We start from the raw sequence: 72,089 nt of genomic DNA, 5'->3' as shown, positions 1-72,089 counted from the left end.
AAGCAATTAGATTCTTTCATAATTAATCTTCTATGACGTTGCATCTCATAAGAATAATATATTTTCTCTCCACAGAACTTTTTTATTTTATTTTATATAAATTTGATAGTTACAATACAAAAGTGATGAATAAGAGTAACCTTTTTTCTTCAAAAATTGTTTTCCCTAGTTTCATCATTGAAGGCGAAGTGGAGTTGAAAATTAAAGCAACATCTCCAACAGATATTCCTTCAACCCCTGTAGCAAGAGGGTTGACCTTTGAGAGTGACAACATATAAAAGGTAGCTCCTTCTCTCTCCCTTTGAATGGAAGAGAACATGTCGACAGAGTTTGATATGATTGCCTAAAGAAAGAAAAGACTCCCAACTTTTCTAGTGGCATTGGTCTAAATCTTGGAATCTCTCAATGGATACTTGGGAATCTGCTCTTGGCTTCAAAGTTAAAGGTGAGGGCTAAGTGCAAGAAAGATGAAGATCCTCCCTCAAACATTTTGGTTTCCGTATTACTTGGATCCAGTCCAAATTAACTTTTAGTTTGATTTGTAAGGAATGGCGGGATCCACAACAATTCCACATTCACATTCTCTTACTGTACATATATATGTTTCTTGCACACAACTTATCTATATTGTTAATATCGCATACAGTACGTTCTCAAATCTATCAATTTATAACATTTCCCATTACTCGGTTACTCCTATAGTTTTTTAACATTCTAAACTTACTTCGTTAAGCCCCGCCATGAGCCATTACTATATATTTACAACGTACGGGCCGTGGGTTCCTCTTCCTTTTAGTAACAATGGGAGTAAGATGGCAGATGCACTTTAAGGGTCACTTAGAAATTGGCGAAGTTTAGGAATTTGTTATTGCAACAACAAAAAATTGCCGCGAGTGTCGATCGAATCCTTTTTTTTTTTTTTTTTAACAGGGAAGCATCCAAATGACTTCAGTGTAGCATTAACTTTCCTTGTCTTGTTTGCATTTGGTGTCACTTTTGACTTCCATGAAGAATACTTAATGGACATAGTTTCCTTTATCTTAACACGTGAAGATCAAATCACCATTTATATGGATTTTGAATTAATAATTAATTTTAAAAAGTTATATTACTATTAAATAAGTCACATAAATGGGTTTTAATTAGTTCAACTGGTAAAATCTTTGATAATTGAATAAGAGATTTGGGGTTCAATATTCATTTATAACAAAAACCGATTAGTATCTTAGTTTGATGATAAAGAGCTGTCATCGAAAGCAGACAACCATAAGTTGTAAAACTCTCTAAAAAAAAAGTCATATAATTAAAAATATAAATAAATAATCATCTATTCATCACGTAATGAGCTGAATGAACCCTACTTAAAACCAATTAGAAAACATTCATTTGTTAACAATTGGAATTGTGTGATGCACATAATAAAAATGGTACAAAATGGCCTTTGTGAAATTTATAAACACTCGCAAGCTCATGAACCGTACCGAATTATAATTTGATAAATGTGAGTTCAAATCCTAAGGACTTGTATAAATGTAGGAAAATTAGCAAAACGTTAGCTAAATAAATCCTAATCTGATTCAATAAAAATTGATTATTTTGAAATTAAATAAAACTAGGCAAATAATTAATCTAAGCAAAGAGTTAATAAAATAAAAAAGAAAAAAACCAGTAAAGAGATGTAAGCAGTCAAGAAAAAATAATTAAGGTTTTATAATTCACCTTGTTGATTCATATCAGCATATATATTCATTGTCATTAATTTTTTCTCAAACTACTACTTGATAATCTAAAATTCAATCTTTTATGATGGAAGATATTCTCATTAAAATATTTATTTTAAAATCTAAATCATGCTCTTATTCGCTTCCTAAATATAAAATTAAATCATCATGAGAAAAACATGATTGAACAAATCATATTTAGAATACCATCTTTGTCAATTGATATGAAGCAAGGAAAATTAAATCATTAAAGAACAATCACTATGGGAAAAATCAAATCTCATAAATAATACAGATAATCATTAACAAGGTTTCATCCTTAACCTTAATTAAAAATTTCGGTACACATGGTCAGTGAAAGAAAACACACAAAAATAATAATAAATATTAAACTAAACAAATAAATAAAATAGACCAAATGTGAGAAGTCATTGTGCTGTCATGGCTTTGTGGCAGCTCATGCGGATGCCTACTGCTCCTATGCCTCTCCCTTCTCTTACTTTTCTTCTTTTCAAGCTCCTTTAATGTACCAACCTAGCCTCTTTTATATCACTAACCGTTGTAGAGAAACCCTAAACCAAATAAGAAAATTCAGACTGGGAAATTCATTAGATTTTCAGGCCCATGTTCCTGGGTGAATTTGGCATAGTATAAGTGAGAATCTAGCTTGCTGAAAACTACGAAGTTCTATCTCTTTCAGTATTTCCTGCCCAAATTGAATCACCACAATCCAATATTTGAACTAAGAGTTATGCCTAAAATACTAAGATGTATGAGAAAAAACCATGATTCCGAATTTTAACGTTTATTGACTTTTTTCTCCAATTGGCTTCTTTCCTTAATTGATTAGGCTTCTCCACATCTTGTAGGTCTTCGACTCTAAATTCGTTTCAGCTCACTTGAGTTAGAGTTCATCCTTATGCCTTAAATAATGCCCACTAGCATATAAATTCTCAATTACCTATAATTACCTATAAAAAAAATAATTCAAATTAGTTACAAATTAAAATAAAAGTAAAGGTAGATAATATGGGAGTACTTTATTTTTTATATCTCATGCTTATTAGCATCTGTTAGTGTTACATAAGATAATCTCATAGCATTTATTTTACACAAATAATATATGATTAGAAGACATCTTATAGGTTCCTCAAAAAAAGAAAAAGAAAAAAAGACATCTTATAGGTAACCTTCTCTTAATCCATAGTTCCAATCAATTCCTTCTTCAAGAGAGTAAACACCATAAATGATACTTAAAATTTTCACAAATTTTCAATTTCTTTCCTAAAGTTTTAAAAGTTGCAATTTGATCCTTAAGATAAAAAAGAAAAAAGAAAAAAAGAAACAATTTAGTTCATATGATGAGTTGAACACTAATGTGTAGGGATGTGCACAGGTCGGATTGGGCGAGTGGAGGGCAATATTTTTAACCAACCTGCCATTGGTGGGTTGGGAAAATTTCAATCCACCACCAACCCACCAATTTATGAAAACAACAGGTCAGTTAAAATATTAACGGTTTCAACTTGGTAAATTGAGCAGGTTGGGCGGGTTGACAAATCCAATTGGCTAAATGAAATTATTTCAAAATTAGATAATTTTTTGCTCTCTCAAATAAGAAAAGAAAATAAAAAATGAATTTTTTATTAAATATAATTACAAATACTACATTATTTTTTATTAGAATGACTAAAGAAATCACTCTGAAAAAGAAAATATTTTAGAATATGAAATTAGACGTGTACATAGAGTAAGAATAATAACAAAATCTTAGAGAGTGGCTGGAATTTATTAAGAAAGAGAAATGTGAAAATAAAAAAGTAAAAAGAATACGAAAGAGATGAAAAAAATAAAGTAAGTGAATAATTGAGGGAGAGTTTTGCAACATGACAAAGTGTGTGTGTGTGTGTGTACATATATAGGCAAGCAAGTTGAGTTGTGGCAGGTTAGAAATATCTTAACCTGCTATTCAATCCAACCAGCTAAATTATCTATCTAACCCACCCAAACTAATCCGCCTCACTTAATAGAACCACATGGATTAGCTCGAGTTAGTTCGGGTTGAGTGGGTTGGTGGGTTAGGCAGTTTTTGCACAACCCTACTAATGTGTCATCTGAATGGACATAGTTATCGTCAAATTTCTATTGTCAATGTCAGATAACAAGAGTGAGTCATCATGGTGGTTACCTAACACTATTATATTACTTGTCAACATTGGATTTTTTTTAGGCCGACCCCCATGATTTTGGAGTCTTGGCGACACATGTAGATGTGTATGACTTATGTATGACACTTGAGTGATATGTGTGCATAAGTGTGCCTTTTTATCTATTATTCATTTTAAAGGAATCACCAATCATTGGTATTTTTAAGATGCGGTTTCTCACTTGGGTTTAATTGAATTTATTACCTAATTTAGATAAGAAAGATCCTATATAAGGACTCCTAAGCTAAGAAAACAATAGGATGTACAAAACCAAAAGACACGAACTAGTAAAATTGATTACATGTGGGAAAGGTATTAGGCACACCACTATGCCCATCTTTTAATGATACCTTGTCTCACTACAACAAAATGTGTTTTCAGCGATGAAAATTTTCGTCACTAATTGGACCATTAGCAACGAAATTTGTTTCGTCGCTAATACCCTGTCGCTATAAGTAGTAGTGACGAAAAATTTCGTCGCTAAAGGTCCGATTAGTTAAAAAATAAAAACACTTTTAGCGATGAAAATATTTAGTTGCTAAATGTTTTCCTCGCTAAAAATCATTTTCAGGAACGAAAAATTTCGTCGCTAAAACTATTTTTTAGAAAATTTGGGTACATATAGTGACGAAACATTCTGTCGCTAAAACTATTTTTAGAAAATTCAGCTACTTTTAGCGATGAAATATTTCATTGTTGAAACCTTTTTTTTCCCCTATATTTAGTGACAGAAAAACTCATTACCAAAACTACCTTTCTGTTTTCATTTTTTTTCCTGTATTTGTATTTGATATTAACTTGTAACATGCCATTACATTATTAAAATTTTACATATGAATAACACATTTATTTCAAGAACACATTTATAAGAAACCGATCCATACATTCCAAAAGTAAAAAATAAAACAAGTATTCGATTCAATCTATCCATACAAATTGTTTGCAATACATACAATAACACAAGATGTTTTATAACAATACAAAAACTTTAGCATAATATTGTTAGGGCCAAAAGGATATGTCCTCAAATGTCTTCAAGTAGTGCCAAAAGAGAATTCCCTAAAAGCCACCAATAAGAAATATGCACAAATATAAAAACAGTATTGCATTAAAATCATAAAGTAAAAAAATTAACTATGTTATAAGAAACATTTCTAACAACGCATTAAGAGTAGTCACACCAATGAATTAAAATTACAACTCCTAATATATAAGTTGTAGAAAGCAAATATACATTTTCTAGTGTAATGTAATCCAATTAGTTTCGAATAATGCATTAAAAGTAGTCACACCATGTAATGCATTAAATGTTGTCACACCATGCAAGGTGAATGTTATTTCAGCAAAATAAGGACAACTCATGCATAATGTATTCTAACATCTAAGTCTATAAGCTATTTAGATAAAGTCTTATCCCATTTATAAATGCACAAGTCTATATTAATACTTAAATAAATATAAATTGCATAATCAAACACTCCGAATATCAATTTATACCACATTATAACACCATACAAGCCACCTGCTTGCTCCAATTCAATAACCCACCCCAAAACTAATCATCAACATCACAATATAAAACACATACAAGTATTCAAAAAACTATAATATATTTAATTAAACAAAAGTAACTCAACAATATCCATTTACGATTCCAAAAAATAAGAACACTCCCAATATGAATTTAAACCACCTTATAACACCATGCAAGCCACCCGCTTGCTCCAACACAACAACCCACCACAAAACCAATCATCAACATCACAAAATATAATGCTTACAAGTATTGAAAACAATTAAAATAATATCTATCACATATAAATCAACAATATCCATTCACAATTCCAAAAAATAAAAAAACACCCCCAATATGAATTTAAACCGCCTTATAACATCATGCAAGCCACCCGCTTGTTCCAACACAACAACCCACCACAAAACCAATTATCAACATCCCAAAATATAATGCTTACAAGAATTTAATAAGAAATTACTTACTATGCTCAAGCCAGCACACACCTCTACTAAAGAAATCCAAAGTGACCACAAACAAATAATGAGTTACCTACCAAAAATAAAAAATTACTATGCTTGTAAGTTACTAGTACTAATAATGATTTGTAGATTATATCTTGAAGGTGAATCAGTTGATGAGACTCCACTAAAGGCACATAAAAACTATTACAATATATTCAAAAGCATTTTGCTAAGAGCCTAACTAAGTGGGGATGTGGTATTTGGGTGGCTAGTGTGAGGTAGCCAAGCCTCCTAGGAAAAGAAGAGAGATTAGAGAAAAAAGAGAGGCTTAAAAGACTAACTTTGCTTAATAGATTCTGAATGAATGATTATAAGTAGCAATCAGCGTTATATAGGAAGGCTTAGTTGTGTATTACACCAGAAAAGGCCAATATTAGCTAACAAACTTGGTTAATAACTGTAACTAACTACCTAGAACTAATCTGTGAGCTAGGCAGCAACTACTACCAACTTGTAACTAACTAGTAATACAAATGTACTTAATCTAATTCTTTAGTCACATGCTCCCATTATTAAGGCTGCCAAGGCAAGGCCAATACCTTACACACAAGTGCTAATACAAGTTACAACCCTAACATAACATCCACAAGTACATGTTTTAGGCAATGCTAGGTTCTTAACACATTTTGACTCTTGATTGTGTTGACACACCTTTTATGGAAATTGTAGAAGTGACTTAGCTAAACTTATCGGTATGGGCCTGCAAATGGACTACTTGTATGCATATAACCAATAAAATCACTTAAAAGCTTATAAGGAGGTGTCCTCAATCCATAGTAACCACAAATTTTTGAAGCTCTTTGGGACCTATCAAACCTTTTTTTTTTTTTTTGCTTACAGTGAGTAGATAGAAAATTAGGAAACATAGGTAGCATGTCTCATGAGTTTTCTTTTGGGTACCAAGTGATTAAACCAAACCATTATTTAAATTAACTAAGTAAAACACATGTCGAAGAAAATGCAAGAATTTAAAATCCAACCCACTCAACAAAGGTTTCATTCAAGTAAACTCATACTTTCAGATAAGCTCTTATATGTGTTGTATGTACCATAAAAACTTCATCTTAAAATAATTTTTCTATGGTTTATTAAAAATCACGCAGTGCATCTGACTCAAAAGAAAAATACTAAAATTTTAACACTATGCCAAAACACACAACCTCATATAACAATTATCATGAAAACAAATCAAGCAATCCAACCCCAAAACTCATAGAGACAATATACCAAACACTTGGCATGTACAAGCAAATTCTCAAACCAATACGGCAAGTAATAGTTAACATTTCATAAACTTCTTACATATGACAAAAATCATTCCAACAACTCAATTCAAAACAGAAAAATCATCGTCAAACACACAAAAGTCAACTCCTCCTTCCTCCAATAAACCAAATGCCCAAAACCTCCATGGTTGAATACCCTAATACCAACTATCACGTACCCACACCTAAAAACCACTCCCAAAAATCGTATTTAACACTACCAAAGTGTTATCCACAAACATTGGATCAACCCCACACGAGCATTGAGCCATAAACAAAATAATCAAGGAAGTGGGTCAATGGAAAACTCACCTTAAAATCATATTTTGGATAGCCAAAAACTCGTGGAAGATCATACTTGTTGGATTCAAGTTATTGAGGAGGTTATTTGAAGTAGTGGTGAACAGAGAAAGGGATGGTCGAGAGAGTGAAGGGGAGAGACGGCATTGGTGAAGCCAAGAGAGTGAGGGGGAGAAAAAAAAAGGAGGGAGCTCGACGGCGGTGGCAAAGGGAGTCGACAGCGCAATGAACTGCGAAGAGAGAGAGAGAGAGAGAGAGAGAGAGAGAGAGCTAAGGTTTTAAAAAACTGATCTGGGTATATAAATAGCTAAGGTTTTGTTATAATTTTTTTTCACTATTAGCGACGAAATCTATATTTCGTTGCTAAATCTATATTTTTAGTGACGAAAAAAATTTCCTTACTAATTTTTGTTGCTAAAAATACAATTTGTTGTAGTTCTTGAATACATAACTTTGACTCACTATTCAACTCACAACTCATACATTTGGCATTTGAGGTTTTGTAAAAGTTTATTTTGAAACTATTTTTGAACGTATACATGGTTCAATCATATAATTTTAGAAAAATATATTGCATTTTGGATTAAATAAAGCTAACTTCACTTCATAATATAACACAACAAGGTCAATTTTGCAATTTATTCTCCTAAAGCATTTTGCTCGTGCAAAAAGACAACAAAGAATATCATAATCAAATTCTTGTGGAATACCAACTTGAATTTTGACAATTTTTACTAATCTTGTGTTCATTTGAGTTATTTTGGTGACATGTAGGGTTGAAATAGTGATTTCTATGATGTCAGGGTTAAAACACAAATTTTGGAAATTTTAGAGGTAGAGTAATTTTAGAAAAGTTTTAGAATCAAAACATCATTTTAGAAAGAAAAAAATTTTGGGGTCAAAATATGATTTTACAAAGGTTTTAGGGATTTGGAAATTTTTTAGGATAAATGTAATTTTAAAAAAGATTTAGGCATAATATGTCGTTTAGTGAAGTTTTGGGGTCAAAATGTAATTTAGAAAAGTTTTGGGGGCAAATGTAATGTTGAAAAAAATTTGGGGTCAAAATATACTTCAGAGAAAGTTTGTGGCTTTTGTGTTAGTCTAGTATAGCATTTTTGTAATTTTGTTAGTCTGATGGTTTTCATAATTTTGTGTAAGTGTTGGCTGGTGGGTTTTGTGCCCCTTATATTTTTGTATGGGTATATTTTGTTTAAGTGTGGCTTCGTTGGGCTTTTTCTATATGAATTTTACATTTAAATTAAGGAATTGGAGTGATGGATTTTGTTTATTTCGAGAGTTTGGGCTTTGTCCTGTATTTTCTGATTAGGTCTAAATTTATATATGGGCTGCCTAGATTTGAGTTGAAAGTTTAGACACAAGCAAAGAGTATCATTATTGCTTCTATCAAAAAAAAAAAAAAAAATTTATATCATTATCTTTGAACTATTAGTTGAATCTTTTAGTTTGTATGGTTATGAAAAGCACCAACATATTTGGATTTTTCAAAAATTAAAAGGAATAAGAGGAGAGTGGCCGGATGTTCATGTTCCTTCCCTTGTTTTGTTATATGGCTGGAAGAAGTGCACTTTTGAAGTTGATTAAAGGCCAGAGTTGGTTCTCATTCATCGCAATTACTTATATTATAAGTACGGAATTACTTAAGTGTGGAGCACTAGACTTGAGCCAAGTCTGAAACATATGATGAAACAACTTTCAGGAGAAAATTCAAGAATCAAGATATAAGATATAAGGTGTTTCAGCAGGGTACAAAGAAAATTGCCATGGTATTCCGTCATTTCCAACTCCATGGAGTTGTATTCTAGATGGGCTACCTATTTTACAAGAAAGGTGAAAAGAAATTAAAACCCCGAATTAGTTGAATGTAAATGCATCAATCATAGAAAGGAAATTAAATTAATAATGTAAAATTATTTAGAAACTCCCAATTAATTATAAACAACGGGAACAAATCTACGAAACAAAGCGAAAAGATCAAGAAGACAGACTGCAAAAATAAAATAAAAAATGGGTTCACAAGCAAAAGAAAGAATGGCATTAAGGCCTCTCTGCCTTTTCCTTCACTAACTATCCAAATTTCTCCAAAAGAGAGAAGTCTATGACCTTAGTGATCGTGGCCTCAGCCTGGAATTGATGGTGCTTGCTGGCGTTAATGCTGGGGCAGCATTGAAGAATTCAGCATAAATGTCCATGAAAAACCTGTCAACAATGTCAAGGTAGGCCGGGCAAGTGAGGCGAGAATAGTAATGAAGAACCTCCTCTATGTCCAAGAGATGGTCCACATTGCTCATATCCAGCATCTCCAACTCCCTTAGCTTTTGTGCCACCAAACAAATCCTTCCTTCTCTCGTACCTTTAAAACAAGAATCTTCTTGTCTTTTCCTTTCGTGGGGTACTATGCTTTTCATCTTCACATCATCATCATCATGATTATGATAATTCTGATCTTCTTTCCTTTCTATCTGATTCTTCTTCACCGAGCTCGCCTGTGAAAACTTCATGAAGCTGCCATTGTAAACCTCATTTTCTTGTTTAGTTGGGAATGGCATAGTTTTCTTCTTGCTTCCCTTCTTTGCCTTGTCTTTATCCAACTCCCATTGGTCGGTGAAGTCGGAGTAGAATTTGTCTAGCTCTTTGTAACTAGGTTGGACATTATTCTTGTCTGAGCTGGCTGTGTAATTAGCTAAGGGATGAGAAGGGGTTTTGGGAATCTTTTGGTAGCCACCAGCGGAAAACAAAGACTTGACGCTTTGTAAGGTTTTTTGGAAGAACTTCTTGGTGTTGGAAATGGAGCTTCTAAGCAGCATTGTTGCTAATAATATTGTATGTTAAGTAATGAGATTCGTTGCTCTTTCTTTATTCTCTGCTAAGGAAAGATACAGAGATGTCTCTCTCTCCCTCTCTTTTTTTGGCTTGTTGTTGGTGGTGATCTCAGTGAAGGTTTCTTTATACAGATAAGAAATGAGGAGGAGCCATTGAAGGTTGTTTAACTTTCTAAAGAAAATGGAAACCCTTTATTTATTTCTCTCTCTCTCTCTCTCTTTTGGGTCTCACTTTATTTTGCTCTTTGTCTTCATACGCTCCTTTCTTGTCTGTGTTTTCTTCTTTGCTTCCCAACGGGTCCCCACTAACTCTAATGGAAATGAAGGAATCAAAGCGTGTGAGTTTTTCATTATAATTAATAAGAGAGTTTCGTTGCTTTTACTTTTGATGGTGGAGTTGGTGTGTAGCACCTTTTAGGAGAATGAAAGGAGCGGGTAGCGTAGTTGTTGAATTGAGCCTTTCTTTCACTCTCTACCGGCTTCTTCATCTCATTCGTTGGCTTTGCTTGTCAACCATATTAATTATATACTATATTTATACGTCTCCATATGAATATCATTATTAATTAGGGTATGTCAATTTTTACTAGCTCATTATTTCTACACAATTCAGGACCTCCATGCAGTGAAACTGTGAAAGTTTGATTATGAAATCAACTTTTTTGTTTGTTCATTTATTTTCTCAAGCTGGCATTGTCATTAGAAGTTAGAAGGTTCTTCTGATTGATTTAGAACAGCTTAATAATCTTCTTCTTTTACTTTTCTTTTCTTCGCGCTCTAGACCATTGATTTGATTTCCTGTTGAATATCACATGTCTTGGGTTCAGCACCACGTAGCATAACTATCCCGTTGATCATGGAATGCCTGGACTTGCCCTATTGGTCTATTACAAAAATTAAATTAAAACCTCCACAAATTGAACAAAAGTATTGCTCTAGAAACAATACTTTAACGTAAATCCACTAAAGCCTCCGGGTTTTAATACTTTTTTTTTTTGAAACACGTACAAATGCACTTCAATGTTTTTCTTTGATGACATATAGATATGAGATTTGTTTTATTACAATTGTTATTTATTATTAAGTTAAGATACTAATTTTTGCTCAAAAAAAAGTTAAGATACTAATTAATTTTTAATGTAAACGAGATTCATACCCATGTCATTTATTCAAATTTAATAAGAAATTTTACTAATTAAACTAAAAGAAACCCACTGCTTGTTTAAATTTATACATAAGTAGATTGAAAGACTAAACTCATTGAGTTTGAATTTAGTAAGTATGAAATGTAAAACTCATGTTATATACCATCCAATAAGAAATTGTTATATCAACTTTTTACTTAAATTAAAATTCAATATATCATATCACACCTAATAACATCTCAATAAACTCCTAATTTGATTGAATTTTCAAATAGGTTTAGAATTGATTGTGTGTGACTGTACTTATCCTTTAATATGTGATAAAATGATATATCCTGTTGGAATTGGAGAGTATAAAACATGGGTTTCATATCAAATCCTTATAGAATTTAATCTCAAACTAACTATGTAATTATCAAAGCAAAAAAATAAATAAAAATAAAAGAAATTTGAGATATGGGTCATAGCCCATTTGGGTATTTCTACAGTCACTAAAAGCATTCAAATAATCTTTGTAAAATAGAAAAAACTTCACATTTTGCCTAACTAACTCCCAACAGCTCCAACATCGGTTTATCGGTTTATGTATAATTGTGCAAAATCCATCCACGGCTACAGTTATGCGTTCCACTGAATCCATAATCATCATGATCCACACAAATTAAATGGATTTCGTCTGCTTAGTATCATCACAAAATAACAAGGAAATATTAGGATTCTCTTTTTCATTGCCTCTTGTTCTACAAGACATCATTATGTCTAATTCCTTTTTAAAAGTTGTATGATATCGATAGAGAAAAAAAATAGCAAAATGTTGTGGTTCACACCCAGTCCACCAGCAGCATATTGGTGCCTTTTTCAATTAAAAAGTAAGCCGTGTTCAAGATTAAAAATAATAATAATAAATAAATAAAATCATTTAGGCCTTTCAAATATGTAATTCTTGGCAGCACGGCAAAGAATTCATATCACTCAACCAATATTCATTTTTTAAACTTTCTGAGGTGAAAAAAACTAATCATTGGCTAAATATGATTTGGTCATTTATGCCATTTTTCTGGATAATAATTTATTTATTTAGGTCGTATTACAGTTGGAGTAAATGTTTGTTATTTGTGAACTTAATGGCTCGTTGCAAAGAATAAGTTTCTCTAGCATTAATACAAGTATGCAACCAATTGCAAATGTTCTACAAGAAATCTATATTGAAAACATATATTTGGTTGCTGGATAAGCAGTTTTATAGGGTTTAGTAGTTCTCATCTTTGAAGTCCAACTTAAGGACAATTAGCCGCTCTGAACTACTAGGTGCAACCGTGTCCATGGCACGTACATTTAATTTCCAGACAATTAGGAGTTGCACAATTAGATGCCTTGGGGGCCTTGAATTCTTGTACCTTTGTTAGCCTCAAAGTGAGGAGGGTTCATTTCTTTTTCTTGATAGATATGATAAAATTAAAAATGAGGAAAGTTCATTTCATATTTTAGATTCTTAAATTGAGAAATATACATGGTTTCACATTATTTAAAATTATATTTCACTATACAATTACAATGAATGACAACTAATTATAAATTGCGTAAAGCTTCATTTAGCTTTATATTTGTTAACTATCAAATATTTACTATGAGATGAATTCTCTCATTTTTTGAGATATCATTTTCTATACTCAACCCCACTTTTTTTATATACTGAAAACTATGTATAGAGTACAAAGCAAAACCAATTTTTTAATAATGGATCGTGTTAAAAACTGAAAGTGAGAACAAAATACACCATTTTTGACTTGAACCAAACTGCCTCTTATTTTCTCTAACTCATGGGCACCGACCCATTGTACAGCTGGAGATTGAAATCATATAATCGTCTTCATATATAGTTGGCCCAGCTGGCACTCAAATTTCAAATGTCTTGACCTTGGACTTCTTTTTTTTCTTTTTTTTTTTACTATAGAGTATATCCAATCCAATATGCATTGATTTTTTACTGATCCTAGTTTGTCCATACTAGAATCACTACAGAAGTATCCAAATTTAGATGCTTTTGCTAATCAGATAATACCAAAAGATTCAACGCAGCTGGCTCGTCCCCAACTTTCCAACACAAAAAACACTTCTTGACCCACTCGGATTGCATCTACACAGGCTGCTATATCAAACTATGAATAGACTAGTTTAATTTTCAATATGAATCGCTCAAAAGATAAGTTTCACCAATAATTACTTGTGTTTATATCATTAAAATAATCTAACCTTTAGCTATAGAGTCCGTTCTTTTTCATCTTTTTTTTTTTCTTTTTTCTTAACTAAACTAGTCATAAGCTAGCTTTTAGGTACTGCCGCCATTACAGCTCTGAGTACAAAAGTAAACCTAATAGACTAATGTGCAGTTGTTGTCGCCTGTCGGCTCGAGTGTATTAAACAAAGTGACTCAGTTGATGAGGACTAAAGACCAGCTAGTTCTAACCGATTGAGACAGTTCCATTGTGCTGACAATTATTTGTCATTGGCAATAGGCCACGCATCCCAGGGTTGGAATCAGTCCACTTCAGAGGGATATATAAGACTTAAGACTTAAGGGTGAGTGTGACCTAGCCGGAGCTCTCACGGCTCTGACTCGACACATCAAGCTTAAGACTACACCTTAACCTCCATGACTTCTGATGTTTTGCTTGCAAGTGAGGCCCAATACAAATGTAGGTCAGTTTTTAGGTTCTGAATAGTGTTGGATTGTGTTGGGCTAGCTTTTTAGAGGCCCAATCTCTTAGGACATGACCCAACTGGATTGATTTTGACGGTGGCTTTCTTCGGCTAAACTAACCGAGTGCTCAACTTCCCATAGCCCCCACATTCACTATTTTTTTAGGAATAGATGGTAAATTTTATCCTCATAGAAACAAAACTTGTCATGATTATGATTATACAGTGCGATTTGCATTACATGTGAAATGTGATAAGTTTATGCTTTATATTGGACTAAATTGTAATTTTGCCTCTTACAGTTTGAGGTAATTTTGATTATGTCCTCTAATGTTTCGAATTTTAGTATCCATACCCCTAATATTAGTTATCTGAGTTATCATTTGAGTTTGGGTCTTTTCGTAAATACACAAAAAGGAGTCAGTCAAATACCAACTAAACTCAAAACAATATCGATTTTTCATTCAGAACTACATCGTTTTAAATCTGTCAAAGCCAAGTCAAATACTATTTTCACTAAATTATAATTTACACTCTTAAAGTTTGGGTAATTTTGATTTCATCCCCAAAACAATTTCAAAATTTTTTTTATTCATATAACTATGTTGTTTTTTGAGTTATAGTGGCACTTAATGGACATCTCATCGTGGCGTATGGATGAAAAGGCTTAAATCCAAATATTCGATATGTAATGTACATTTGAGTCCGAATCCAACTTTAAGAAATAAAATCAAAATTATTGTAAATTATAATTGAGAAAAATTAACAGATACTTTAAAGATATTAGTTTATAAAATATTTTTAGAAACTTTTTATAAGGAAAAAAATTAATTAATTTTTTTATAGCTTTTTATATTTCCGGTGAAAATTGTAATAAAACTTTTCTAAAATACTACCTCTGTCCCAGTTTGTTTGTCATCTATTTTATTTTGGAATGTCTCAAAATATTATTTTATTTCTAAAAATAAAAATGATTAGTTTTCTAATGTTCCTGTTACACCCTACTTTATTTTCAAAACTATTTGAAAAGAAAACTAACTAATATTTAAAAAAATCAATTTAATTGAAGCACATTTTTAGTTGTCTCATTAAGAATAACTCTTTTTTTAAAGATAAATGATATATTCACAACATTATTACAACAAATCCTAAGTGGCAGGTTATTACTGGTTGTTATTGTTGGGGCAAAAAAGTAATCTTAATGTTAGTTCAAATTTGAACCAATAACAACTAACCACATGTGATTTGTTGTAAAAATATTGTAGACGTAGCATCTCTCTTTTTTAAAAATTGATAAATTTATTTAAGGGTAATTTTGTAAACTTATACATTTTTATAAGACAAACAAGACAATAAATGATATTCCTTTAAAAAATTTGACTTTTTAAATAGAATAAACAAATTAGGTCGGAAGAATTTATTAACAATTATTTTAAGAACTGCCATTAAGATGACCCATTATAATTTTGTCTTCGAATTAATAAGCAGGATTGTGACTGCACGTTTGTTCACTCTCGTGTCTAGTTGGGGGGCCGTGCCCTAGTAACTGTTTTCACTTTTCACCTTATCCGAAATTAGCTGAGGCCTAAAATGACAAATCAATGTGCAGCCCAAGCCAACCTGATAAAAATCCTCGCATTAATGGATATTAAAGTTAAGGATGGCCAACTTAGGTTTGGGTTGGGCAGCAACTCGATCAATGCGTGAAAGGAGGATCCACCAAAAGTCGTCCAGTCCTATACTGATATTTTTATGGTGTCTCACTCACCAGAGAAAAGATGAACGCAAAAACCAAAATTATAAAAAACAGTAGCCCAGTGCAATGTGCTTGGACCAGTTTTCCCCTTTTGTGTTGTGTTTGTCTTATTGTTGGTTTTGTAGTGCCCGTGTATTATCAAGTACATTACAGAGGGAGAGAGAGAGAGCGAGAGAGAGGCCCAAGAACCCAAAAAAATGCGACCATTAATGAGAATGCTAACCCAATGGACAGCACTGCCATAATCAGACATTCTTTAATTTCTATCCCATTTCGGCAATACCTTCAAAAATGTGCTCCATAACTTGTCATGATCATCCTACTCATTAATTATTCAAAAGGGACGTCCTAGATTGTTACAGAAAGTGCAATGCTAGCTTCAACCTATATATCATAGAAGGGAAGGAGAGGGAGAGAGATCCAAATCAATGTTTCTCTCTCTCTCTCCATCTCTTTCTCATATGTAATATTGTAACACAGCTTTCATGTTCAGGCTAGAACGGTCCCCCACGAATAGAAGAGGTTTTGGCTCATATTCTTTCTGTAAACTATCAACAGTTTCCCCCATATTTTCTCATTCCGTTGTGTCTTCTCTTTCGTGTCATTTTTTTCCCACCATCCTTCGTTTGAAATAGACTTTTCATGCATATGACGTTTCAGTTTCAGAAGCATTTTTGCTTGGTGGGTAGTGACCAGCATTTTCTATTTGATAGATAATTGGAGATAGAAAATTTTACTCTAGACCGAATAAGCTTCAAAACTCTTAAAAAACATAAATAATATTTAAAACAAAATATATACCATGCAGCTCATATATATAATCTTATTGGTGCCTCAAAGCTACTGTCCACTGAATCGTCAACATTTGTTTGTTTATTTATTTTATTAAGGGCCTTGAACTTTCTTGTGATTGTAATTTGAAAATAAACGTTGCCAGGACAATAGGACATAATGCTACAAAATGTCAAAAACAAAACTCTGTTCGATGTTGGGGTGGTGGGTGTGTTTAATTTGTGTTGCTTCTTTTTCCCATAACCCATATAATGAAAACAAACGGACTGCATTATTAAATGGAAATGGTTAATAACACAACAAAAATGGATGTACCTAACACTTCATGATATATTGTCGATATATTGTCTCTTACATATATAAAAAATTTAGACGAATTTATTAATTGGCATTTTTGTCCATAGGCATCGTGCCAATTAATAGCCAAATCATTTGAGGAATCGTTTCTCTTTCCTAAATTTCCTTTCCATGAGTACCCAATGAAGTTTTTGTGGCCTTGTATGTGCTAAGATAATATAAATGTGAGGGTCAAATTTTTCTCAATTTCTGGCATAATATGTGGAGCTAGTGGATATAATTTAGATTAAATTGAATATCATTATCTTCCAATTAGCATTAAATAGTTTCCTTTTCTATTATAGTTTATTCATAGAAATGATATTTGTTCTATGGAAATGCTAACGAGTGCTCTTAGGATACTGATTAAAAATTCAGTTAAAGAAAGTTTTTATGAAAAAAGAAAAAAAAAAACAATTAATGTTTTGATAATTTTTTTCATTTCCCATAAAAGTGATATTAAAACTTTCTTAAAATAAATTCTTAACCAATATCCTAAAGGTACTCGTTAACATGACCCTTACATTATTTAAATAGCCATAATATGGAAGTGGCGTTTGTTTACTTGACTTAAATTAATTTCTCTACCTTTTTCAATGAGAGAAAGGTTCCTTGTATTTCTCGGGCACCTTCTACCGTATTGGTATAATTGTGGGGAAAGGAATTTAATAAATCTCCAAGTCCAACATAGATGAATACCTTTTAAACTTTTTTATGTTTCTAAAACGTTCAACTTTCAAATCAATCAAACAACGGTTCCCATCTCCATCTTTTCAAGCTTCAGCTTGAAAAGTCTAAACCGTATCTAAAAGTTTAGGAAACATCCAAGACTTTTTTGTCTTACTTTTTCCCTCTAACAATCTTTTTCAAAACAACAAAGAAAGTAGTAAGAAACTACCACCAAATTTTGATTTTTTCAAGGGCAAAAACAACTGTTTAACTTGTTATCTTTCTTCTTCTCAATCTTTTCAAACACAGTTCTTTCACTGTGGAATCAAAAGACAGAAAAACAAATCCTGGAAAAAAAAAACAAGGAAATCCCACTTTACTGTAACATTTCCCACATTAAAACAAAAACAGATTCACATAGAAAACAGAAAAGAATCGACACAAGCAGTGCTAGAAGATTTGGAGAAAATGGAGGATATCCATTATATACTAGTAGTTAATTAAAGTTAGAGCGCTAACTATTTTTCTTAGAAACATAAACAAACGTTGAAAACAAAGACAGTTTTCTTCAAGACCAATTACAAAACAAAGCTTCTCAAAAAAAAAAAGTTAATTAAAGTTAGAGCGCTAACTATTTTTTCTTAGAAACATAAACAAACGTTGAAAACAAAGACAGTTTTCTTCAAGACCAATTACAAAACAAAGCTTCCCAAATCTCCATGAAGACCTCCACAATGACCTTATGATGATGGTACGAATTCAGTGATAGAAAACACTGCAATAACTGTTCCAAATCTTTAGCTGCAAATATCTGCTTTTCAACTATCATTTCCACCATTGATAGCCTGAAATCGTTGTACGGATCACTGGACTTCTTCACCACAGCAAAGCTATCTTTCACTTTCCCTTTTAATGGCATTGGACCCATTTCAGAACTCAAAGTCCCTGACCTTTTCCGCCGAGCTGCGTGCCTTTTCCGACGAGAACGACGTCGTCGAGACTCGGATGAATCAGAAGAGAGAGACTTGGAAGAGAAAAGAGTGTCAGTCTCGTCCTCTCTTTCCTCTTCCTCTTCTTCTTCGCTACTATACCACGACCAAGCACCAAAACTCATATCTTGAGAAGAAGAGCTAATGGGAAAGAGTTCTCCTTGCTTGTTCTTCATCTGGATCATCTTCTTTTTCTTCTTATTCTTACTCTTATTCCTATCTGAACCTTTCTTCATCTGTTTGAAATGGTAGAAAGGGCTCAAGGGCAAGATTGGTGAAGCAGGAGGGCAGGTTCGTCCATCAGGGTTAAAATAACCGAAAGGAGAATGAGGCTCAGAGATTTTTCTTCTTGGAAGTAAATCTTTGGCTTGGATTATGCAGCTTTGGTTAATGGTTTCAGGGGTTTGACACGGTTTTGGCCTGCAAATGGAAGGGAAGGGTCGAGCTTTTGGGGACAAAGGCTCGAGCATATGGAAACTTTGGTGGTTTTGTGGAACAAAGACAGCTTTTTCCACTGCGTCGGAGATGTTTCGGGACCGGCACGAGCCAAATGAGGCTCGAAACATCCGAGAGATTCGTAGTTTGAATCGGTTTTCCATGAGAGAGAGAGAGAGAGAGGGTTGCACAGGGGGTGGGGGTTGATTTTTGAAGAGCGAGGTGGCGGTATATGTAGGGGGGGATATATATAAATGAGAGAACTGAAAGTATAAGTTCTAAATGTTTAAGCAAAAATTATTTTACAAAATGCTAAATGTTATTGGTAAGTAAGAATGAGAATTAATAAAAATTTTCTATATCAATGATTTGTAAAAATATTATAAAATAATTTATGTTTATAATATTACTTTTGATGATTAATATATAAACAATGTTACATACACACACACAAAAAAAAAAAAAAAAACAATATTTTTAACACTTGTTAATGTAATAAGCTTGTATTGGTTCTCATCTAAGTTTGTCATTATATCAATTTTATATCTATTATTAACAATTTGTCACATAAGCAAGTGTCAATTTTAAAAAAAAAAATTTGTATGTCTGTAGACTTTCTCATATTTTAAAGGGTCTGAGGAAATTTTTTTATTTTTTTATTTTTTTGGTCCACTTCTTTGTCCTGGTTAAGAAAATTTGGATTGAAAGGAAGGCCTTTGATTAGTGAACCTTTTTGACTTGTTTTGATTAGTGAACCTAAAACTGTCCAAGAAAAATGATCATGACAAATGTTTTTTTCTTCCCTTTTATAATGACAAAGGTCTATATTTAGGACCATCCAAAGACTTTTTCAAATGGATGCTTTTTTGTAGTGGTACTTTAGGTTAAATAATGTGTTTTGAGTTTGGTGAAAGAGTATAATTAAGTGTGTATGTGCGTGTGTTTAACAGTTAGTTTGTTTCTTAAAAAAAAAAAAAAAAGACTCTTTCAAACCAACACATTCCCTAGACTTGGATCTCATCAGGATTCGAGCAATTTTGAAGGTAAGAGGTGATCAGTGACGAATTAAAGTCCTCAAAAATGATCATTTCGGTTCAAGTGTCTGTTTTTCCATATTAGAATTCGACACAACCAAACCGAATAGTAGAGATCTTAAAGGGCATCCAAACAAAAACGGAGTTAGAAAATTTTTTCAGGGAGCAAACTAAATATATCAATAATTTTTAATTCCACAAAAAAAATATTTTTAATACATGTTTTTAACATGATTTATTATGTTTTTTATTTTCCCGTATATAAGAAAAATTCACTATGACAGCATCTTGGATATCCTGATTAAGTTATGGCCGAAGTTCTATGGTCGAATTGGGAGAGGTTGTAGGTATTATCACAGATTAATTTATTGGAGGACCTGGTACTTAACTAATATTAAGAACTTTTCATACAAGCAAAGTATTCATAGGGGGTATTGCAAAACATGTACGAGAGCCCATTCTAATCGAAAAATAAAATTTATGATGATTTTAGTTCATCCCACTTTTATATGTAATATACATTTGTATGTAACTATTGAGAGTGAAGATATCCTACACAAGGTGACAATTCCACCAAAATGTTTTCTTTTAGTTCAAAATAATCAATTTAATTGTACAATCAGAATTAGTTATTGCTCAGATTCGCATGGGAACATATTCATTTTAAAGAGAGGATTCATAAACATATTTATTTTTCCTCAAAGGGAGAAATGCATTAGAGTACCAATGTATACCAAGCACCAGAATTTACATATAGCAATGTATCTTATCAAAAACAAGTCATTTATGGATATTATCAAGAGGTTCATGCCGTCTAGTATAGTTTCTTTTCTGCTTCAAAATGATCAAGATAAAAAAAAAATTAAAAAAAAAAAAGTTCATTCTCTTTATGCTGAAGATATATTTCTAGTTTGTCATGAAATAATGATCAAGAAAGAAAAAAATTCTTTAGTTTAGATATCATAGGTGAAAAAATTATATATATATATAAAAAAATTTTGAGATTCTTGATTATTTAAAACTTAATCCAAGGGGTTATTTTAATCTAACATATCTTGCTATTCTATACGAAAATTATCATTTATTACCAATTAGACAAATAAATAGATTCATAATTCGATTCCAATTAATTCCAAAACAAAACAAAAGAGCTAATGCCTCCTTCCAGTATTTTGATTGAAATATTTGAAAATTGTATTTTTTGTTAAAAAATAAACAAGTATTCACCCTTTGATGATCTTCAATTCAAAAGAAAGAATTCATGCATTATAAAATATGGGACTACAAGGGTGCATTCAATCCTCAAAAAAGAATATTTGATTATCGTGGAGTAAAAAATTTTAAGACAAATATTTTCTTTCCTTAAGTCATTTGTGTAATTATCATTTAATATATATTAATCACACTTAATATTCCTTAAAATTTTTCAACCATTATTTTTATATTAATAACTTAAAGATAACACAATAGAGTACGATAATAGTTTTACAAATGAGATCGTGCACCCTTAGTGTAAGTGTCACTCTACAAATATAAGTTATTGTGAGTGAAGGGTCAGGGATTCAAATCTCCAAGAGGAAGTTTCACACACCTACACTTAGATTAATTAAAGCATGATTTCTATCTCAAATATATAAAAAATAAATAAATGATAAAAAAGTTTTAGAAAACATAAAATGTGTACAAAATCAATTAATTTTGGATAAATTAAATAATAAATGTCATTTTTTTCCATCTTAACGTATAAAATGTAATTTAAAAGAAACATAATAAAAACAATGCTAAATTAAAAAACTTTTCTTTTGTTTAAAAATGAAAAAAAATAGAACATGCCCTAAACTTTTAATCATAAATCATAGTATCTTTTATTCTTTCTTTTTTTCTTTTTTTTGAGACAGAGAAAAAGTTTCAACTTATGACATCCGCTCCTGATAATAGTTTTTTATCATCAGACCAAGACACCAATCGGTTTTTGGTGTAGGCGGAAATTGAATCTCGGATCTTTTATTCAAACATCATAAATTTTACCAATTGAGTTACCTGGAATCCAAAGTATCTATTATTCTAATGGAAAAGGAAAAACAATTTTTTTTTTTTTTTGTTGAAAAAGAAAAGGAAAAGTATTTACTAAAAAGACTTACCTGTATATTTTTAGAAACATATGCTTTAAATGCTCTTAAAGTTGATAAGTTTTATATGGGAAGAAAATTAGACATTATTAGTATTTTAAACAAGTGTTGGTACAATATTATTTTATTAATTAAAAAAAAAAAATATCAAAGTAAAATTCTTTCATAATTTTCCTTAATAAGATGATGAGGGTGGGGGGAATTTTGAAAACTCAGGGAGTCATGGCCCCCCTCCCTCCGCCTCTCTATTGGAAGAATGAACTATCGAGATCATGGTTCTTCTCCATTAATAGAGGCCTCTACTATTCTCCACCCAATGTGGCTGAGTTAAGTTGCAATTTGAACCCTAAACCAACTCGACTCGTCCTGTGGACATGCCTAATTATTTTCATTATTTTTTTCTTGAAAAATAAATTTGATAAAAGAATAGATGTAACTAAAAAAATGATTTTAAAAAGTTGTACATGAGTTCAATATAAAAATAAATTGAATTTTAAACTTATTCAATGGTACTAAAAAAGTGAAAAAAAAAAAAAAAAAAAAAAAAAAGGTGCGGATTTTTTTTTTTGGGGCGATAAATTGTAAAATTATATGATTAAGTTAACCTAAAATCTCCATTAATCTATAGAGTTTTTAATTTGAGATCCCAATAATTTAGGTTTTAAGATATGATTTAGTTAAACATAAAATCTCCATTAATCTATAGGGTTTTTTTTTTTTTTTTTTTTACTAGAGGTAAGGAGGAGGAGATGGTGCATTTCTCATTTGTGAAGTTAGGCAGGTGGCAAGTGGTGACACCGACACTGGAAATAGCAGTATCTCTTTTTAGTTTTCTTTGACATAGGAATAAATGGGGATTTCCATTTTAGGAACAGAACAGAAGGGTGGACCAATCAAATGGGTAGGCCAATGAACTGCCTTAATTTTTGAATTCTCCTTTTGTTATTTTGCACCATGGGTCTGTGTAAAGGCCAAGTACCCACATTACTGAAGAATATATATATTTTTTGGTATTTATATGAGTAGGGGACCAAAGTAATTAACTAAACTGTAGGGGCTGTTATCTTAGCACTTCAAATTCAAATTGTGGAGAAGGGAATTCATTTCCTACTTTTAATAATTCAAAAATAAATGAATAGTTATCCTCATATAATAGAGGTAGTGTCTGTAAAGATTGTTGAAAAGGTAGCTAGTATTAATCTACCGATACAATTTGTAGCATGTTTGTTGTGTTTTGGTTGATGATTCAATGCACAAATGGACAATCTCCGAATGCTTAGGATCTTAACTTGTATTAAATAGATCAGTTTATGAAATTGTTCCTATTCATGTATAACATTCTACAGATGTAGGAATAAATCCACAGCTGTATAGTTACATTTTCACCGAATTTATTTTTTAGTAAAAATAAATTAATCAATGAAAATAGGAAAATGTTAAAACTACAAATTTGTTTACAAAACTTTTCACAAACAGTTGGTAAGTGAAAAAAAAATAATATAATGGTAAACCCAAATGAAAACCAATATAAATTTATTACAATAACAATTTATAAAAATGTTGTAAAATAAACTCATTTCAAATAGATATATATACTCAATACTATATTTTATATATGCGTTTTAGTGTTACAAAAGCACTAAATAGTAGCTTAATTACATGGTCTAGGAATAAATTGTTCTTTCCTTCCCACAAAACTTTTCACTTACCAATTCATATAATCTATTACGTGTCTTATATGATATTCCCATCCATCACACTCCAGTCCAATGAACATGAATTTCCAATTTTATGTTCTACTAACAAGCCCAATTATCTTTCAAAATACTAACTAGTGTCTTCTCTTGATAATAAAGAAAATTTATTATAAACATACGTGATAAATTAAAATTATACAGTATCTATAATAAATTAATAAATAAATAAAAAACTAGTCCAATTCTCTCTTCTTGATTTTGGTCAAATTTATAGACCGGAAACATTAGTTGATCCCTCCTTTAAATCAATGAATAACTGATAAGAGTTTTGATTATAAATCCATACGTGCATCAAAAGGGGGTTCTGCTATGCTTCTCTAACACGCATGTTTGTAGTACACGAAATATATTACATGCATAATTGCAAATATGCTCGAAAGACTAAGCATTTTGAAAAGTGAGATTTACTAAGTGGAAGACAAAGGTAATATTGTCACCTTTTAAATGTTTCATCCTGTAAATTTTCTATTGTCATCATTTCCATGCTTCAATCTATATATATTTATCGATTTTATATACAAAATTTGTCGATATCCTCATGTCTGCACGAACCCGGCCACTACTTTAAAGACAAAGTGAAGAGGATTTAAGCCTTTGTATACTTCATAAAGTTGAATCTTAGGGACTACTCTATTTCACTTCCCAAAATAATATATATATATATAAATGGACATCATTGATTTTACCCTTGGAAACGTAATGTCAAGGACCTCAAGGTCCTCTCTCTCTAGAGAGCATCTCAAAGTCATAGAAGCTTCCAAGAATACAAAAACAAACCAAAGAGGCAGCACTTGCCCTTTACTATAAATGCCCCCACCAAGAGCTAACAGACAGTTTAGTGTAATTTGAATCAGCTTTTCAAGTTGAAGTAAGCTCAGTGACAAGAAGAAAAACTATTGCCTTGTCATGGATTTCATTTCCTACGCCACTTTTGCTTGCTTTGATCGATGCTTATTATTATTATTATTATTATTATTATTATTATTGTTTCAATGGCTCTGAAAATTTCAAACCATATATATTTCCAACTGGCTTCTTATACAAGCGATTTGAGAGGGCAGGTTTTTTTGACATTATTTGGTTATGACTTTTTGGGCAAGTTTTCTGTTTGTTTATTTCATTTCTCATGTGGGGTTGTCTTTTGTTCTGGCTGTATAAAAGAAAGTTGTTCGAAAAGAAACCTTAAGATCTATTTATAAGATTACCGTATTCAACTCCATAATATTTAAACAATCCCAGTCTATATTTTATATAATAGAATACTTTATAGTTTGGGACAATTGTCACTGAACCAAACTATGAGCCAAATTTTGTTAACTGATTCAACATTCCTTAATTCATATTGATTAGTGTACATTAAAATTTAGATGAGGTTTTGGCTGTATGGAATTTCAAAATTAGGCCCGGCACATATCTGCACACTTTTGAGAACACAGAGTTTGTGGTACGGTACATCTCATGCTATTTGAACCAAGAATTAATTGCCTAGATGCCAGCTTTTGTATGTTGTGAGTTGTGTGATATTAAATCCAGATTCCCACTCTCCTGTGTGTGTTTCAGTCATGTGTCTTTTTCCAAAAAAAAAAAAAATTAATTGCCTAGATTTTTTAGGCTGCTTACTATACGATGGAAAAGACACTGGGTCATGAAAAGTGGGTCACACAAAATGTTTCATGTTTGGTAGGTCATACGGACTTGTCTAGTGCGAGCATGCATGCAGCATCAAATTCAGCACCCGTGACCGATGATATTTGTCATCCGATGATATTTGTATGAGTATATGTGAGGTTTGATTAATAGTGATTTGATCCATGTACGTCCACTATATTAAAAATATTAGGAAGAAAAATTTAGAAATAAATAAGTTATGGATTAAATAGTGATTGAGTCAATCAACCAGGGGAAAATTGTAATTTTACAATGAATTTAAGACATCTAAACATTTTTTTTAAGGGAGGACTTAGATGGGGGATGGAAAAAATTTAATTGCTAATTAGATAAAAATTTGGTACAATACCTTAAGTGCAAAACATTAGATTTTCAAATTAAATTCAAATACAAAACTGCACAACATACTCCAATTATTTCCAATAGAAATAATCAATGTCGATTTAGTTGATAGCACTCCCAAGTTCAAGAAGAAAACTACAAGAAAAGAAAGGTGAAGGTCTAAAATAGCAATTTGGTGTCCAGCCACTGATACTCTAGGTGTTCGGACTTCGGCCACCTATACTCTTGATCACTCAAATAAAAAATTTTACTCTTTTAGTGAAATAATTAATCACACAAGAATTGCTTAATAAGTTAATAGTTTAAATATTTGATATTATCTTGTGGTTCTTGAATCCCACCAAAGATGAGTATGTACAACCTACTCTGCTCTGCCTACCTCCATAGGTCAAGATTATCTCTTATCTTGTTTTAAGTATTCAAATGATTTTAAAGAAGTACTCAAGGAACTCAAGCTTATTTTTGAGGCCTTATAGCTACAGGTTGACTCAAGTGCTAGATGAGTCACAACTTGTTAGTACTTGGTGAAATTTTTTTCCCTGATATAACTTCTAGAAATTGTATGCTCTAGTTAGCTAAGCTAATAATAATAACCTGCATTTTAGGTTTCAAATCTCATCATAACTATAAAAAAAAAGTTACAAAATGATATTAAATTAAGATTGTAGCCTTATTTAAAAATAAAAACTAAGGCGGTAACATCTATAATATACCTTGCCCAAGATGTTTGAACAATATTTTATGGAAAAAGTCTAAACACACAACTTTTATCCACAACTCTAACATAATTGACTGTGAGTAATGCTTCCATGTGAGAGTAATTATTAACTATTCACAGGTAACCACTTTAACAAGTTGTAACCAAAGTTGAAGCAAATGATGTGATCATGAAAAAATTGGTGTCTTATAGTATGTTGAAATTGTAATCTTGCAAGCAACAAAGGATTGATCATTCTATTCCCTAAACAATATGAAGTCATGAACACTCCAAAATTGCTCTAGCTGATTGGGCATAACTAGATTAGAGTTTACACTAGTTATAAATGCACGGCAAATATCACACTTGATCAATTAGAATCCTTTTCCTCTCATGAACTTCATCGTTAAACACCCCCCCCCCCCCCCAAAAAAAAAAAAAAAAAATCTCTCCATTCTTGTATCTACAATTAACATATTCCACTTTTTGCTCCATTAATTTGGAACAATCTTTGTGTTGGGCTCAGGGTAGGTGACAGAATGCTATATTGAACATTTTTTCACAACTTAGCTTATGAGAAGGAATGCGTTGAATGAACAAGAGTCACAAAATGAAAACCTGTCTTTAAAAAGCAGGCCACGCTACTAGACAAGATTTCAGTTAAATACAAGAAAAACGTAGTCTAATTTCATTTTTAACATAATAGTTAGTTTGTTAATAATGGTATTCTTTTTAGTGCCCCAAATTTGTAATTTGAATCCCATATCTCCAATATCTACCTATCATGAAAAAAATTAACATAATTACTAGTACTACTTATCAATATAATTCAAAGACTTAATATAAGTTGATCACCACTTCACCAATCACCACAATCATATATAATTCCAGAACGAGTAAATGATAATTAAAAATTAAAAAATATATAAAAAAAAGGCGGCAAATTTTATATCAATCAAATACAATCCAAACCACTTTAAAAAAATTTAAAAAAAAAAGGCTACACTACTGTCATTTCCCTTCCCTCCTTATCATTCTTTGTATCTTTATCCTCAAATAGAGCTCCTATTTCTTCTAAGGTCTTGCCCTTTGTCTCTGGAATAAACACATAAAAGAACACAGTGGCCACCACCATTATTCCCGATAGCACAAAAAACATTCCCCCAAATGTTATCTTCTTGGAAATGCTCAAAAACGACATTGACACCACCCCACTCACCAACCTGTTCACCGATATGGCCAGGCTCGTACCTTGGGCCCGTAACCACATAGGAAATATCTCTGACGAGTACACCCATGTAATGGGCCCCAGCCCAAGTGAAAAGAAGGAAACATCAGCACACACAGCCACAATGCTTAACACAATGGCCCATGATGCTTTACTATCTGAATGGTCAAGAAACTTAGAGCCCAAACCAAGCCCAGCTAAAGATATAGCCATCCCAGCTGAGCCCACTAACAAAAGGGGCCGCCTACCAAACCTGTCCAAATAAAAGGCCGAAAACAACACAAAAGATGTCTTTGCAAGGCCCATGATCACATTAACACCAAAAAGCTCTTTCTTATTATGAATCCCAGCTGCCTTGAACACTTCAGGGCAGTAATATATAACGGCGTCGTTCCCAGAAGCTTGCATAAAAAAGTTCATTCCTATGGAAGAAATTAGCATCCTTCTAATGGGCCTAGAGGGCCTCAACAAAAGTTCTTTCCAAACTCCTTGTCCACGCCAATTGTTTTGTTGGGCCGAGTCTGGGCTACCATTATTTGACAATGCGGCTTTGGTTATTTCCTCAAGTCTCAATTCAGCTTCTTCTGTGGTGTTTGAGGTTTTAATTAAAACCTCTTTAGCTTGGTCTACTCGACCTTGCATGACGAGCCAACGAGGGGACTCAGGCATTGCTATCACCCCTAAAGCAATGACAATTGATGGTATTGCTGCAAGGCCCAACATTATTCTCCAATTTATGTGTGGAGGCAAACTTGCTAAGGCATAGTTGACAATGTAACCAAATAGGATACCAAAAGTGATGAAGAATTCTGGGAGTGAAGTGAGGAAGCCACGAGACATGGCTGGGGAGATCTCAGCTGTGTAGACAGGTGAGATCATAAGGGAGTAGCCGACGCCGATGCCAGCGACTATGCGGCCCGCCATGAGGAATGCAAATGATGGAGCTAGACCCATTAGAAGTGCACCTATTAGAAATGTTGATGCGGCCAAGACTATAGTGTAACGCCTGCCTATATAATCAGAAGTTTTACCAGAAGCAAGTGATCCCACTAAAGAAAACACGTTTAAGGTACCCACCAAAATTTCCTCTTCGACTGATGTGATTTTGAGGTTTTCTTTGATGTATAGTACTGCCCCACTCATGACACCAATATCTGCACTTTGTCGATTTAGTCCAGATATTGTTACGTTAGATAAGGTTTATTTTCTCGACTTATCCATATAAGATAAACTAAACACCCTCCGCAAATATTTGATCAAACAAACTGACCCAAAATTAAAGGGATATCGAATAAGGATGAAATTTAACTACAAACTTGGTCATAGTCAATGATTACAACTTCCACTAAAAAAATTAAGATGATTATATATTTCGAAAATTTAACAATATGATTGCATGATTTTTATGTTCTTAACATGTATATTAAATTTCTTGTCAAACGGATATTATTTACTATTCAATCTATAAACTTATTTTTTATACATAATTTTAAATTATAAAAACTTGAAATTTAAATATTTGATTAATTACATAACTATTCATCTTTAATTTTGTGGAAAGTTTGCAAACATAGAAAATATAAAAAAAAAAATATTATCCAGTGAATTTGTCAAAATTCACATTTAATAAAAAGATATCCCTATAAATATTGAGTAGAGTTATAGCTATTGGTTACAAACTAGTTTGTAACCAAATTTCGCCCATTAAACAACAAGATTTCAATTTTAATCAAATTGGTAATGTGGGTTTTGATTAAGAGTTTTGTTACCCACTCAAGAGCCTAGAAATTACTAACACTATTCTTTGACAAAATTGAGCAATAGGAACCAAAATGACTCACCATAGCCCAGTAGAATGGAGTTTGTGGAGGCCAAAAGAGCGCATAAGAGCGTGAACTTGTTAAGCCGAGCACCCACATGACCAAAACCAGGCTCTGATCGTTTGTGTTCTTCTGGGGATGCCACTTCAGTTGCTTCATCAGTGTTCGCCATGTGAGCTTGGTAAAAGCCCCTTGATCTTCTGTTTTATGATGGGCTCACAAATTCGGAGGAGTTTCTTTGTGTGGGTGGAGAAATTAATAGGGTGAAGCGAATATTCGAGGAAAGGAAGAAAGAGGCTGAAGTGAGAGTTAGGTGGGGGTAACGGAACATACTTGGTTTGAGAGCAGAGCCAAATTGCATGAAATGTAAGAGTTGTCAAGACGCATGGAATGATTTGAAACGCTCTGGAAAGGAATAGGATGCATACAATCGCTATAAATAAGGTGGCCCCTTCTTTTTTGTTTTTTTCCTTCTCCAAAATGGTGTATGACTATATGTTGTGTTGCCACTTGCCAATGTACTGTAAAAATGTTAGGAAATTGCCTCAAATTCCAATTGTAACTTGAAAAGTCAATTAAGTTTCCTAGTTGAAGAATGAAAAATTAATTTGGGTTACTTTGTTATAAAGGAAAATGCTATTTTTTAGTGTGGAATGAAGTCTATTCCTTGTTAAAGAGGTAATGTATTCCTATTCCAAGAGGTAATAGACTCCTTGTTAAAGAGGTAATGTATTCCTAATTTAACAGTATAGGCGGCGTTACTTTATACTCAAGGGTCCAATTGACCCCCTTACTTGAATTTTTTTTTTTTTTTTAATTTTATATATAAAATTTTTTTACTAGTATAATTTACCTCTGAAGATATGTTTGTATACTCTTACTTAAATTTTGCACACTCTAACCACATATTAGCCCAGTCCAAAATCAAACAATAACATAAATCACAAGTCTCTATAAAAGTAAAAAGAAAATATTTGTAAGTTGTAAGTGTCTCTCTTTATTATAAATTTATATTATATATGTGTGAGTGTGTGTCTAATACTAATTATGTGTGTTATTTTTTTTATTATGTTATTTGTGTGAATTGTGATGTATGTGAATGTGTGTTGTGTACTACAAATATAATATAACTTTGGCGTAAATGCACTTTTAGTTCTTACATTTTAGCTTTTTTCCATTTTGGTCCCTATATTTTAATTTTACCACTTTTAGTCCCTAAACCAATTAACACGTGTTATTTTCGTCCTTTCCGTCAATCAACCGACGGAAATAGCTGAGGTGGCTGCTGGAGGAATTAAAATATTATAAAAAATGCGATATCAATATTTAATTTTTAAAAAAAATAATTTATCAATTTTAACTAAATAAAAAAAGAAAAAACAGAATTAAAAACAATAAGAACACAAAAACAAACCCAGAACCAAACACAAACTCAAATTTAAAAATACAAAGAACACAAAAACAAACAAAAAAGAGGGAATTCAAAATCCCAAAATGGCAAAACACACAAGAGCACAAACCCAAAAAAATCATACAAACCCAGAAATCAAACACAGAAAAATCATAAAAGAATATTGTAATAAAACTTGATTGGTCAACACAAACCCAGCTCAACCACAAACCCAGCTCAAACACAAACCCAGAACCAACCACAAACCCACTAACCCAACCCCTGGTAAATGAACAAAGTACATGAAGCTACGATTAGGGTCACACTCGACTCCAACCCAGTTGCAGGCTGAGTCAGACGAGTTCCATTGTACGCGGTTCGCGTGCGGGGTTTGGTTGAGAAAAGCAAGGAGAGCTTGCTTGTCCTGAGTCGGCTCAGAGTTAACTCGCCCACTCAATAGTAAAAGCAACAATACGAAGCACAATAACCACACTGACCCAGAGTCAAAACCCACTGCCGCCATTTGGGTATCAAATTCTCAAACCCAAACAAAACGAAAACAACACAGAATGAAGAACAATCCCTCTCTCTTCTCTTCTACATGCTTGTTTTGTAACGACGATTTCAGACAATCCCAAAAGCTGTTTTCCGTCGAAATTTCATATGAGAAAGAAAGAGATGGGGTTATGAAGTCTCCGATCTACAAGCTAAGAGCATCTTGAACGGCGCTTGATCCACAAAAATGAGATGTGGAGGTTAAAAGGCAAGACAGAGGGATTGAGCTAGGTTTGTGTTGGTATGGTTGAGTTGGGTTTGTGGTTGAGCAATCGATTATAATATTACAATATTCTGGGTTTGTGTTTGGTTCTGGGTTTATGGTTGAGCTAGGTTTGTGTTGAGCAATCAAGTTTTATTACAATATTCTTTTATGATTTTTTTGTGGTTGAGTTGGGTTTATGGTTAATCTGGGTTGGTGTTAAGCAAACAAGTTTTATTACAATATTCTTTTATGATTTTTCTGTGTTTGATTTCTGGATTTGTATGATTTTTTTGAGTTTGTGCTCTTGTGTGCTCTGCCATTTTGGGATTTTGAATTCCTTCTTCTTTTTTCTTTTTTTTTGTGTTTTTAAATTTAAGTTTGTGTTTGGTTCTGGGTTTGTTTTTGTGTTCTTTGTGTTCTTATTGTTTTTAATTCTGTTTTTTCTTTTTTTATTTAGTTAAAATTGATAAATTATTTAAAAAAAAAATTAAATGCTGATGTGGCATTTTTTATAATATTTTAATTCCTCTAGCAATCACCTCAGCAATTTCCGTCGGTTGATTGACAGAAAGGACGAAAATAACACGCGTTAATTGGTTTAGGGACTAAAAGTGGTAAAATTAAAATGTATGGACCAAAATGGGAAAAAGCCAAAATGTAGGAACTAAAAGTGCATTTACGCCTATAACTTTATATAATTTAATAGTTAGAAAATACGAAGGGTTTGTTACATGTGTGTATATTATTATCAAGTTATAATAACTTTTTGTTATAAAGTTAGTGATTCAAGAACCAAAAATAGTAAAATTTGTAATTGTTTAAGCATTTTATTAGTTATGTAGATACTTAATGTATTATTTATATATGGATGAATGTGGCTGTGTGGGCCAATTTAATACGGTGAAAATGGGTTGAGTTTTGTCATTTAATTTAAAATATTTTTTATAAAAAAAAAATGACAAATAAATAATGACAACTTCATAAAAATTAAAAATGTTATACAAACTTAATAAAATAAAATGGTCACTTACCAACATTGACAATAAATAATGACAATTGATAATAAACTATCTTGCAATGATTTTAAAATATGAAAACTCAGAAGAAAATTATAAAACTTCATATATTTGTGTTTTTTTTTTTCGATAATTCAATATATTTAAATTCTTTTTTTTTATTTATTAAATTTTGTTTAGTTTAAGTTTCTTAATGACCCCCTTGAACAAAATTTCTAGAGCCGCCACTGTCCAAGAGGGAATAGAAAAAGGGTCTTATAAATAGGCAATGCTACAAAGAATTTGATGGTTTTGGCCCAAGGGTCCTCCCTATGGGAAGAGGGAAAATAGAGTGTGAAACCAAGAAAGAGAAAAGAGATTTTTGCTTAAGAGGAACGCAAGAGGAAGGCGAGCGCAAGGTATTGCCGCCTTCAAGAAGATAGCTAAGGAGGAGAGAGTAAAGAGTTGCCGCCTTGGAGGAGAGAGTAAAGGGTTGCCGCCTTCGAGAAAATAGTCAAGGAGGAGAGAGTAAAGTGTTGCTACCTTTGAAAGAAATATTTAGAGTGTGTGTGTGAAAGTAAAGAAAAATAAGAGAGATTTTTCTTTAACCGTGAGACATACACAAGAATTATTGTTGTAGGGACGCGATTCTTTTGCGGCCCAATAATGATGTTGGGCTCGCACATGAAAGATCCCTCACAATATGATTTGTAGAGAGTGGGCTTGAGAAGCTTGCCTTTGGTCACGGGGCAATATTCCGGTCTTGATTTTAGAGGAATTCCTGTAGAAAAAGGAGTCGGGTTTGAACATTTAAACCCTACAGCGTCGCATCCTATGGGGTTGGGCTCCTCGGACTTGATCCGAGGATCATTAAGGTCTTACCCCGGTTACCCAACGGTGGGTTTTTTCTATGATGTGCATGTCTTCTTAAGGTGTTTTCACCCATGGAGTCTTTCTTTTTGGAGGTAGGATCAGAGCCCCCTTCCAGATTCACTTACTTTTTCTTTTATACTAGCCCGCGTTCGCTGTCCTTCGTCCACGTGTAGGGTCAACCTTTACAAGACTGATATTTGTCCCATCAGTCCAATCCCAGAATTGTTGGGGATGGTTGATAAAGCTGAAGAATACGGCTCTGTTAAGTGCAGAGTCTTATCTGGGAAGGGTAGTAAGGATAACTTTCCCAAGATATTTTAGATATCCTTACAAATTTGTTCCTATATCTCTTTTTTACCCCTCTTCTCAATGGGGCTTTGGGTCTGCCGAGGACTAAACTGTCCTCGACTGCATCTCCGGGCCATAATCTTTTTCGGTTTGGGCCTTTGGACCCCCCGTGAGCAAGTGGGCCTGGCCCATAAATTATTGGGCCCCACAATTGTAATTGATTTGATAATAGTGAAATTATTCGGAATTTGTCCCGTAGTTTTTTTCCCTTTAAAGAGAAAAGGTTTTCCACATAAATATTTTTGTTCTTATGTGTGATTGCTATTTTGAATTGCTAATATTGTTGATAATATTATTTGGGACACAACAAGTGGTATCAGAGCTAAGATTAGAGTGGAAGCGATAGTCAGAGAAGAAGGCAAGGCTTCAGGATTTGAGAAGTTTGATGGAACAAACTTTGAGTATTGGAGGATGCAGATTGAAGATTATCTCTATGAGAAGAAATTGCATCTGCCTCGTTTGGGGACGAAACTTGAAACTAAGAAGGATGAAGAATGGAATCTTCTTGATAGACAGGTATTGGGAGTTATTTTATTAACTCTAGCAAGATTAGTTGCGCATAATGTTGTGAAAGAAAAGACCAACAGTGCTATTAGAGTTTGGTTGACTTAGTGGATGACTCTTTGTGTGAATTAAGATGGAAGATAAGAGATTGCTTTAATTAAGGTGGAGCCATTCCAAGAGGAAAAGAGGACTACTTGATTAAGGTAGAAGCTATTCCAAGAGGAAAGAAGATAGTTAAGGACAATTGATAGAATTTGAGTCAAGGTAGAGATTGTTGGGAAATTGCCTCAAATTCCAATTGTGACTTGGAAAGTCAATTAGATTTCCTAGTTGAAAAATAAAAAATTAATTTGGGTTACCTTGTTATAGAAGGAAATGCTATTCCTTAGTGTAGAAGGAAGTCTATTCCTTGTTAAAGAGGTAATGTGTTCCTATTCCAAGAGGTAATAGCAAAAGGGTCTTATAAATAGACAATGCTACAAAGAATTTAATGGTTTTGGCCCAAGGGTCCTCCCTATGGGGAGAGGGAAAATAGAGCATGAAACCAAGAGAGAGAAAAGGGATTTTCTCGCTTGGGGGGAACGCAAGAGGAAGGAGAGCACAAGGTATTGCCGCCTTCAAGAAGATAGCTAAGGAAGAGAGAGTAAAGGGTTGCTGCCTTCGAGAAGATAGCCGAAGAGAAGAGAGTAAAGTGTTACTACCTTTGAAAGAAATATTTAGAGTGTGTGTGTGAAAGTAAAAAAAAAAATAAGAGAGATTTTTCTTTAGTCATGAGACATACATAAGAATTATTATAATTGATTTGATAATAATGAAATTATTCGGAGTTTGTCTCGTAATTTTTTTTCCTTCAAAGAGAAATGGTTTTTCACGTAAATATTTATGTTCTTGTGTGTAATTGCTATTTTGAATTGCTAATATTGATGATAATATTATTTGGGACCTAACAAAAAATAGGTAAACAATAAATATTACTGCACACATTTTATTATAGATAAGTTTACACACCGATTTTAAAGTTGAAATTATAACTTGAAGTCACGATTTTAGTCTAATTTTTAGGTGTGTGAAACATAGTGTGTATAATAGATACCACTCTATAGAAACCCCGTCCAAAATCCCACTTCTCAACCTTCTTAAAAAAAATAAATAAATAAATCCCACTTCTTTAAGGAAAATAAAAAAATAAATAAAATAAAATAAAAAAACCAGTAACAATGGTAATTGGTATACCCTCACTTAGACTTTTCAAATACTTCACCGTAAGGATTCAAAAATTTTATGCATCTATTTTAAAATAATTGGATTAGATTTTATCACTTCACCAATTTTTAAACCCAAAAAAAAGAAGTTAATTATAATCATTATCAAACAAAAAAAATTTCGTATGTTTTGCCATCAATGAATTTTTTAGTGGATCATTAATGCACATTGATTACTACAATACTACTAATAGTTGATACATTTAATATTCTATGTTACAAATAAATGATAACTGATTAGAACACAAAAATTATTGTTCATCTATATATATAACTAGTCGTTAACTCGTGCGATGCACGGGATAGTTAAACAAAATTTATACACATTCACTTTTATTGGTACAATCATTTGAAAATAATTCTAACTAATACACTTAAAAGGGTTAGTAATTTATAGTACTTACCCCCCACTATTAGTATATGGACATCAAGTGCGGTCGTCGTAGCCCTTTGAAAGAACCTTCCCCAATTGGACCCTATCAAAAAAAAAAAAAAAAAAAAAACACCCAATTAACAAAATTGATCCAAAAGGGTCTAAAAAGCATACAAGATCAATTCAAAAAACAAAAATATGAGACAAAGTAATTACTTTCCGTTGCCAATGAAATCGTTTTTTGTATTGCTTTTCCAAACTGCAGCACTTATCTTTCTAAGGCCTTCAATTAACGAAAACACAAACTTCTCTTGGAATACCGGAGTATTATGACCATCTATACACATATACACAAAAAACAAAATCAGCATAACTCACTATAATTCTATAGAAGCCTAAAAAATATAAAGAGAAATTAAAGGGGTTGAATTTGATATTTACGTTTGGAGAGAGAGAGTTTGCAGAAACTATGGTTTTATATTTCTTAACTTGAGAGAGGGGTAAGGTTGCTAGGGTTTTGAGGTGTTATAATGTTTTTATTTTTATTTTTTATTTTTTAAATATTGTGCTGACGTGGAAAATTGTGGTGCCAGCAGAGGCTTCGGTTTTATATATATATATATATATATATATATATATATATAGATAATAGGCAAAGTAGAGAGAAAATCCAATTAAATTTCAAATTTGAATTTAATTAAAGTCTAATTTTTCGCTATGTGTTTCATCTAATCTAAATTTTAGAATTTTGTGCCAAGTGAGTTAATTTAGTGTAAAAATTGAATTTCAATTAAAGTTTAGTTTTGCGCCACGTTTCCCATCTAATCTAAATTTTTAAATTTTTGTGCCAATTAGTTAAGTTAGTGTAGAAAACAATGAGTGCAATATAATCAATCATAAAAAATATAATCATATAACTAAAAAAAATTCAAATTTATAAGTCATCTATATATATATATATATATATATTAATAGGTAAATCTTAGAGAAAATTGAATTAGAATTTAAAATTATAATCCAATTTTGTGTCATGTGTCCAAATTTATGTAAGAACTACACCATAATTATCTACTTGAACTTGTGCCATGTGTCTACTTAAGTTTTTTAATCTTTGTGTTAAGTGAGTTAATGAAAGTAAAATACTAAGAATCTAATATTAATGAACTATAAAATAAATAAATAAAACTCACATATACTCAATAAAAATTACCACATGTTTCTCAAAAAAATAAAATAAAATAAAATTTACCACATAACAAAAATCACCACATGTTTTATCTTATTAAAAATTAGAAAAAAAATTATCATAAGTAGTATTAAATTTAGATAAGAATTTTAATATGTGACTAATCATGTTTACTTTAAAAATATAATTTGACTAATTATCTATATTTTATGATAAAAATTGTGTTTAATTTTAAATGCATCCATGGAGTTACATGCTAGTTTAGATAATGTCAAAGATTTGTACTAATTAATAACGATTTAAAGTCTGTTTGGATACCACTTATTTGTTAAAAACTGAAAACTTATTGCTGAAAACACTGTAGCAAAACATTATCAAATAATGTTTAATAGATTATAGATCCCATTCACTTGTAGTTGTAGCTTGTAAATTTTAATACTATTTTGGTGTAAATTCCGGATAATGAAAAGAGCCACGAATATTTCTGTGTCATATCCCAATCCATATTAATACAAATTCTCTCTTACTCTCTAAAAAAAAAAAAAAATCAATTTAAAAAAAAATTAGAAAAGAATTATTCAAAATCAACTTAAAATAAATGAACTTATATTCAGGGAACTTAAAATAAATGAACTTAACATAAACTATAGGGATAAAGGCCTAGGATCATATGTCGGGCCTTGAGCTTAGTTTGAGGACGTTGAATGGTTTAAGAAGGGTCAAATAGTCATTAGGGGTTCCAATCCAAAGTCTCACAAATAAGAAACGAATGAAGGATGGTTCGAGGAGGAACTCCTCCTTAGATATGATGAATGCAGCTGAAATATCTATTCCAGCAATTAGAGTGATCCTCCAGAAAGCTCCAACAATAGGGACATACCACATGAACATACAGGAAAGAAGGAAACCCAAAAATATCTAAAGAAAAGCTACTACCACCGTATTAAATGCGCTGCAACTACTTTTCTGACCACATTTATGTGGAGAAGACCTCAGAATAGTGTTGTCTTGACTATCACGACTCACAAAGAGCCTAAGAGGATGTCTGATGGGATAGATACTCAAGTAAGGGCTTAAACGATCAACAAGTGTAGGACCAAGATGATCCAAAGGAAGCTATATAATGTGATAGACCCTCCATGAGAAAGGGATCGAAAATTAAAAGAGAGAACACTGTTGTAATCTAAATTATCTTGATATCCAATTGTGATCAATTTATACTAGGTTATCTTCTCGGACTGAAAGTCTATTGATATTATTTGTGTTTGATTGTTATTCAATTCAATATTAGCCATTGTCAAACTCGTTAGGGCCTAGTTCTTTGACCCACTCTCTACAAATTTTATTGTACTGAGTTTATTGGGCCGAGATTCCATACATCTTGGGCTTGAATTGTAAATCTAGTCCTTACATAAACAATGTCTCTTTTTTAGGAAGGAAATATAAACCATGTCATAGGTAGCAAAAAGGGTTTTTTTTATTATTGGTAAACTGAGGAGTAGCATAGATTAAATAGTTAAAGCATCGAACATAACCTCTCATAGTAATAGCCACAGCAAAATACAAACATCTACATGGACTTCTACATGAGAACCGTTAAAATACAACTAATTCTTGTTGAAGATCCACTCATTTTATAGCAAGCGTATTTATATATTAGTTAGTCTCGCGAAAACAATATTTCATCTTCACCTAAGGTATCTGTTTGAGCAAGTTCCTACAATTCAACATAAGAGATGCATAATGTAAAGTTTTACGTAACTATCACTCATCCAATCATGTACTATTTTGCATCTTAAGGCGATCTCTCAGGGCCAAAACTTCACATCAATTCTCTTTTCAAAGTTTTTTTCTCCTTTTGATGAGTGGTTTTTTTTTTTTTTTTTTTAATTAAGTTTTTCAATTCAGTAAGCTTAAAAAATACCACTGCTCTATCAAACATCAAATCAAGCACTAAAAATAAAATGATATTCTTACTGTAAACTAAATAATGCTTTAATTAAACATAGTTTTTATTGCATAACTGCCACCCGTTATACTTTATTCATTTTTAGAAATGCTACAATGACTCTTGGGAAGAAAAGACTTATCATAGATCTTTCATTTGTTTTTTATTAAATTAAATTACACCTTAAGTTTGGAGTAATTTGATTTTTCCTCCTATAGTTTCAACATTTTGATCTTCCCTTAACGTTAGATATCATTTGGATTTTTCCTTATGTTCATTTATGTTAATGAAGCCGTTACAAGCCAAATAAGCATATAATCTTTATAGTTGGTCCAAACAAAATATTTCACATCATTTAAAGATACAAATCATTCAATAAAAAAAATATTAGCCTTTATTTAATTTTAAATAATTAATGTTTATTGGAAAAAAATCAGATTTGTTTCTTTCTTTCTTTCTCGCGTGGTTACTTTCAGAGCTGAGTTTCAAATCAAAGAGTCCAAAGCTTCCGATTGGTTGCACAACAATCCAAACATTTTAACTCTCTCTCTCTCTCTCACACACAACATCGACTCCAAATTTTCTATCTCTCATCCTCCTCGCAATGATCGAAATGAGATTCAGATCAAAGAGCCCAAAGTTAAAGCTTCCAATAGGGGTTTCAAGATGACTTGGTAAAAAGTTGACGGGCAATTATCGATTAGAACTTAGCAGCCCTACAAGAAGTTAAATTCATGCTAGAACCAAGTATCTTCAATTTTTGGGTGGAAGCAAAATTGCCTAACACACATCCAAGATCTTCAAGCATCCTTGTCAATCTTGATATGTGTCAAGCGTATATGGGTGAAGCAAGGCTACTACTTGCAAATATACTTGTAGGCATGGTTGTCAAAATTCCGATCTAAATCCTACGATCCTACGATTTTACGATCTCACTTGCCCAAATGATCCGGATCTTTTAAGGATCTTTACGATCGTTCAAGATTGGTAGGATCGTATGATTCTGACAATCCCAAACAACTTTGATTTCTTGTAATCTTCTTTAACTTGACATAAGGCTTAATTGGACCTAAATGAAAAATAAAATCTCAATAGACTAAGTTTTTCCACTCTAATGTAGAGAGAGTGTCAGTTGAACCCAAATAAAAAATATCCCAATAGAGTATCACATTTTGAGATTTTTGACCTCTTTAAATGATGCTTACAAATGGATGTAGTGATGTATGGTAATTATATTAATAAATGTATAATTTATGTGATTATTTAACATAGCAATGTGTATTTTCTTGTTTTTTTTTTCTCAAATAATGTAGGATCTTACGATTCACGATCCGATCCTATAATCCACGATCCTACATAAGATCCCGATTTTGACAACCTTACTTGTAGGAAGTGAAATTTTTTATGAAAATTACAAATTGCTATGTCAAGATATAGTGACCAATCCTTAAATAACATATGTCAATAAATTGGTTAAACAAAAGATAAAATTTAGTTACAAAATTAGTTGTAGCTTAAGGCTACAAAATTATTGAATATCATTAACATTACTACATATTTTGAAAATCTAACTATTGGATTGCATATTCTTTATGCTCTTAATACTCATGTCAAATTTTATGTCAATCGGATATTATTTACTATATGATCTATAAGCTTATATTTTATACAAACTTTTAAATTACAAAAACTTGCAATTTAAACAATTTATTGATGACATAGTATTGATCTTTAATTTTATAAAAATTTTGCAAGCATGTAGGATATAAGAAGAATATGTAATGCAATGGTAAATTTGTCAAAATTCACCTTTAATAAAAAAATATTAAGTAAGATTGTAACTTTATACTACAACCAATTTTGTAACTAAATTCTGTCCTTAAACAAAATACCAAAGAACAAATAAGATGGTGCCATATGTCATCAAGGTTGACACCACAATGGCAAATTAAAAATTGCCATATTATCTAATCAAATTTAAACACATAACAATCTAGAATTTAATTATCCTTGGCAAAGATTATACTATGTGTGATGTATTGATCAATGCAACATATGTTTGAATTTGATTAAGTAATCTAATATATCGTACTTAAGTTTTGTCCTTATTAATAAAAAAAAGTATAGTTGGTTTCAAGGATTAAGTAATCTAATATATTGTACTTTTTTTTTTTTTGAGGGGGATTATATTGTACTTAAGCTCGGACAGGTTCAATCATTTAAACTCCAAGGAATTGCTACATTAAAGTCTTCGAATATAAACAAAATTCAAAAAGCATTCATTCAAATTACTCTTCTTACTATGTTTTTCTTAGTGGAAACATTTTTAGTCAAAATATTTTCAAGTGTTTAGTGTGACATAAAATTTTTCAAGCACAACCCCCAAAACTAGTGCCTCCCAGCCACTGAAGAGGGGGTGAGTGTGGTTGTGTATTTTTGTAAAATATTTTACCAAGGTTTTTGTTGGTAAAATGTTTTTTACAAAATTTTAAAAAGGATTTTATGGTCAACTAAAAATATTTTCTATTTGACCAATATTTCACAACAAAATAAATATTGTAAAATGTTGAAAATATTTTTCATTAAACATTTTACAATGAAACAAATGGAGCTTAAGTTTCAAAGTTCTATTTTTAAGGTTAGAATTTCTATTGAAATCAAGCTCCAAATGCCTTCAAGAACTACAAATCATTGAAGTTTCATGATATTCAAACTCTAAAACCTTTACGAACTTCCACCCATAATCTTTTGAATATGAAAAATCAAAGAACACAAAGAACAGTGAATCTCTAACAAGCACATTGCCAAAAATTCATATGTACTTTCATTGTGAAAATTTTTATCCATTTTTTGATCAAAGTGGAGAAGAGATTCTATGCTCAAATCAAGACTTTGTTTGAATAATTCTTGAATCAAAGAAATTTTCAAGAAGATTGACAGAGAATTGTACTTTTATAAAAGAATGTAAATACAAAGAATTTTATCTATTCATTCATCAAATGCAAATTTATATTTGTGAATTAATTTCAATTTTTCTATTTCCAAAATTGACAGGTTTACAATTCCACAATCCCCTTTTGTCCTCTTTTGATTCTGTTAAAAACATTTGTAAGAAGGTTGCACATGCATTGGCATAATTTTTCCTACGGGTTATTAACATAGGTTTCAATTTGAATGGAGCATCTATGCTTGACAGGAATTAAGTGGTTAAAGCAGTGACATTTTAACAAATGTGTTATGCCTAAAATGATAACTTCATCAATGCCAAAGTGATATACGTAGTATTACGCTTACCATCACATAGCATGAGATCAATGAGTCCACACCAAAAATTCCATTTTTTTACTTATTTAAAAAAAAAAAAAAAAAATTTGTACAATTGGTATAACCCTCATCAAAAAAAATTTCTCAAAAAAATGCTACATAAAATAATATTACAATAACAATAATTAAGATAAATCTTATGTGTGTGGGAGATATATAAATTGCATTCCTTCTAATTGAATCAAACTTCCATGTTCAATCATAAGCTCATCAATTTATTTATTTTTTTTTTATTTTTTTTTTTTAACTTAGAAGACTTCAAAAAGCCTAAAAAACTTTTTTTGTTTTGGGGAAAAAAAAAACCCCCGAAACTCAGACAAAGTTTTTCTTCAAACCAATTTCAATGAATCTCCTCAAATCCATTAGGTGGTAACTCCTAAAACTATCTCTGTGTATTAATTATAAAAAGTCACATAACTTATTAAATGGGTCATGTGATTAAAACTAGGGGTAGGACCCTTTTTTTTTTGGGGGGGGGGTGGGGGGAGGGGGACAAATTGTGGCATTAACATATTAGTCTAGAGAAACCCTCACACACACAGGTAGGAGCACACGAGTGCACACACACGTATATATAAACCTTAATATTTTAATATTAAAGTAAGTTATAATTTATAAATATATTGTATACAAAATTGTTAACTTTGACTTATATATATTCACTAAATTATTTTTTAGGAGAACTTATCATCTTTTAAACTCCATTGAATATATAAAAATAAATAAATAAATAAAATAAATTGTCTAATTCAATATAAAGCATGTACAAAAATATCAACAAAAAATAACTTAGTGTCACCTATAAAAATTATGCATGATAATTTTTTTTCATAGAATTAAATTCATCTTTTATGTCTTCATAATGAAATTCTTAACATTTTCATTTTTAATATAAATTACAAAATTGTCAATCAAAGTGAATAAATTTTTTTTTTAATGGAACTGTTGAATTCTCCAAAAATATGAATGATTCAAATTTAATAAATATACAATAAAAATAAGCAAATTTGAGAAAACAAAAACTAACTTGTCTCTATAACTATAGACAATTGACAAATTCCTTTTTTTTTTTAAGAGCACCACTTAAATTATATTTGGCGAAAACACCATTTTGGTCCCTATATTTTGGTGCCAGTCAATTTGATCCTTGTTATTTTCAACTCACACTCAATTTGATTCTTACTGTTAACTTACTAATAGAAAATGCTTACATAGCAAACAGTGTGCACTGTTGACACACTTAAATATGTAATTAATGTAATGTAGAAGATTTGGACCAACTAAAAATTGCCACATCAATTAAAAAAACACAGTAAGCTGCAACTCAGCTAATCTGAGTTTTCAACCCCAGAAAGATCCCACTTCACCCATGACCCAAACAGCCCAATTCATCACTTGTCAATCAAACTCAACCTTCATCTTCATCTTCATTGCTACGCTACTGGCCACCGACTGACTTTAGAAGTCTGTTTCAGATCAGAGTGGACGTGTGGATATTCAAATCATTTTCCCTTTAGATTTGAAATTTTGCTATGTTGGATCGACCTGTGGAACCCACTATCAAGTGGGTTTATAATTTCACCTAGATCACATCATCCATCACGGCAGTTCTGAAGAGGCTAAGGAGGTGCCATTTTGAAATTTGAAGAGTAACAAACATTTACTACTAAAATCATTTATATAGGTTTATCTTATGTTGACATTTTGATACGTATATACAAATTTATCATTGTTACTAGTTTAATATGAGAATAAGAATGAGATAAACACACAAGTATCGTAGAAAAGAGTCCAAAAAATTATAAACTCATAACCGATAAAAGTCATTTAAAGGATTATTCCTACATTTTGATACATTAAAAATTCATTAAGTGATCATAGAAAACTGTCCACAAATAAAACTTTTGAGGGAGTGAGACTTGGAGTTTTTGGAGCGTGATGTGTTCCCAGATCTTTTGACGGCATGGGTGCAGGATGACTTGGAGGCACCGCTAAGAAAGTTGCTGAGTTATGGAAATATCGGCACCAGTGGCAAGCAGCGTAGCAATGAAGATAAAGATGAAGTGGCCGAGAACGGGTTGGTTTGACAAGTAATGGACAGGGTTGTTTGGGTCATGGGAGAAGTGAAATCTGTCTGGGTTGAAAACTCAGATTAGCTGAGTTGCAGCTTACTGTGTTTTTTTAATTGATGTGGCAATTTTTAATTGGTCCAAATCTTCTACGTTATATTAATTACATATTTAAGTGTGACAACAGTGCACACTGTTTGCCATGTAAGCATTTTCCATTAGTAAGTTAACGGTAAGTACCAATTAAGTGTGAGTTGAAAATAACAGAAACCAAATTAACGGACACCAAAATGTAGGGACCAAATTGACTGTGATCCTAAAATGTAAGGACCAAAATAGTATTTTCGCCATTATACTTTTACAGGTTAAATCTTTAAAGTTTTTAATAATCATATATACTATATATGAAATTTAAAATTTAGAATTTTGGGAATTAGGTAGCTCCACCCCACACTAGTACACATGCATAATTTAATTAATCACCACACAGTGATTTGGAGTACTTGTGCTTTGCATCTTGAAGTTAAAACATTTTCCAAAAACTTGGGCCTTCAAATTTGGGATCTATGATGGCATATGCTTGCATCCAAATGAAAATGGAAAACAATAATAGTAAATAGACACAAACACACAAATAAACTTGTATTTTTTTTTTTTTTTTCATAGGGATACATGCACCGCATTAACTCATATACAATAATAAGAAATACTGATTAAAAAAAGTAATAAGCAATGCTCCAAATACAAGCAGATCCGCTCATGGAAACAGCCAAATAAATTTAAGAAAATTCAGTTGTATTTGTAAGCTTTATCCAACCCTCGCAATAACACGTCAACCATCCAGATATCCTAATCAAAGAGTCCCGGCAATGCTAACACATCAAAATCCCAAAATTTATACATCCTATTCGAATTCCACTAATAAATTCCACTAAATCAAGCCCCTTCCTTTTCTACATATTGCTAAAAAAATTTCCCAAATACCAAAGATGGCATGGCATGCCACAAGCCCACAACACCCTCAAGAAGAATTTGTTGTCCACTTTCTAATTTTTACATGAAAAAAAAATAAAGGCAAGTAGGCATAACTTGGGTATGTAATATGGTCAATTTTTGTACTAAGAAACAAGGACTTTAGGGTTCTCAACAACTTCATCCTCAAAGAGAGCCTCAATCTCTTCCAAGCTCTTTCCTTTCGTTTCTGGCAAGTAGTAGTAAAAGAAAATAGTACCCACAACCATTATTCCCGCAAGAGCAAAAAACATTCCCCCAAATGATATCTCCCTAGAAATGCTTAGAAATGTCATGGCCACCAACCCACTCACCAACCTGTTCACTGATATAGCCAAGCTTGAACCTTGGGCCCTCAACCTCAATGGGAAAATCTCTGATGAGTAAACCCACGTTATGGGCCCTAGCCCAATAGAGAAGAAGGAAACAGCAGCGCACACAGCCACCACACACAAAGCAATCGCCCAGCCGGGTGAGCCATTAGAATACTCCAAATACTTAGAGCCCAGGCCTAGCCCAGCTAGTGAGATAGCCATGCCAGCTGAGCCTAACAACAATAGGGGCCTTCTACCAAACCTGTCCAAGAAGAGGGCTGATACCAAAACAAAAAAAGTCTTAGCAATACCCATGATGACTGTAACACCTACAAGCTGTTTCTTATTGTGAATCCCAGCGCCCCTAAACACTTCTGGACTGTAATACACAACTGCATCATTGCCAGAGGCTTGCATAAAAAAGTTAACCCCAATTGCAGATATGAGAATCCTGCGGACGGGCCTAGATGGTCTTAACAATAACTCTTTCCAAACACCTTGTCCACGCCAGTTACTTGAAGAAGCAGCTTGGCCCAAAGAGGAACTATCAGCTGGGCTTGTACTAAAAACGGAAGCAGCTTTCACTATTTCTGCAAGTCTCAGTTCAGCTTCTTCTTTAGTTTCTGAGGTCTTGATCAAAACTTGCCTTGCTTCACTTAACCTGCCTTTCACAACCAACCACCTTGGTGACTCTGGCATTGCCAATACACCTAGTGCCACAGCAATAGCGGGCAGCGCTGCAAGTCCAAGCATTAGTCTCCAATTTATGTGCTCTGGGAGACCTGATAAAGTATAGTTGGCAATGTAACCAAGCAGAATTCCAACATTGATGAAGACTTCAGGGAGGGAAGTGAGAAACCCTCGTGTTAGAGCTGGGGATAGCTCAGCTACATAAACTGGGGCAATCATAAGAGAGTAGCCAACACCAATGCCAGCAACTACCCTTCCAAGCATAAGAAACAGGAACGATGGGGCGAGACCCATAAGAAGCGCACCTATTAGAAATGTTGCTGCTGCTAGGATAATGGTGTAACGCCTCCCAATCCAATCAGAAGTCTTACCTGAGGCTAGTGATCCTATTAAAGAACACACATTTAGAGAACCCACCAAGATCTCTATTTGTGTTGATGAAATATCGAGGTTCTCCCTGATGTAAAGCACTGCACCACTCATTACCCCAATGTCTGCACATGGAAGATAAGATAAACCCCATAAGTTACAAAACAAAATCTTCCAAAGAGAGGCCTTTAACTTGATAAACTTTTCAGATTAGATTCTTTCTTGGCTTGTTTTTGTGGACATAATGGAATTAATTGCAGAAAAATTATGGTAAATATGGAAAGCTAGAAATGATTTTTATATATAAAGTATAAATCAATCTTACCATAGCCCAATAGAATAGAGTTTGTAGAAGCCAAAATAGCACCACCAAGTGCATATTTGTTGAGATAAGCCTTTCTCTGAACTGGAGCACCTTCTAGGAGCTTGTGTTTTTGGGATTCAGCTTCAGTGGCCACCACATGTGATGCTCCTTTCCTTCTTCTTCCATTCTTCAGATCAGTTTCTACAGGCAAAGCAGATTCTGAATCAGGAAGTAGGTGGTAGTCCTCATGGTGCGTCTCTAGCTTCTGAGTAGAAAGGAATTGCATCTCCGATGAATATGGAATGCAAGTGTTCGGCTGATTCTAGAAAAGAAAAACACCTTCTAAAGGAGACATCTTTCTGTACTTATTTTATAAAGATAATACTATGAAGCCGGCCTTGTTTACCAAAAGACTAGGAAGCCTTTTTAGTCCATATTAACTTGATTTACTAAAATGACTTAGGTGAGCAATCAAAAGGGTGTTTTTTTTTTTTTTTGGTGAATCCAAAAGGGAGTATTATTTAATTGGAAAACATTATAAGATTAAAAGCAAAATATATATATATATATATATTAAATGCTTGTGAAATTTAGTAACGTAGTACTCTCTTTTTTTACCAATTACTATTAGTATCAAATCAACAGGTTAATAGGGTTCAAAAAACAAACAATTTAATAAATAATTTTTTTAATTGTTTTTTATTTTTTTTTAAATTAACACGTCAATTTATATAATCAAATTTTTTGGTAATATATATATAATATAATTAATACTTTAATTCTAATATGTCTCAATTTTCTTTTTCTGGCCTGTTTCTCAACACAAAAAAAGAATAAAAGCTATTCATTTTCAGGGTAAAAATAATGGGGATTCAATTTTTACTATTTGACCAAATTATAGGTCATTGAAAATGCCGGAGAAAGAAAAGGAAAGAAAGCAAAGCATCTTTTTCTCTAAAAATGATAGAGAAGGTGCAAGCAATGATGACAAAGTGCCTTCGCCACTTTATCAAAAGACTCTTTCTCACTTTCACTAAAGTAGGCAGCAGGCCACGATGCCTACACACGCCTCTTCAAATATTGCAAGTAATTCTGGTAAATATAAAATAAAAATATTGCAAGTAATTAGATAAGATCATTAGACAAACAACAATATAAAAAAAGATTTTTGGTAACACCATAAAAAGACGAGGACCAGGCAAGATTCTTTGATTTAATAATAAACTTAAAAAATTAAGAAAAATCTAATTCATAACTTTTATTACAATTCCTTACCTGAATAAATGGATAAAAAGTGGTAAATTTAATTGGTTAATAAAAAGTATTAAGTTAGCGAGAAAGCAATAAATATCAAATTACAGTTAATCACATAAAAATTTTTTAGCAAAAATTATAAGTTTATTTGTGGTAAAAAAAAAAAAAAAAAACTCTGAGATATTTGTTGTTACAAGATGAGCTGGATGTATAAACGTAAAGTCACCATCAACTTTATCATAAACAGGTCACTGAAACAGCAATTCATAATTAAAACAGGTGCAGATTTAATTATTAATTTTTTATTGTAAACTTTTGTTATGTTTTTAGTTTTAATAATCTATTATGTAGAAAAGACGAAATATATTAATTGCGTAAACGCCTTGTATTGAAACAGATTTAATTATTAATTGCGTAGCATCTCTCTAATTTCTTAGCATATTCTCACTTCCCACGCGAGAAAGAAGCATATATGGTGTGAATACAGATCTTAACAGAATATTCCATTATATATTTAAAAAGAAAATTCAACGAAAGCAAAACTATGACTACTATAATGAATCCAGATAGGCTTTGTCCTATTCAGCCAACAAAATAATATTGATAGGCTCTATCCCTATCCCACGCTTGTGCTTGGCGTCAGTCTTGGGCCATTTCATTTGACAGTTGCTCTTTTATATTGGAGACAACTTTTGTTGCTTTCTTCTAGTATTTTGTGGTTTTTATATAGTACTGGTTTGGGCGCTTGAGCCTTTGAGAAGAAGATTAAGATAAAATTTTTAATTTAAAAAATATAAAATTATGTACTTAAAATTTAGAATAATTATTTAATATATAAATATTTATTTTTCATTACAGTTTTTTAGAACCTATTTGTTGTGAAAAAAATATACTTCTTTAGGTCTTTTGTTAAACTGTTCTACTTTAACTAGTTATTCTGTTTCTGAATAGAATTATGTTTAAATGTCTCCGTGTTTGATTCAAGATATTTTATTTGATGGAATTTGTACTTGGTGCCTTTAATAATCTCAAGAATACAATTATATGATATATTTTTTTCTATCTAGCATTTTTTCTTCCTTCCCTATTCCTTATTCAAAGTGGTAAGCCACTTAAATTGCAATTTCTTTGAGCTATTGCCATCTTGACAGTCACATTTTGTCCATGGCTCAAGAATGATCTAATTTCATGAGTAACAAGATTTATGAAGTACAGAAAAAATTAGACAAAGGCTTCCACTTATATGGCTACACCAAAAGGATAGCCGTGTATGGTCCAAAACCTTCAGCAAGAAGGCTTATTGGAAAAAGAAAGATTGTTAAGGATCCTAGACTAATGACAACAAAGGATCATGTTCCTATTTATCTTCCTATTTCATACTGTGTTCTATGTAGTAATTATGGAGTAATCCATGAGCATGAGCAGTATGAGGATAACTCTGATCCGCTAGATTATGATAACTACGTGAATACAGATTGATAGACAAACAGATATGCCAAGCAAGACAGAATGCTTTCCCGAATAGACAACTGGACAGACAACTGTGATAGATCACTATTCACTAGCGACATATCACTATTCACCAGCATGCATGAATAGCTTCCAGACAAATCCAAGATAGTCCAAACAGATGTTCCTACTGTTCACTAGTGTTAGGGGCGAAAAAGTTTTCCTTCCGACAAATGAGATTTATGTTGGGTTAGGGGCCTAAATCGAAACTCGACGATGGGCTTGAAGCATAGCCCAAAGGCTATTGGTGAAGTTTTTGAAGAGTTCGCCCTCTTTTTATGCCTTGGGCCTAGGATGGGACTGATAAGAGTTATGAGGTGGCCCAAAAACACTTCCTATAGTAGACACGTCAACACAATAAAAAGCATACTACAATAAAGAAATAACCCAGCAATAAAATATTTTAGCAGTAAAGTATTCCAACGGTAAAGTATTCCAGTAAAATGAAACAGAGCAAAATAAACCTCTAGTCGTTAACTATTCATAGATTTAGGAAAGTATCTACATCTTCAAACTTATCATCTGTGGAATCTAGAGAAGAGTCTTCTAATACAATAATATGAGGGAAAAATTCTATAGTAACAGTCACGTCATAACCTTCAATAGTAAATGAATAAACAAATACCATAAGTTCCATTATAGCAAGTAATGAGAAAACTTAGTGTGAGATGAAGAGAGAGAGAGAGATTCCAGCTAGCGTAGCAAGATCATTATGATGTCAGAGCATGCTCGTGGATATAGTATATGTAGTAAGTAGAGAGGGTCATTTTGAGTAGTATGAGTAGTGAGTGAGAGTGTATAGAAAAGTTGCAGGAGCTTTTTGCTGGGGACAAATAAGTGTTTATGAGTAGAGTTATGAGGGATGTTCATGAGCTAGGAGCTAGAGAAATTAGTTTCTAAGCTTGAAACTAAGAACTCAGTGACTCAGAACTTTGCTAGAGCTTGGAGAAGGCTTAGACAGAAAAGTTAAGGAAGAACTTTTTTCTATTAGTGTGTCTCTTAGTCTGTCCTGATCCCCCTTGAAGTGTTAATGGAGAGTTCCATTTATAATTGGGTTTAAGGGGGGTAATTAGCAAATACTCTGCTAAATCTTCCTCAATCTTCAAAAAATCCTTAGAGAATCGTTCCTAGGATTTTGGCCAAGAGTGGTAAGCTCGACTTTTAGAATGTTCTTGTTGTTTTGGGTAATAACAGCTGGGATTCTGGCTTAGCATTAAATGCTGATTGGCCTTAGCTAATGGGATTAAAGCATGTATTAGGCTAATAATCTTGGTTTTGCTACTGCTAGAATCAGAGCTCCCTAGGACAGGTTGCATCACCCTAAGCCAAGTGTCAACCTTGGAGCCCCTTGCTGGGAACTCTGTTGGAGATCCTTTTGGTGCCCTCCAAACTACATTTTCCTAAGTTTCCCCATCTGGATTCATGTGCTTGGTCCATGAACTAGAAAGTACACATTTTTGGCAAGATAATGAGCTGATTTCAAGTTGTTCTAGAAGCTTTCATGGCCTAGTTATGGCTGCCCTTAGTTTTTGACCGAATGGGTTGGAGAAGAAAGGGAAAACAACTAGCTGAAGTCTTCCCAGCTTTATGTCACATGAGAAATTATGGAAATGAACTTAGCAAGGAAGGGTTTAACCCTTGCTGGACACGTGTCCTTTTCTGATCTGACTGGTCAAGCTGGAACTGATGGTGATGGGCTCCAGCTGTCAGGTTGTACTAAAACTTGACTGGACAGCTCATGTGAGCTTCAGCTACTGGGACTTTCATGTGAACTGGGTTGGCTCAACTAGGCCTTGTACTTGAGCTTCTTTGGGCTTGTCCATCCCTATAAGATGAATAGTTTTGCCATGGGTGATATACATGGGCTTTTGTAGTTAGTTGTTTATGGGAAAAAAAAAAAAAAAAAAAAAGCATAGTTCCCATAAATTTTGTAAAAGAAATATTTTTGAGAGATGAGTAATTTAAATTTCCTATGAGTTAGAGACTTTAATTTATGAAGATATGTTTTTGCCAAGAAATAGTTTTGGGCTTTTAAGCATAATGTAATTGTTTTTGCTAAAATAATATTTAGGCTTTTGTAAATAGGTGCCAAAGTATTATTGGGCTTTATGAATAGTTGCCAAAAATAATATTTGGGCTTTGTAAATATGTGCCAAAATAGTATCGGGCTTTATATGTAATTGCCAAAATAATATTGGGCTTTGTAAAATGGGTGACAAAATAGCATTTGGGCTTTGTAAAATAGGTGCCAAAATAATATTGGGTTTTGTAAAATATGTGCCAAATTAGCATTTAGGCTTTGTAAAATATGTACCAAAATAATATTGGGCTTTGTAAAATAGGTGACAAAATAGCATTTGGGCTTTGTAGGATAGGTGCCAAAATAACATTTGGGCTTTGTAAGATTTTGTAAAATAACATTTCGGCTTTGTAAGATTTTGTAAAAATATTGCCATGTAGTAACGGGCTTTTAGAGGTGTTGTGTAGCAACGAGCTTTTAAAGGTGTCGTGTAGTAACGGGCTTTTAAGAGGTGTCGTGTAGCGACGGGCTTTAAAGATGCCATATAACAACGGGTTTTAAAGGTGTCGTGTAACAACGGGTTTTAGTAGTGCCGTGTAGCAACAGGCTTTTAAGAGGGTTTAGTTGGGCTTTTTGGATTTTTCCCACAAGGTAAATGATTTTGGGCTTTTTTGTGGAGATAGTATAATTTCGTGACCCAATTTGGTAGTAATGTGATAAGTATTTTTGTGGAAAGCCCAATTTAGATAATATGTAGGATATAATGGGTAGTACTTGTGAGAGGGCCCAAGGTAATTTATGGGGCTTATATAGAGAATATTAGCCCAATAACATAGAGAATATTTGAGTAATATGTGGGAAATATTTATGTGGGCTCAAAATAACTTATGGGCTTGTGTGGGTATTTTCTAGTGAGTGAGCTAATGAAATTAGGGCCCGAAAATTTGTACCTTACCAACTAGCATGTGTGAAAAGAGACCTGATAGATTCCTAAGCAAACTACTACTCATCAATAGTAATATTCTACAAGTTTCCACCGACAGATTAACTTGAGTTAACTTTACTAACTCAAGTTACTTTTGAAGACTTACCATGGTTCATTTCATTTATAAAATAACAGACTTTGAAGACAAAAGATAGGTTCAAGTTCTAGGTTCCAATTCTCAAGTTCAAATTTAGAAGTTCAAAGCTTAGGTCCAAGATAGCTCTCTCTCCCTCCAAAAAGACTTTTGTAATCCTTCCCTTTAGACAGAATCTTGTAATCCTGTAACCCTTCCCTTCAGATAGAATCTTATAACCTTTTAGTTTCTAGGATAGTTTTACTTTGTAATCTTGTAACTCTTCAAACAGCTTTATTTTCAAAGCTTGTATCAAAGACAGGAGTTTGTTTTCAAGTAATTAAAGACAGAAGTTTTTATTCAAGTAAGATTTTACTAGTTTCTGTTTCATATTCCATACTCCATTTTAACTTATTTTGAATATATCTATTTTGTTGTTTTCTTCTTTATCATCTATTTTATCATTGTTTATGCTTCCATATTACTGTTGTGCTTTCTCCTGGGTATGTTATGGTATCAGACAAACCCAGGAAATAAACTCATCTTGACAGTCACATTTTGTAAGGCTGTCGGTTTGGTGTTTATGGGAGGAAGTTAGACATAATTGATGAAGACAAAGAAAAAGGAATAGAAAGACAACAAGGCAATAGTACTCAAACCAACTCAAAAGAAACTCTACGTAAAGAAGAAAAAGACATAGAAAAAGAAAGAGACATAATGAAGAAAGAAAAAGAAAATGATAGTCTAGTCAACAAAGGATGGAAAAATGATAGTTCCAAGAAAAATGATAGTTTTAGGGAAAAAGTTGATGAAAGACTAAAATCAATTGAAAGATCTATGATCTATACCCAAGATAATGGTTTCAGAATTAGCTAAAAGATAGAAATTTTAAATTCACCTTTAGATATAGATAGAAAATGAGACATAACAGTTTTAAATAATACTGAGTTATCAGACAATGAGAAAACTGACAAACACACTAGAAATACTATTTGTCATATATGTAAATAATATGGACATACTAAGAAACAATGTGATAGACATAATAAAATTTTTAAACAAATAAGTAAATTAGAGTTTAAGAAAGATGTAATAAATGAATTAATGAAAATGTTTGACGTTAAACAGAAAGAGATAGACCAAGTAAAGAAAAAAGAGGAACTAAAATCAACCAACCCACTTAAAGTCAATAAAAGAAAAAGGAAACAAAAAGACATAATAATGAAATTGATAGAAAATCTACCCAATCACCTAAAAGATAAAAAAGACTATTTACTAAAATTAAAAGAATCTATAGACATACCTGATGGTGTTATAAAATGAGCCTAACTTCAATCTCGTCCATAAGGCTCGGCCAAGGGAGGAATGAGAAAACGGACAGTATAGAGCACGCCCGTTCGTGATAAGCTCATCCGTCCAAAAAGAAGGATTGGACGAGCTCATTTTGTTCTGAGCATGCCCCTCAAAGGCAAGCCTTGAACAACCCCCACATTCCTACCAAGCACAAGAACCGAGGTTCATTATTACAAACCATTTCCAATAACGGTTATGGAAAACAAGACCAAACGATGTAACTTCCATAGTGGTTATGGAAGTTATCACCAAGTCTTCCGAGCTCCTCAATGTTAGGGGAAGTTATTAAATAAATAACCGTTTCCATAACTCTATATAAACACTTATCTTCGACAATTAAAGGTAAGTTCTGACTTCCTAAAACATAACCCCCAGAAGTTTGGAATTCTATATTTTTGGAAGAGAGAGACTAACTTCATCATTGGAGGATTTATGGCTGGTCAACCCCGGTCTCTTCTGATCTTTGTTTTCTTTTTCAGGCCCTCCAAATTATCAAAGTCCGCATCATCCGACTTACTAATTTTCAGAGAGTTATCAATACCTATTGCTTGTATTAAGTGTAAGAAATATGGACACCATGCTACGGAATGTGAAAAATGAGAAAAGGCTAAGAAAAGAAAAGATAAAAAAGAAAAGACAAAAAAGAAACAAGGAGTAGATATAAAATCAGTAACCCTACAAAACTTAATGACAAAAGTAAAAATAGTAAAACAAGAAATTAAAGAAGATAATTCCACAGACATAGATGAACAAAAAATTGCAGAAATAATAAATTTAAAAGAATTTTCTAATCCCATGATAGACCCCCTATCATTAGAAAAAGATGCTCACAACAGACATAATTTCTTGAGCTTAATTGACAAAGTAATTTTTCAAAAATGGCATACAAAAATCACTCTAGCAATTAATAAAGAGTTTTCTTTGACAAAAATTGCTTTAATAGACTCAGGTGCTAACATGAATTGTGTACAAGAATGATTAATACCTTTAAGGTATTATGAAAAATCATCTGACAGATTAGCTCAGGCTAATAGAGAAAAGCTCATAATTAATTATAAAATACCTAATGTTCATATATGTAATTGTAGGGCTGCATTTTGGATCCTGGGCCCAAGGTATGATTGGATCCAAGCCCAATACAATAAATTTGTAGAGAGTGGGTTGAAAAACTAAGTTTTAATGAATGACTTAACAGTTGGAATGGATTTTTAAAGATAATCAAACAGAAATGAACTAGATTTATCTAAGTAAATTTGTCCTCGACCCAATCCGAGGAGGTATATTCTAATATATATTGATTGAAAATGGTTACAGATATGGTTCAAGCTACTACAGTGCTTTCTCTTCCAAATTTTCGACCTCTCTTCTTAGGGTCTTCCCTCTAATTTATACTATCTTTTTCTTCTCATCTTTACCCTACACGTGGACAGCAGATTACTCACGTTGATACTTTTCCCATCAGCACCCTTCTGAAGCCTAAGGTTGAAAAACACTATTTCGAGATCACTTCCTCATTAATGCGGCCAGAGGGTTAGCTACAAAGTATTTAATGCGGTGGTAGCAACTTTCTCTTAGATATTTTTGAGCTTCCCTCCCTTCTGTACGTTCATAACTCACCTCCTTATCAGTAGAACTTCTTGGAAGGTCACTTTGAACGATAGGATATACATTTGGTTTGTGCTTCGTTTATCCGAGGAGATACTCCTCCTCGGACCGCCTTCCCCAACATTTCCATTTGCAACATATTCATGGGACTTTAAGCTTAACGAACTCACTACTGTCTAGATGTCCTCGGACCAACTAACATCCTCGGACAAGGTCTAAGGCCCAATATATAATTTTGGGCCCTGATCCCTACAGTAATGATGGAGTATGCTTTGAAACTGTTTTTGTTTTAATTAAAGACCTTTCTTCTAAAAATTTTTTAGGGAATCCCTTTATGGCCTTACTTTATCCCTTCTTGACAACAGCCAAAGGAATTAAAACTAATGTGTTAGGAAAAGACATATTTTTTAAATTCATTTTACCACCTATCCTGAAAGAAATCTATTCACTAGATAATATTTCTATAATAAAAGAAATTGATAAAGAAAGAATTTACAGGAAAAACAGACATTTGTTATCCTTAAAGTCAGAAATAATATATGAAAGAATTGTTGATCAATTGACAGATCTTATATTAAATCATAAAATAAAAGTATTCAGACAACAGATTAAGACAGAAATTTGTTCTGATCTCTCTACTGCTTTTTGGCATAGGCACCGACATATAGTACAATTACCTTATGAAAAAGACTTTAATGATAGACAGATACCTACTAAGGCTAGACCAATACAAACGAATAATGAAGCAAGTCTCCTTGGAGCTGTGCTGCTTTTTATGTTAATAAACAGGTAGAACTGGAACGAGGACTTCCAAGATTAGTTATAAATTATAAACCTTTAAATAAAGCATTACAATGGATAAGATATCCTATTCCCAATAAGAAAGATCTACTTAACAAACTTCACAAAGCAACCATATTTTCTAAATTTGATATGAAAAGTGGATTTTGGCTGATATAGATAGATGACAAAGATAGATATAAAACTGCTTTTATAGTTCCTTTTGGTCATTATGAGTGGAATGTTATGCCTCTTGGCTTAAAAATGCACCTAGTGAATTTCAAAACATAATGAATGATATATTTACACATTTTACAGACTTTTCAATTGTTTATATAGATGATGTTTCAATTTTTCTAAAACAATCGATGACCATTGGAAACATTTAGATATGTTTGTTAAAGTAATTAAACATAATGGATTAGTTGTATTAGCCACTAAGATAAATTTGTTCAAAGATAAAATCTGATTTTTAGGTCATAATATTTACAAGGGAACCTTAAGCCCCATTGACAAAGCTATTCAATTTGCAAATAAATTCTCGGATGAAAAAAAAGATAAAAACTAGTTAGAAAGATTTCTTAGCAGCCTAAATTATGTTTCAGATTACTTTCAAGAATTAAGAAAGATATGCAGACCCTTGTATAAAAGGCTAGAGAAGAATCCTCCTCTATGGACAGAAAAACATACTATGATAATCAGATAGATAAAAAAAATATGTTAAGCAACTTCCTTGTATTATTATTCCTTCCCCCAATACTTTTAAAATTGTTGAGACAGATGCTTCTGACATAGGTTATGGTGGAATTCTAAAACAGGTAGCAAAAAATGATCCTAAAAAACATATTGTTAGATTCCATTATGGCTCTTCGTCAGCTACTTAGCAGAATTACAGGACTATTAAGAAATAAATTTTATCTATTATATTATGTGTTTCAAAATTTCAAAATGACCTTTTTAACCAAAAGTTTTTAATCAGAGTTGATTGTAAAAGTGCTAAAGAAGTTTTACAGAAAGATTCTTGTTTCCAAATAGAGTTTTGCTAAATGGCAGGCTATTTTAAGTTTTTTTACTTTGATATTGAATATATTAAAGGAGAAACTAATCCGATTCCTAATTTCTTAACCCGTGAATTTTTACAGGGAAGATGAGCTCCCCTACAGATAAGAACAAATCCCCAAAACCCAGAACCAGACAGTCTTATGCTACTCCACCAATCCCTCCTCCCCCTAGTAGATTTCTCCCTTATCCTTCTTTCAACTCACCTACTTTCTCTTCAAACAGACCCCAAGAAAAACCCCCATTAACTTGTAGCCCAAACCCCTTCCAACCACTCTCCCCAAGCCCCACTCCAACAACCAAACAGTTATATGCCTCGCCTTCAACCCCCTCAACTCCTCCCCTAAAGAAACCATTTAGCATAGTTGCATCCTATTTTCCCCCTTTAGCCTCTCCCTCTAACCAACCAAAGAACAGATCCTCTACCTCTTAGGAAGCCCAAACCCCAAAAGAAGATCACAATATTGAACTCCCAAAAGATTTCTGGAATTTTATTTTATGGATTGAACTAGAAAAACAACACATAACAAACACCCTCTCCCTAGTGAGTCAGCTCATACCCCCAGGATGGGAACACCTTAAGACAAAAACATTAAAGACCCAGACATTTTATGAGTTTATTTTAGTAGATACAGACTCAATTCTGGTAACACATATGCCTTGTTCCCAAGACCCAAATAGAGTTGACTACTCTAAAGACAGAAGTTGGTTTTCAAGTTTTATCAAAGACATAAGTTTTTATTCAAGTAAGATTTTACTAGTTTCTATTTTCATATTCCATACTCCATTTTAACTTATTTTGAATATATCTATTTTGCTGTTTTCTTCTTTATCATCTATTTTATCATTGTTTATGCTTCCATATTACTGTTGTGCTCTCTTGGATATGTTATAGGTATGTTATATTGATACAAGCTTTGAAAAGAAAACTGTCTAAAGAGTTACAAGATTACAAAGTAGAACTGTCTTAGAAACTCCTTTTGATTCTAGTGTTCATTTATTTCTTGTGAATAATGAAGATGAGATTTTTAATCAAAAGGATTATGCTAGTATCATTGGTAGTTTGTGTTATGCTACTGATTGTACTAGACCTAACATTGCATATGCAGTAGGAGTGCTTAGCCGATTTACTATAGCAAGCCTAGTAAAGATCATTGGCTAGCTATTGAGCTAGTCATGAGATATTTAATTGGTACTAAAAACTATGGCTTATTTTATAAAAAGTACCCTACTATGATTGAAACTTTTAGTGATGCCGATTGGAATACTTTGTCAGGTGATTCTCTCCCTATCACTGGTTTTTACCTTAAGTAGTGGTGCTATTTGTTGGAAATCTAAAAAACAAACAATAATTGCTAATTCAACAATGGAAGCTGAATTAATAGCATTAGCTTTAGCTTTAGCTAGTGAAGAGGCAAATTGGCTTAGAGATTTGTTGTATAAAATTCCACTTTAGGAAAAGCCAATTCCACTTATATTAATTCATTGTGATAGCACTGCTGCAATTGGTAGAGTTAAAAACCGTTACTACAATGGTAAATCTAGACCTATAAGAAGAAAGCACAATACCGTGCAATCTTATTTGAGTAGTGGCATCATAACTGTGAATTATATTAAATCTAATGATAATTTTGTAGATCCATTTACCAAGGCCTTGGCAAAAGATAGGGTCTGAAATACATCGAGGTGGATGGGACTAAAGTCCATAGAATCATAAGCCATATATGAGGATACCCAACCCAAGGACCAAAGATCCTGAGAATTGGGTTCAATGGGAAAAACGAATCAAACGTTGGTCGTAAGAAATGCACAATTTTTTTTTAATTATTTATTTTGTAAATAATTTTTTAATTGTTCATCCTTATGATATAAGTGCATTTATCCTGTAATGTGAAGAGATTGAGTAAAAAACTCTTAATGAAATTTGTAGCTCTTATGAGTGGGGTGTCAGAATTACATGAGCACCCTTGACAAAATTTCACCTTTTTGAGTGGGGGGGTGGTGCCGCTCCCTATGAGATTTGGACTTAATCTCAAATACACTCATGAAACTGGGATTAGCACACGGCCGTAAAGTGCTAGCTATAAAAGCTCATGTCAACACCTGGGTTGTTATGTATAAGCAGTGATGCTTAATTTCCCTAAAGTAGTCCTAGTTCAAGTCGGAGACCACTACGACTCTAGAGTTGAGATCTTTGTTTTACTAAGTGAAGGTTCAATGCAAAGCACACCTTCATGATGCATAGTAACCCGTCTTTGCTTGGTAATCTTTCTTTAACTAAAAAATTTAATATTAAAATGAGTGGGGGATTGTTGGAGCATTTTAATATTAAATAATTAAAATGAATAAATGTTATAAAATAAATGTAAAGATGTGGGAGTGAATATGGAAGATGAGGAGTTAGTGAAAATATTTAATCCCACGTTGAAAAGGAGAGAGACTATTTTGTTCTTTTTAATTGTGGTGATTAATGGGCTAACATGAATTGTCTCAGATATTGGGCTAGATACGTGCACAAGGGGGAGGTGAAGGGTGGAGGTATCAAAAATGGAAATGAATCAGCCTCTTGGATCCTCCTACTTGATAGCTCATTCAGAATAAGTACTATTCAGTTTCTCATTGTGTTATTTCCGTTATTATTGTGTTTTGCACCAACACAAATTACTGGATCTTTTATCTCCGTGTTGATAAGTAATCCCGGATTGTATCTGTCTCCTGTTCCTTCATAAACTCTTTTTGTTTCTCCAAAACTTTCATACCATGTAGTTTTATGAGATAGCCATGTATCGTCTGTCATATCTTCTATTTTGATAAATGCTGTAGAGACTAATACTTTAAAAAGATACATCCATTTGTCAGAAGAACTTGTTATGGCTTTATGAGTTAGTATATTCTGTTGGATTTCGGGGGTAAGGTTCTAATGGCAAGTCTCATTTTTTGCTGAATCTTAGAGTGGAGCTTTGAAAAGCTTGTTCCTATAAGATAACTTTTTTAAGACTGTGATTCTATCTTTGTGGAGCTTGAATCTCCGTCCTCCTTGATAGGGAGTTGACAATCAAGTGTTTCAATAAATGCACTGGTGCTAACAAGATGTAATTCCAAAGCCTTAAGGGTCTTTTGGAATAAGGGTTTTTGTCTGAGGGTGAAGGCTGCTTGTATATTATCAAGAAGTAGTTTAATATAAAGAGGAAGGTCTGTAAATTCTCCATCCTAAAAAATGAGATCAGTGCGGAGCACTTCTTGTAGAATTTCACTTTTTCCACCACAAGAATACATTGCCTCTACTAGCAACATATCCTAAAGGGATATTGTCTTTATCGAGACGCCTTCATGCTTATCCGAAATCTTTACTGAAGGCTTTTGGAATTGTTTGGGTTGCACCACTGGTGCTTTGCCCTTTCCTTTCATGTCTACCTGGGAGGTTTTTTTACTCATAGTAGTCTGCAATTGGGTTTTGGGAAAAAGATTATGTCTTGAAATATTATAAATATTTTCATGCAAAGCTTCTTTCAAATTCATTTTTAAAATCTTTTCACCAATGTCTTTCTGTGAAATTTCTTTAAAATGCTTTATAAGAAAATCATTTTTAAAATTCAAAGTATATATAACAAAACAAACATTTTCCTGTACACCTTTGTGCTCTTGCTAAGTAGTAGTGGTATTAGAGTAGTCATGATGAAGTCTGTCAAAGTGAGTGGAATTCAATTTTTTTTTTAAATCTACCATGATTCTATCCATGTATGTATTACTATATATCTCATTCTGTGAGAATATGTGAAATAAAGCTTCTCAATAAAGTCTTTCATCAATGATTATGATAGGAAAATCTGTCAGGGACTCATAATTAACTCTTTTTGATAAAAAATTAAATCTGTCTTTGTTCAAGAAATTACCACAATTAATTTTTTCTTTAATGATTAGTAAAGGAGAATCTGTCAAGTCTTCTTTTGTTAAAACATTTATCATATGAGTATTTGAGATTTTGTTGTAAAAAGTATGAGTATATTATTAATCACAACCTTGATTGGTATATCTATCAGACGGTCAGTCCAGGCATATTGATTAAAAGAGATTGTAATGCCTTTTCCACTAAATTCTTTTGTACAAAGTGTTTGGACTATATGTTGGTGCCTATGCAAAAAATCAATGGGAGAATAAGAACAAATCTTTGTCTCTATGTCTCGTTTAGATTTCTTTATATCATTATCTGTCAATTGGTCATCTAGTAATATTTTAGTCTTTAAAGATGACAAACTTCTTTCAGTTCTATAGATTCTTACTTTATAAATATCTTTTAGGATAGTGATATTATTGAGGGAATAAATTTCTTTTGGGATAAAGGGTAAGAAGAAATTAAAAGGTACATTAATTACATTAGTTTTAATTCCTTCGTCTATCTCTAAAAAGGGGTAAATCAAGACCATAAAAGAATTTCTTAAAACAACTTTGGAAGAAAGGTCTTTAATAACTTCAAAACATATACCTTTATTACAAATGTATACATTAGGTAATTTATGATTAATTAACTCTTCTTCATTGGCCTGAAGTAATCTTTCATAATATTTGGAAGGTATTAATCTTTCTTGTATACAATTCATGTTATCAGCACCTGAGTCTATCAATGCGATTTCTTTCAAAGAAAACTCTTTATTAATAATTTATGTATCCCTTTTTTGAAAAATAACTTTGTCAATTAAACTCAAAGAATTCTGCCTATTGCTATCAATTTTATTATTATTTGAAACATTAATATATGTAACCTCTTTATTTGTAGGAGGATTAGGGGAGTCTGCCATCATTACGCCTGTTACAGGAGAATCTGTCAATGGTTTAGGAAAATCTTTCAAATTTACTATTTTTGCAATATTTTGATCATCTATGTCTATGGAATTATCTTTTTTAATTTCTTTTATTTCTTGTTTTGCTATTTTTTCTTCTGTCATTAAATCTTGTGGAGTTACTGGTTTTATATCTACGCCATCTTGTTTCTTTTTTGTCTTTTCTTCCTTATCTTTTCCTTTCTTAGCCTTTTCTCCTTTTTCACATTTCGTAGCATGGTATCCATATTTCCTACACTTAATACAAACAATAGGTATGTCTATAGATTCTTTCAATTTTAGTAAATAGTCTTTTTTATCTTTAAGGTGGTTGGGTAGATTTTCTATCAATTTCATCATTATGTCCTTTTGTTTCCTTTTTCTTTTATTGCCTTTGAGTGGGTTGGTTGATTTTAGTTCTTCCTTTTTCTTTACTTGGTCTATCTCTTTCTGCTTAACGTCAAACATTTCCATTAATTCATTTATTACATCTTTCTCAAACTCTAATTTACTAATTTGTTTAACAATTTTATTATGTCTATCACATTGTTTCTTAGTATGTCCATATTGTTTACATTTATGACAAATAGTATTTCTAGTGTGTCTATCAGTTTTCTCATTGTCTAATAACTCAGTATTATATAAAACTGTTATGTCTCTTTTTCTATCTATATCTAAAGGTGAGTTTAAAATCTCTATCTTTTTATTTAATTGTGCTAAACTATCATTTTGGGTATATGTCATAGATCTTTCAATTGATTTTAGTCTTTCATCATTTCTTTCTTTTAAACTATCATTATTCCTAGGACTATTATTTGTCCTTTCTAGACTATCATTTTCTTTCTCTTTCCTTATCATTTTCTTTCTCTTTCTATGTCTTTTTCTATATCTATCTCTTTACGTAGAGTTTCTTTTGAGTTGTTTAAAGTACTATTGCCTTGTTGTCTTTCTATTTCTTTTCCTTTGTCTTCATCAATTATATCTAGCTTCTTCTTTTGTATTATTTCTATAGAATTTCTTTCTTTCTCTACTTCTATTATCTTTTGTACTACATGACTATAGTCTTTTCTTTCATCAAAGTCTTTCTTGTTGTCTTTATATGTTATAACTATAGGTCTTTTAGTTACTTTCAGTTATCTATCATCTTTTCTCCTACTATCTATATGCCAGTTTTCTATTAAACTATTCCTTTCATTATGTCAATTATCTGTCATGATTTTTGTTAAAGGTGATCTATAATGAGGTTCAAATTCTCTTTCATTTGACAGTTGCTCTTTGATATTGGAGACAACTTTTGTTCTTTTCTTCTAGTATTTTGTGGTTTTTATGTAGTACTAGTTTGGGCGCTTGAGCCTTTGAGGAAGAAAATTAAAATAAAATTTTAAATTAAAAATAAAATAAAATTATGTACTTAAATTTAAAATAATTATTTAATATATAAATATTTATTTGTCATTACAGTTTCTTAGAACTTATTTGTTGTGGAAAAAATATACTTTCTTTACTTCTTTTGTTAAGCTTTTCTACTCTAACCAGTTATTCTGTTTCTGAATAGAAGTATGTTTAAATGTCTCTGTGTTTGATTCAAGATATTTTATTTGATGAAATTTGTACTTGATGGCTTTAATAATGTCAAGAATACAATTATATGATATATCTTTTCTATCTAGCATTTTTTCTTCCTTCCCTATTCCCTATTCAAAGTGTTAAGCCACTTAAATTGCAATTTCTCTGAGCTATTGCCATCTTGACAGTCACATTTTGTGAGACTGTTGGTGAGTTTGATTATTTGGTTTGGAGTTGTTGATTTAGTATGTACCTATGTATTTGGATTTTGGACTCTTTATTATTGGGGATGAGTCTCTTATGAAACAAGATGGTAATATAGAACAGAATAAAATATGAATAATTTTGTGGATAAAAACTAAGTACCCATATTAAGTGTTGAAATTGGAAATGTTTTCCAATCTTCCAAATCCTTTAGCTTTAGATATTATATTTTTCTAGAGAATTGTTGAATTAATTTGTTTAATTCTAATACCCATTTGAAAATACATTTTAACTGTGATTTTATTTAGATGTTATTATGTATGATAGGATGTATTGAGTTTTAAGTAGAGACGGAACTAAGGGGGGACCGGGGGGCCTTTTTTAAAAATTTCTATTTTAATACTAACAAAATCATAAATTTTATAGATTCATATGTAAATATACTTGTCGGCTCCCTAAGATTTGAAGGATAGAAAAAATACTAATGATTAAGTTAATGTTCGGCTTAGATTCTCCATGATACAGTGGTGCACATGGCTTCAAAGAAGATTTAATATTTGCTTTGCTGTCGTGATTTAAAGATGTTTAAAATTTTAGTTACTGTGTTTGTATTGATTGTAATCTACTCTCTATGTTAAACTTTGGATCAAAATGAGAGAAAACTGAAATTTTTTTCATTGAATTGATAAACATTACAACTCTGTTTAAATATATACAAAACAGAGTAGAAAGGAGAAGGAAAAACTAACTAGTCAACTTGCACCAACTGAAATTAACAATCTAGCAAACTATTGAAACAACCAATCACAAGATGAGATGTGGCTACTCTAACCTAACAACCTGAAGTTTTACATAATATAAGAACTTGGACAAACTTGCAGAAGCCTTCATTTCTTACACTTTGTACCAATATATTATAGTTAACAATGCAATAATAATTTTCCCTTTTCTCAAAAAAAAAGAAGAAGAAAGAGTTAATCCTCTCTTGAAATAACCCAACCAACATCTAGTGATATAAAATTTGCTTCAGTTTTATAAAATGAAACTAGAAGATGACCTCTTGATGGATTTTTTGATTTTATACACTGTGATATTTTAGTATGTAATCATAGATTAATTATGAAAATTAAAAGAACGCTGAGTTCACTTTTAATAGATTAGTGTATTGTAATGTTTTAAAAAGTTGATTTTCATGATTTCTTTTTTCATACATTGCCCCCCCGCCCCCCACACTCTACATCCTAAGTCCATTCATAGTTTTAAGTAAAAAGCTGATGTAACATTCTCTTATTAAATGGTATAAAACATGATCCTTACCAAATTTAGACCCATATATTAAATATGTATGATGCTTTTAAACATATTTTAAGGGTTGTATAGGTAACTATCTAATTATAGAAAAGCAAGTTAATGCGTTGATTGTTAATTTAACACAATCATTAGTTAGTGTTATGCTTAAAATAAAGTATAATTTGTTAATTTGTTATTTTAGTTAAGATTGATAAAAGCATGTTAATGCAACGACACAAGTTAAAGAAAGAAAGAAAGAAAAGGTTATTTTACTCCTTGCAGTTGGTTCATGTTAATATCAGGCACAGACTTGCAGGGCCGGCCCAAAATTGTTTGATGCCTATGGCGAAAATTTTAAAGGGGTATTTTTATATCTAAATATCACTTAAATGATATTTATTTTATTTTTTATATTATAATTTTTTAATTTCAAATATATTATTAATTATTACTAATTAATAAGATTAATTCATCCAAAGTGAGCTAGTGAGTCTGTCCATTGCAGAATCCTTATTTAGGCCCACGGGGGTAAAGAGAACATGTCCGAGGAGTAATTCCTCCTCGGACATTGCAAAATCCAGATCAAAGGTGTGTCCTAGCTATTGTAGTCCACCCTCCAAATACGTAAAAAGAAAGGAAACCCAAAATATCTCAGCAAAGGCTGCCACCACCACATTAAATGCACCACAACTACTCTCCTGGCCGCATTAATGAAGAGAAGACCCATGAACAGTGCTACCTTGGCCACTGCAACTCTCAAAGAACTGATAAGGGTGTCTGATGGGACAGGTGCTCAAGTAAGGGTTTGGATGATCAACAAGTGTAAAGCCCAGATGATAGGAGAGGGCATATATAATATGTAAAAAGTCCTCCAAGAAGGGGGACACAGAAAAAAGGGAATGAACATAGAAGAGAAATCTTACTGTATGAATACATGTTTATGAATAAAGTTTGAAGCCTGATCACTTGAGAGGGATCTCTCTTCACGTCCATCTTTTTTGTTCTTGTTTCTGTATTTCCTTAACCCATGCAGCAAACCGTTTAAGCTAACTAGAACCAAGTTCTTTAGCCCATACTCTACAAAAAATTCATTGTGTGGGACTTCTTGGGCTAAGACTTGACCGACAAGGATTGGGCCAATAGAATTGTGCCCCTACACTTATTATGTGGGTTTTACAAACTGACAAGTCATCAATAAATAAAAGTTATTCAAAACAGTCATTTATTATATTGTTTAATCAGTTTGTAAGTTTTTTGTCATAAAATTTGTATTAGTTTTAGCATTTTTCATTCACTTAATGGTGAATTGGTGATTGTGTTGTATTTCTTTTTTCTTTTCTTTTTTTGATTAAGATTGTGTTGTAATTCTATTAATTCATAATTTTTTATTTTTTTGTGTGAAGAAGATGCTAAAGTATTACAAATTTTACTATAAAAAACTTACAAACTAATGTGACATTTCAAAAAAATAACAAATAAATATTGAATTACTTATTATGATCAGACATATCAATTTATAAGACCTATGTGATTAAAAAAAGTGCAAGTTACACACTCTTTTTTTAATTTTTTTAATTTAAAAAAAAAAAAAAAAAAAAAAAAAAAAAAACCTTACTAGCCCCATTTTAATTTGGGGGCCTTTCTATGTTAGGGGGCTTTAAGCTATGGCCTAGGACCGGCCCTGCAGACTTGGTATTAATATGTCGATCCATCCCAGATTGGGGTGTGATAGGAACAGGTCAACTAACAACATTCTCTCTATGTATTTATATATGTTTTTATTTATTAATGTAAGTATGAATTTATTAATTTTTACACTTATCAACATAAAATTTAAAATCCACATATTTTATAAGCCTAAATATAGTTTAAGTATATTAATCTAATACATTAGCTTAAAAAACATGTTTTTTTCACAATTTTTTTCAATTTTTTTTACATCTTTTTTTGTACCAACCAAAATGTTAATATTGAGCAAAACACCCAAAACTCCCGGTACAAACCAATACAACTTGGTATTTCTTTCATCTGATTCATTTTAGAGGAGTACCTGTACTGGTTTAATGGCCAATATGATATATTTTCCCAGTACAACCGATACCAGTACAAACTTCCCTAATAAAAATACTAGCCACCTTTTGTTTCCTAGTAAGTTATGACTTTTAATTCACACAAAAAAAAAAAAAAAAAAAAAAAAAACAAACAAACAAACAAACAAACAGTAGCATGATATGATTGGTGCTAATAAAACTAATGTTAATAATGAACCCTATTTTGTTTTAGGAAATAATAATGACCTCATTTTAAAGTGATGTTATTTCAATCACAATTTATTCACATTAGTAACTATAGTTGTGACACATTTTATCATCACAAGTTAATCAATACCATAAATATACAAGAACAAACAACCTTGATTGCTACAGGAATGAGTACCAGTTATGCAAATAAATTCTCCAAGGCCAAAGATAGACCATAATACACACATTGTGGATTGAAAGGGCATGTCATGGGAAAATGTTACAAGCTACATAGGTATCCTCAAACCCAAGAGCAAGTTCGACAAAGGAAATGGTATGCCTCTTCTACTATTGAGCCAAGAACAATTTAAACAAATTCTTGCCTTGTTGACTTCATTGTGTCACCAATTAAGTGCTAGCACTCAACTTGACACTAAGAATCATATTGCCAACCTAGTTGCTAAATACAGTGTTAATCAATGCCTTCAAAACCTATTTGGTAAGATCTTGTCTTTGGTCTCAGTTCAAGGCTCTTCCAATCTTGATCTTAAACACTTCATTTTCTCTTTCAATTTAGTTAATCTTTCTGCCTATTCTAGTAGCACTTGGGTAAGCTACTGACCATATAGTCCACTCCATTTCATGTTTCACAAACTTTGTTGCCGTTCGAAAATTTTTGTGCAGTTGTCTAATGGAGAATCTATTGTGATCACATATGTAGGAATAGTTCAATTGACAACCACTTTGACTCTTTATAATTTCCTTTATAAACCTTCGTTTTCATTTAACTTGATTTTTTTAGTCAACTCACAAACTCACTGAAGTTTTGTCTTAAGGCCTTGTTTGGGAGAAGGAAATAGAAAGGAATGAAAAGAATAATTTTAGAATATTCTTCCCTTCTCTTCTTTGGGAGTTTTAATGGAGGGAATGGAAAGCTTATTCCCTTGTTTGGGAGTTTAAGTGGAAGGGAATGGAATTGGTAGCAGGAAACACTCATTCCTCTCTATTCCTTTAAAACCTCAAATTTTCATTCCCCCCGAAATTGGGAGAAATGGAAAGGAATGGAATTAGATTTAATGATTTTTTTTACTAAAACTCCCAAAAAACCCTATATATTTAACCATTTATTTTTAAATAGGGGTCTAATAGTAATATTGTCATAAAATGATTCCATTCCATTCCCTCTATGTTGCTCCCAAATAAGATTACTTACATTCCATTCATTTTCATTCCTTTCCATTCCTTTATTTCAAAACATCCAATCAAGTTACTTAATTCCATTCCATTCCATTCCTTTCCCTTACTTAAATACATTCCATTCCATTCCTTTCCATTCATTTATGATCATTCCATTCCATTCCCTTATGAACTCCCAAACGGAGCCTTATTTTCATGTCCATTCTTTGCTTTGTTTCCATTGGAGAGATGCCATAGCAGCTAAGATCATGGGTTTGGAAGATAATCATTCTTGGACACTTACCCCTTTGCCTTCTAGTAAACACCCTATTGGGTGCAAATGAGTGTATAAAATCAAGTATAAAGCTAATGAGTCTATAGAGAGGTACAAGGCAAGGCTAGTAGCAAAAGGTTATACACAACAAAGATAACTCATAAACTTTTCATTCTTTGTTAGGAACTCGGTGGTTCCTAATGGGGATTGATGGGAATTGTAGGGAATGTATAAGAATTGTAGGAAAATTGACTTAATTCGAGATAGTTACCCTCTATAGAGAAATATTAAGAGAGAGAGAGAAAGAGAGGAAATGCACTAAACAATCAATTAGTTTATTCTTCAATATAAATGGAAATGTGATTACAAGCTGGTATTTATAAAACCATAAAACTATTCTATTGGCCCACATGGCCTTATCCTAATGGTTATATTATTCCCTATGTGCATTAATAATTTCAACATGTGTTAAATGTGATTAACATGTGTGGAATTGTAACTAACTAAATGTCTAACTAACTAAATGCAACATTAAAACAACTATTATCTATATACCTATAGGGGTTCCTAACGTTTCCCTCCCCTTCAAAACACCTTGTCCATAAGGTGTTGTTGTGGTTGGCATCTTCATCAAAGGAGGTCTTCCAATGGACTAATACCTTAGTACATTTTGATCACCATATTCATGCACTTCTCATTGACAAGCAATCCTATGTACATGAAGGTTCCTTCTTTGTAGATCTTCAAAATTCTCTCAAATTCTTGAGCTTTCAATGGTGCTTTAGTCTTCAAGGTCTCATTAGTTCTTTCAATGTTGGACTGTTCTTGGATCCTCAAGACCTTTTTTTATTCTAGAACCATTAGAATTGTTGGCGCTTTTATCTTTGATTCTTGGATCACCGACACTTGGATTGTTGATTCTTGAATCATGGATTCTTGAGTGGGAGCCTCCATTGTTCTCTTGTAGGGTGCATATGAAATGCACCCAATTTGTGCATAAACCCGATGCCTCCGCATCTTGAAACCATTCTCACGCTTCTCCTTCTATGTAAGAAGAGGCAATGGAAACTGATGGGAATGACGAGATTACATCCCCTAGACGAAGCCAACACTCATGACGAAGTCGTCCTGAATGACGAAGAAACCAGTCATCACTGACCAGTATAGGGAAATCATTCAATATAGTCAATCGATGACTTGGGCAGTTACAAAACCAGCCAGGCAGACCATTGGGAGCCTAATAAAAGCCCCATTATTAGGAAGGAGGTGTTACTAAGAAAGGCATTAATGACCACAACGGCTAGCAACCAAAGCCACATATATAAAGCTCTCACATTGACAATAGAAGGTACATACACACTCTAAGAAACGCCCATTATTATCTTGCTTATCTATTTCATTTCACAAAGTGCTTTTCTATTCTAACTTTCGCATCGGAGGCGTTGTGGCAGGCATCACACCGGTGACCATCTTAGAGGATACATTCACGCTGACAGGAGGTTAGTTCCATCTGCCTATCTCGACTGACGAATTAACGCTTCATCAATTTGGCGTCGTCTGTGGGGAACGACGTTTTTAGATTCATATTTGAAAGCGTAGTTTCCATCAACTTCTACATTCAAATGGAACCCAATCCAGATTCCACAGTCTTGGTCCAGCAAGTTCAGGCTCTTGCAGCCATCATTGAAGAACTCACCAAACAAAATCAAGAAATGAAGCTATGGCTTCAATAGGTTCAGCAAGCTCAACAGGAGGAGAATCGATCCAAGGATAACGTGGAAGGAGAAGGCGATAGCCATAGGAGGAGCATTCATCAAAGACCAACCACTCCAGACGAACAGAATTCAGATCTCTTTCAAGAGATGAGGAAGGAGATGGACGAACTGAGGAACGTCATCAAGGAAAAGACAGACCAAAGCGTAGACAGAATGGTAAGGGCCACGGATTCACCCTTCACCGCGACGGTACTCGAATGCCCCGTGCCGTCAAAGTTTCATTTACCTCAGCTCGAACCGTTCGATGGACTCAGAGACCCTCAGGATCACCTTAATACCTTCAAGACGACGCTAGGTCTTCAACAACCATCTGACAAGATATTGTGTCGTTCCTTTCCCACCACTCTCAAAGAAGCTGCAAGGGAATGGTTCACAAAGTTGCCAACATCGTCCATTGACAACTTTGAGCAATTGAGCAATGCCTTCTTGCGTCACTTCATAGGGGGCAGCGTCCAAAGAGGCCAACAGACCACTTACTCACCATTAGACAGGGAGAGAAGGAAACCCTGAGGTCGTACG

General features: G+C 32.5%; 4 protein-coding genes across 4 annotated transcripts; all 4 read right to left on the bottom strand.

Moving 5' to 3' along the window:
• Positions 1 to 9,461: 9,461 nt before the first annotated feature.
• Positions 9,462 to 11,009, bottom strand: LOC115978410. Its single transcript, XM_031100429.1, has one exon. It carries the CDS (start codon positions 10,356 to 10,358, stop codon positions 9,648 to 9,650), a length of 711 nt encoding a protein of 236 aa, XP_030956289.1. The 5' UTR covers positions 10,359 to 11,009; the 3' UTR covers positions 9,462 to 9,647.
• Positions 11,010 to 18,297: 7,288 nt separating this feature from the next.
• LOC115978409 (transcription repressor OFP8) lies at positions 18,298 to 19,402 on the bottom strand. Its single transcript, XM_031100427.1, has 2 exons — positions 18,461 to 19,402; positions 18,298 to 18,346 (listed from the first exon to the last, which is right to left on the bottom strand). The coding sequence occupies exons 1-2, from the start codon at positions 19,357 to 19,359 to the stop codon at positions 18,340 to 18,342; spliced, it is 906 nt and encodes a 301-aa protein (XP_030956287.1). The 5' UTR covers positions 19,360 to 19,402; the 3' UTR covers positions 18,298 to 18,339.
• Positions 19,403 to 27,814: 8,412 nt separating this feature from the next.
• On the bottom strand, positions 27,815 to 30,279 carry LOC115978408 (polyol transporter 5-like). Its single transcript, XM_031100426.1, has 2 exons — positions 29,892 to 30,279; positions 27,815 to 29,204 (listed from the first exon to the last, which is right to left on the bottom strand). Exons 1-2 carry the CDS (start codon positions 30,040 to 30,042, stop codon positions 27,823 to 27,825), a joined length of 1,533 nt encoding a protein of 510 aa, XP_030956286.1. The 5' UTR covers positions 30,043 to 30,279; the 3' UTR covers positions 27,815 to 27,822.
• A 15,304-nt stretch (positions 30,280 to 45,583) lies between these two features.
• LOC115978407 (probable polyol transporter 6) lies at positions 45,584 to 47,990 on the bottom strand. Its single transcript, XM_031100425.1, has 2 exons — positions 47,612 to 47,990; positions 45,584 to 47,411 (listed from the first exon to the last, which is right to left on the bottom strand). The coding sequence occupies exons 1-2, from the start codon at positions 47,874 to 47,876 to the stop codon at positions 46,021 to 46,023; spliced, it is 1,656 nt and encodes a 551-aa protein (XP_030956285.1). The 5' UTR covers positions 47,877 to 47,990; the 3' UTR covers positions 45,584 to 46,020.
• Positions 47,991 to 72,089: the final 24,099 nt, after the last annotated feature.

This window comes from Quercus lobata, chromosome 2 (genome assembly GCF_001633185.2).
Source record: "Quercus lobata isolate SW786 chromosome 2, ValleyOak3.0 Primary Assembly, whole genome shotgun sequence".
Taxonomy (NCBI): Eukaryota; Viridiplantae; Streptophyta; class Magnoliopsida; order Fagales; family Fagaceae; genus Quercus; species Quercus lobata.
This window is presented reverse-complemented; position numbering and strand designations above follow the sequence as displayed.

Coding starts and splice junctions, on each gene's coding strand:
- LOC115978410 (XM_031100429.1), bottom strand. CDS start 10,358: ATGCTGCTTAGAAGCTCCATTTCCAACACCAAGAAGTTCTTCCAAAAA.
- LOC115978409 (XM_031100427.1), bottom strand. CDS start 19,359: ATGGAAAACCGATTCAAACTACGAATCTCTCGGATGTTTCGAGCCTCA.
- LOC115978408 (XM_031100426.1), bottom strand. CDS start 30,042: ATGGCGAACACTGATGAAGCAACTGAAGTGGCATCCCCAGAAGAACAC. Junction 29,205..29,891: donor CTCCATTCTACTGGGCTATG/GTGAGTCATTTT, acceptor GACAAAGTGCAG/ATATTGGTGTCATGAGTGGG.
- LOC115978407 (XM_031100425.1), bottom strand. CDS start 47,876: ATGCAATTCCTTTCTACTCAGAAGCTAGAGACGCACCATGAGGACTAC. Junction 47,412..47,611: donor CTCTATTCTATTGGGCTATG/GTAAGATTGATT, acceptor TTCCATGTGCAG/ACATTGGGGTAATGAGTGGT.